We start from the raw sequence: 72,089 nt of genomic DNA on the forward strand, positions 1-72,089 counted from the left end.
GTCCAGCGAGCATTCGGTCTCACAGCGGACAAAGCGAGAACTTTTCCGGTAGAGCACTTACATTTTCTCTTTCGTCCAGCGAGCATTAGGTCTCACAGCGGACGCAGTGTGAGAAAATCTCCCGGTCAAGCTCTCATTTTCCTCTTCCCTGTTTTTCTCTTTCTGTCCAAAAAAAAAAAAAGACCCGCCTGATCGTTCCCCGTTGCAAGCCGGCAGGGCCTGTCAGTCCAGGTACAGTGAGCCGCCATCACGTGCCCACTGGCCAAACATTCAGACCCTTTCTAGGGACGCCAGCCCGCCAAACGCAGGACTCATTTGGGGGGGTCTTTTAGTTCGGCGGCTTTCCTCTGCTCTTTAGCTTTTTGGGGGAGTACTCTAGGTTCGTGCCGAACTCTGAGCTCGGAGCCCTCCCTCCGGACAGCACGCCAAATACGCATTAAACTTTACCCTCTCAATTGTATGTAAGTGTAAACTCGTGAAACTGATAATTGAAGATTTCCTGTGTATCCTCCTCACCTGACGTGAGCTCGTCTGCTTTGCATGTTGGCCAATTTTGGCTAATAATGGGGGTAATGTGTTTTATAAGACAGTGTTATGTTTTAACAAGTAATAGAGAATTGTTTGTAAACTGCCATCTGAGTGTGCTGGTCTCTGCCTTCCCTGACCTTCGTGTGGTTGTGACAATATTAACAATATTTTCCCGGCCCTCACCCGCCCTCCTCCCATCCCCGCAAAGCACACTTTTCCCAGTTACGGCCTGGATTAGCGGCCAGCCATATTTTTTAAATAATCATGTTTCAACAAACAAAAACCCCTCATATTGTGTTCCAGTTATTTTGACTCATAGAGGATTTCTTTTGTCCCTGAATTACTAGTTAATTTTGTCACATTAGACTAAGACTTACCAACACACCGTATAACAACAGTTTTTGAGTGAACATGGCCAAAATTGTCCATTGTCCACTGGACTATATATACACACTGCATTTAATACAATAACCAACCCTTTACCACCAGATACCATCCGATGCACATCCATGACCTTTCTGTATCCAGTTAAGTACACTCTGCTGCACCTTAGCATATTTTTATGCGTGTACATTCTGTGTAGTGTACATTGTATAGTATATATAAATGTGTGTGTTGTGTATTGCGAGAATGTGAGTTGGCTCGTCAGCCAGGCCCATCCCATACGGTAAGAAAATATATTTTTAAATATATTTTCAAATATATTTCAAAATATACAAAAAATGGCCAAAAAATATATTTCCTAAAATATATTTCAGAATATATTTACATAAATATATTTTCTACAAATACATTTTTGGCCATTTTTTAATGTTTTTACATACATTTCAAAATCTATTTGAAAATATAAAAAAATGGCCAAAAAATATATTTCAGAATATATTTACATAAATATATTTTCTACAAATACATTTTTGGCCATTTATATATATATATATATATATATATATATATATATATATATATATATATATATATATATATATATATATATTGCCCTGCATATATTTCAATCCAAGAAAATACATTCACAATGTAACATTTGAATAAAATCTTTATTTTCTGTCTAAAATGTGAGCATATAACACCCCTGAATAAAAATCAAGTAAGGAACATGCTATAAATTAAAAAACAGCAGCAAAAAAAAACAATAACAAAATTAGCTCCTTTTTTTTTCAAGCAGTCTCAGTTCCCCCAGCTTGGAATTCACTGCAATACCCAAAGATCCTCTGGACACATTGGGAAACCTCTTCTTGACTGCCACTGTAAGAGACAAAAAAAATTAAGGATATATTTTAGGGTTAGTTCATGCACCCAAAAAAAAAAATTCTGTCATTACTCATGCTCATGTTGTTCTAACCCTGTTAAGACTCTCGTTCATTTTCTAAACATAACTGAAGATATTTTAATAACATTTGAGATTTCTGTCCCTCCATTGCTGCATATTTTGCCACTGCCTATGTTAATGACGGCCAGGTGTCCACTGGTGCAGAGCAGAGCCAGCGTTTTCAATTAAATTCTATGGAGCAAGCAGTGAAGCGGCGTAAATGACACCACTAAATCAACCATGTTGTTACTGTCATGTGACTTACCAATGTCCGAAATTCATTCATATAGAATCTACTTTTTTAACGGTTGTAAAGTAAATTCAAATACAAATCTACTCAAACATTTCAGACACACTGCAAGTCTTGATTTACCAAATATGGCTCCCATGGTTTCCTTGTCAAGGGCATGTCTTCTTTCTGCACTACCATCAGTTTTACTCTTTCCCCCTACAAAAGACAATACATGATACACAAACATTTGAATAGGGTACAGAGGGCATGCACAATTGTCTTCTGACCAGTTATTGATTTCCAAATATTTTTGTTCACCTCAACATTGAAAGTAAAGAAAAATAACTGGGTTTGAAAGATATTTGTATGGATATGTTAGATGTACAATTAGCCTTTTTTTAGACTACTCAGATTAATATCTAAGAATTTGACTTGGCCTTGAAACTGTTTACCTTTCAAATTGCTGTGGATCAGAACTTCTAGTGGGAAGGCGGCCATTAAAAGAACACGCACCATTGAAGTGGCTGTTTGGGCCTGCAGGGCAGAAGTCCATTGATGCTTGAGGATTTTTATGCCCGTGCCATGTGCTAACTCCACCTGTGGTTGTGATCACATAAAAAGAGATTTATAATATACATTATTTTCAAATCAAATCTTTAAAACTTGTTTAAGTTTTTATTTAGCCATTTCACCCATTGCAGCAATGAATAAAAAATCTGTATGTACAGACCTAAATCCTCAGCAAAAAGTACTTACATAATTAGCATCACTGGAACAACATTAAATCAAAATGAAAGTCAACAATGTTATTACAGACAGACTGTTGCTGGTAAACTCTAAAGGAAAGGAGGAAGAGCTTACCTACAAACCTTTACATACTTTATTAAAGGAACACTCCACCGTTTTTTTTCAAATTAAACTATGTTATTCCCTTAACTAAGACGAGTTGATCCACACCTCTCTCGTCTCAATCGCTCTGGTGCATGGAGACACTTTGATAGCACTTAACTTAGCCCAGTTCATTCATTAGGGACCAGACAGAGATGAAGTTAGAAGCGACCAAACACCTCCACATTTCTCTATGTAAATACAGTTACACAAGTTACACGACCAAGTATGGTGACAAAAAATAAAACGTGGCACTTTTCTAAGCGGGTAAAAAGGATAAAGTAAAAAGTCACGTTGGTTCTAATGACAGAAGTGAGAGGGAGAGGGGGAGAAGATTTTCAGGAGTGATGATATTACTTGCGCCGAGTCGAAATGCTCCCAGTGCTATTCCGCCATACATTAGGGGTGCTCCGATCACGATCGGCCGATCGTTAATGCGCATCTCGTCAGTAAAGCCGGTTCTCTAATCAGCGGTTAATTCCATCAGGTGCGTGATTTCACATAGAGCAGCTGTTACTACACAGAGCCGTTGTTAACTGAGAAGATGCGCCAAAAAACGCTGAAAATTAACGTGATTTGCGCATCTTCTCTATTAACAACGGCTCTGTGTAGTAACAGCTGCTCTATGTGAAATCACGTACCTGATGGAATTAACCGCTGATTAGAAAACCGGCTTTACTGACGAGATGCGCATAACGATCGGCCGATCGTGATCGGAGCACCCCTACCATACATTATAGTTATCCTTTTTACCCGCTTAGAAAAGCGCCACGTTTTGTTTTGTGTCACCATACTTGGTCAAAAAACGGTGGAGTGTTCCTTTAAGAATTAACAAAGCAATGACTCGTAACTACACCATGTATTTTGGCAAGGCAAAAACAAAATACTTACTTTAGCAGACAGCGAAGCATTGGATGCAGCCTTCGGCACCTGTAAAGCAGAATACTCATTAAAAACAATAGACAACACTGAGCCTCATAAAATCTTTTTTACAAGTATCAAATATCACAATGTTGCACAACTATCAAAACATTACAACTTGTTAAGACTTGTGACTCATATTTTGATGGAGGTATATACGGGACGGGTATATAGATATGTATGGATATATATATATATATATATATATATATATATATATATATATATATATATATATATATATATATATATTTGGTGTACGCAAGTGAATAGGTACAAAGTTTACATGTTCTGAAAAAGACAGAAAAAACTTAATTGTAAGTTTCCAGTAGTTCCAGTAAGACCCCAGTAGTTTAATAAATGTCTTCTGAAGCAATTTAGTGGATTTTGGGTGAGAACAGACCAAAGCATTCCTCCAAAATTACTCCATCTAGTGCTCTGTGCATGTGTTAAAGGGGTAGTTCACCCAAACATGAAATTTCTGTCAGTAATTACTCACCCTCATGTCGTTCCAAAGCCGTAAGACTTTCGCTCTTCGATCATCTTCTGAACACAAATTAAGATATTTTTGTTGAAATTCGAGAGCTTTCTGACCCCTCCATAGACATCATACATCATCATAACTACTTTCAAGGCCAAATACATTGTTAAAATAGTCCATGTGACTCAACTGGTTTAACCTTAATGTTATGAAGCGACGAGAATACTTTTTGTGCATAAAAAAAATAACAGCTTCAGAGACTCATACGGAAGAGAATCAATTGTAAGAACTGGATAAAGACTCTTTTTTTTTTTTTTTTTTTTTTTGGAACAAAATTTATGCTTGAACCACTGGAGTCACATGGAATATTTTAACAATGTCTTTACTACTTTTCTGGGCCTTGAAAAGTGGTAATGATTTTTCTATCTATGTGGGGTCAGAAATCTCTAAGATTTCATCTAAAATATCTTAATTTGTGTTCCGAAGAAGAACTTAGGTCTTACGGGTTTGGAACAACATGAGGGTGAGAAATTAATGACAAATGTAATTTTTGGCTGAACTATCCCTTTAAACACTATGTTAATGACTATATATGCATATAGTCACCATATCTCCATCAGAACATATGCTGAGGAAAAAAGTCACACAAACATGAGTGAACACAAAGGTGAGTAAATTATGAGATATATCAATTTTAGGTGAACTATTGTTTATCTAGCACAGTCATGTTCAAATCACTAGGATGCTATGAATAATGTTTCTGACTTGACAAGTATATATATGAATGTAAAAAATAAAATAAAGACAATAGTTAAAATGCATAACTTACATCAAGGACATCTGCATTTGATTCCACAGGCTAAAAATGAATATGGTAAATGGATATGTTAGCAATAGAACTGGACAATTGTTTACAATATAAGTTTATCTACTGATCTAAAGATGTAACTGTGGCTCTTGTAGCAGGATAATTATACCACAAAATGCTGAGATTTAATATACAGTATAGTAGTTTGCATGTAGCTGTGGTATGAAGTACAACTTGTTCTGTTGTAATTTCTTAATTATTTTAATTAATTTCTTGGTTTATTATAAATGTAAAAAAAATCTATTAGAAAAGTCATTATTTCAATAGTTGTGCTTAGTATGTGACATAATAGCATGTGGCATAGACATTACATAAAAAGCAGCTAATACTTACTTTAAGAGTATGTGAGAGGGGAACATGAGATGGAGTCTTTGACATCATGAACATCTGCAACAGATTCCACAAGCTATTGTAAACTACACCAACAACAATAATGATAATAACAAACAAATTATTTAATTAGATTTAAATCTTACGTCAGGGGAATCTGCATTTGATTTCATGGGCTGAAATAAGTAGGCAGAAATATTACTACAAAGCAAGCAAAAAACTCCAAAGGTCTTAAAAAGTTTTAAAAGGCAAGGAAATGTGGAGCATTGTCATTAGTAAAATAAATTAAGGCATAACTGTTACATCATGTAAACAATTATTCTAACCTCCTGGAGTAAGTGCTCTGTAGCCAGAAGGAGAGGTGGGATTTCTGTGAACGTAAAATTAAACACACATATACATAACGTTATAAATATATATAGTACAGAGTACTATCAAGTATTTCATTTTAAAAATATATAGTAATATTACAGTACTTACTTTTAAGTATTTCATTTTTCAGCCTCTCATTTTCTTTATTTAAATTCATGTTCTCTTCTCTCAGCTGATTTATCACACGCTGTAGATGTTCAATTTTTCTTTCATTCCACAACTTTAGATCATTTGGTAGGTCTGTGAGCTGTCCCTTAAACACACATCATTGACTGTAAACAACTACATTTATATGTATTCATAAATATGTTATATATAACATATAGAAATATATTCACATATGGGAAACACTAACCTTTTTCTTAGCTGCTGGTTCCTCTCTCACATCTGCGGCCTCAAGGAGTTTCATTGAAGGTTTACTCTTTCTCTTAAGAGTGTCTGGCTTGGGTAGCTGTTCTTCAAGCTCCTTAAGTTTTATTTGTAACGTTCTCTCCCTTTCTGAAGAGATAGAATAATGCTGATCAAGTCACAACACGGTCCTGTTTATTTTAATATATATATATATATATATATATATATATATATATATATATATATATATATATATATAATTTATTTATTTTTTTATGAATATTTTACTGACATCTTGTTATAAGTGTATCCAGAATAATAAAGGATGACATAAGAGTATATTAAAGGCATCGTTAAAATAGTCCAAGTGACTAACTTACACTGTAACGTTAGTCACTTGGACTATATTAACGATTACTTTAATAACTATTCTGGGCCAGCAAGTTTCAATCCCTTATGGAGGAGTGAGACAGCTCTCAGATTTAATCAAAAATATCTTAATTTGTGTTCCGAAGATGAACAAAAGTCTTACGGGTCTTGTCAAAGCTCTATAAATGCAACAATACGTTTATTTAAAAAACTGGGGACATTATCCTACTCATGGAATGGAAGTTCCCCAAAACGGGAAGTAAGTTACCTGCCATAAATCAAAACGCAGTATGCTCGTCAGGAATAAGGTGGATAGGATAATAAAAATAGGTAACGTTACCTGCTATCTTGATGATGGAGGCCTCAAAAACCGGCCACCCGCCTTTCGGCTCTTTGACGCCTTGGTGCCACTCCACAAAGTAAACGTCATTTTCTTCTAGACCCGCTGAGTATTCATCCTCATCAAATCCTCTAATGTGTGCAGTTGGAAGAATTGAGAATTTTTCATCCTCCACCCACTTAATTAGCGCAAACATAATCGACTTGTTTCTTCCCGTCTCCTATCCTCGGTGCAGTCACATAATTCGCGCCTCAGGCAACGGTTTTTTTTTTCTTAATGACGTCATCATACTGCTTTTTTAATTAACTAAATTGTTGACATTTTATAATGTATTTGCACTTACATTAAAACATTTTAGTATTCTCTTAAATATATTATTTTACCTTTAAATTAAATCTAATTATGTAGTTTTATTATATCATCAAGGCATTGCGCCATGCATACAGGGCGTGGCTGCGCGCGTTGACGGATGGATTTCAGACGATGCATTTTTTTTATTCTCTGAAAGACTACTTGGTAAGCATGTCACAATACATTCTATCTTTATTACACATGTTTAACTTTAACCCTTCGGGTTTTACGATTAATCCTCAATAATGTTGTTCTTAATTTCATCAATATGTCACATATGATTTACAGACACAATGAGCGAGCCTCTACACAGGATTTCGTATAAACGGTATCTAACTGATGCTGAAGAGGAAATACCTCCAAGAACCATACGAAGATGGGCCCTTAAAAAAAGGTGCGTGGATAAAATTTCTCCCACTGCTAGGTCTATTAACACCAACCAAAACGCCATTACAATTTTCCTCAATCAGCCGTTCTGGCCGGGTGTATTTTGTTTCTGATGCTTATGGTGCGAACAAGTTAGTCACCAATAATTCATAGTCGGTTCTTTTGATTCCTCAGAACGTGTACAGCCCATGAACTAAAAAAGATAAAGGTGTACCCCGGCTCCCGTATTACCGGTAATCACGTGTTGCCTCTTTTGATCAGGGGATTTAGCAACAAGTCCTCCAACTCATACGACCGTATGGGTCGTTTGTCACTATCCATAAATACGACCCACACGAGCGTTCTCTAAATTAGCGCCCCTATTGGCAACAGGAGGTGTGATAAATGAACTTTCGCCTAAATGCATTGTGGGTTTATTTTAACATGTTTGCTATTTGCGTTTTGAATTGTTTGATTTAAACTCTCCCAGATGTTCGTGGATTTTGATGATATGGATTTTAGATGACATGTACAGGTAAGGTTTTCTCCCGTCTCATAAAGTAGTCGATCGTTTATGAATAATATGAGTTTTTATTTTCAAATCGATACTGGACACTGTATGTCCTATTAAACCAGTTTGACGTTCAAATCATTTAATCGAAATCTGCAGCTTTATAAAGTTAGTTTTCATTGTGATATTCGTTTGAAATTCGCCTGTGGTGGAAAGAGGTCATGTAAAAGTCGCGCATTTACCATGTTTTTACCATAGTAACATGTCGCTGAACCATGTCACGTGTTATAAAACCTCAGTAACCACAACTCAATGTATCTCCCGTCATAACTGTAGTTTTACTTTGGTATTTGTAGTATAAACACGTTACCATGCTTTTCACCACAGTAACTGTGCTTATTGTGTACTCTTTAGTTAAGTAACACATTTGCCATGCCTTTAATACCTTTTTGTAATGTAATTGTGATTCAGTGTTTTTTTTTTCTTTTCAGTTTTGCAGTTTCTTCATATCACATACATCTCCAGCTCCTACAACAACATTCAGTGTCCAGCAGCTCTTTATGATGCTCTCTCTCTCTCTCTCTCTCTCTCTCTCTCTCTCTCTCTCTTTCTCTCTCTCTCTCTCTCTCTCTCTCTCTCTCTCTCTCTCTCATTTTCCTTTCCTATTTTTCTGAACTGTAATTCATAAATAAGTCACACATATTTTTCTTTCTTTCTCTTGTTCATCATGGCATATTTTCACAGCTCAGAATCAGATTTTGATCAGTTCTTGTATTAACAGGGAACTTGTACTCGAAGCTCAACTTGAAGAAGTTTCCAGTGAAGATGAAGTCCTTCAAAGGTTCGACACAGGTAATGTTGAAGATATGTAGTTATAACTGATTTACTTTAATTAATTTATCCTTACTTTATGTTAATAACGTTCCTTATAGTCCTTCCTTTCAAATATTTTGTTCACAGATCATTTCTAACACACTGTCTAAACATGTATGTATTAAAACAACAACAACAACTTGTTACTTTTTCTTTATTCCAGCTGAAAAGGAAGACCATGGGCCTGTCAAACCTTGTTTGTGGAGAGGGATGAATTTGACCATCTTGTGTGTTTACGGAGAAGACCAAAAGCTGCTAAGGCAGATATTTCCAGAGGTACGTCTGTGTTGATCTGAGCACCTCGACAGAACTTTACTGCAGTTACATTTTGCACCGAATTTTATGTTTTTTACTTTTTTAAATACCTCACGACCCCATCAGTACAAACCCTGTGCTATGTCAAAGTATTAATAATTCAAACAATTTCAGCAAATTCATATGATATTGTACAAGCGTACTCTCCAGCTTTTCCTCCTGCTGTCATTGACCATCGCCTCAGCTCTCATGCAGACTGTGTCCATTTTAAGTAGTCAGAGCGTTATATCCTAAAGTTTATATTGAGTCCACTGTATTCTTTATTAGCACCGTCTTAACCCGTTCTAACAGTACATGATATCTGTCCGCACCTCACAGTCTGCCTTTATTTCCATGTTGATTTTAATTGAACACGTCTGTTTAAAAGCAAGTCAGGAAATGCTGTGTAACTTGTCATGTGACACATCAGATCTTCAGTTAATTTGGCCAAATTAGATCATTTAAGGCTGTTCACACCAAGAATAGTAACTACAATAACTATTTTAGCATCCACACCAACATCAACCAATGATAAAGTTATGTTTATTAATATACACACTGCAGCGACGTTGATGTCTGCCACTTTAAATGATCAAGCTTTTGAAATGTGCATTTTGATTGGCTGTTTAATGTTCATCAGCTGGAAAATATATTCCACTGATGTTGTTCCTCTGTGTCATTAAGTATGGACTCATCCTTGGTATGAAGAGGTCTTTAAACTGCTTACAACAATCCTGCTGCATGTTATAGTGTAGAAAATAATTGAGAATAATATAGCTTGAAGATACAGCTTTCTTCCCTCTCATTTTGTTAAACTCAAACGCAAGATTTTGCCTTTCTTTGCTTGTTTGTCTTCATCTTAGTCCTTTACTCTCTCCACTCACTCACACATTCTCTCTTGCTCTGTTGTAAGGTACAAACAGAGCGGATGGTTGCATGATGGCCTCTTTCAGGTTTGTCAACTGAATGTCTACTAGTGTGGCTCAGCAAGTTCCTGTCATGATCAGCCCTCTCCAAGAAAGGTTTGTAGAAAATTGTAATCAATATTCATTTAATCCTCTAACCTGAATCTTTTGGTGAATTTACTTAATTATATCTGTCTTAATTCATATGTAATAAGCAATAGTAATTAAACATGGGGTTAATAGACATATTTTTGTTTTACAGCTGAAGAGCAAAAACACAAAGAACATCAGTCCTGTTGGGGATGAGGAATGAACATGGCTCTATTGTGCCCAAACAGAAAAGAGTGAAAAGGTGCTCATCCCCATTGATGTGTCTGTATTCAAGCAATGCATTAGTACAGCATATGATGTTGATCTCTATTCAAGTCAGCAATTATCATTTTTCACATATACATCTTTTTATAAGTCCTAGAATGAACAAATCATCAGGGCATCATTTCTGGAATTTGGGCAGAAAATGACTGAATATGGTGAGTACTGACACCTGCACCTGTATTCACCAAAACTATTTTTCTTATGGACTTACAGTTTTTGAAGGAGGATGAAGTCAGTTGATGGAGAAATGAAGAACGAGATGTGTTGTATATGAAGACTTCAGATGCAAAAGCCTTTAAGTTCTGTATGAAATGTTCTTCTAAGAAGAATTTTAGAAGAAAACTTCAGGTGGAACTTAGATGCCTTTGCATCTGAAGTCTTCATATGTACTATGAGTTTTCAATACATAACTGATTTGTTATGACTGTTTTTATTATTTTCTACTTGTACAGAAAGACTGCAGTAGAAGGAAAGCTGGTACTGAGAACATTTGTCTTCACTCCAGACTAAAGAGAAGCGGGTCTGAGGCCAGAGATGGAGGAGTCAATGGTCACCAAATGCAGCGCTGCAGCCTGAAACTGTGAAGACTGAATTCCCAAACAGCTGTGTGACTGCACAGATGTTACGGCCATAAAAGAAACTTCACAACTGACAGCCCATACCTCCAACAACCTTCAACAGGAATCAATGGTATGTCCATTACAACAATTCTAAATAATAATAATATATAATTGACACAAGGATTTTGTCTCTCCAGGACATCTACGCAAGGTTTTTCTTTTGTTGAGGACCGTCAGAGACTCCAGCCACACGAGCCATGGATTGCTCTCAACATCACCATCAGACAGACATTATCACAGAACCAGCACCAGCAGACTGCAAAACAAGTTCCTTCAACAGGCAATCAGACTGAACTGAACTCGTACCAGTAACACCACACACACACACACACACACACACACACATACACACACCAGCAGCCTCATACTGTGTGCACTGCACTCTATCAGCTACACTGACTGGACTCTGACTCACTATTATTCTGCAACCTGATATTCTGTTTGCACTAATTCATACTGTACTGAAAGTGAAAGTGACGTGACATACAGTCAAGTATGGTGACCCATACTCAGAATTTGTGCTCTGCATTTAACCCATCCGAAGTGCACACACACAGAGCAGTGAACACACACACACTGTGAACACACACCCGGAGCAGTGGGCAGAGGTATATCTACAGTATACAGTGATTGTTTTCATTTTGTTCTCTCTGTATAGTATAGTATTGCACTATATTTTCTACCTGTATTGAGCTCTTATGTATACGGTTTATATTTTTGATACTGTATATGTGTTGCAAATATATTCAGTACTTGTCATGCTGCAGTTTGCAGAAAAGCATTTTACCACCTGTATACTTGCATTCATGGTATTGTGATAATAAAATGATTTGATTTGAATTGGTCACATGACTTGTTCATCAGTTGTATTGTTGTGCTGGATAACAATTGCAAATTGTTTATGACATTGAAGAAGATCATGATAGAGACATGGATTTGAAGAAAACCAGGAGAGCTCTGATGATGAGAAGGAAACTGGATGTGATTCTTTGGTGCTCAAGACATTTCACCATGCCTTCATCTGGGTTTCTTCATCTGATTAAAATAAAATGGTTTTAATGTAACCCATTTTTATTTCACTTGAATATAATTTGTCTTAATATGCTTCTTTATCTGTCTTTATGCTGCATCCTAGTAAAATATTGCGTATGGTGTTGGATAATCAAGTATGGTGAATATTCTGTACTAGAGATGGTTTTTTGGTAGATACACCATTTAATTTTGTAAACAACACATATAATCACCATGGTTGTTTTGATGAAGACATGAACATTTAGTAATATTAATGAAATTCAGTTAGATGAAGAGCTGCATTAGAAGAGACTGCATGGACTTCATGCACAACTGAAGGTGATGAATCAAGGAAAGATCAACATGAATCCTGTTCTGTATTATAATGAAGATGTTCATGCACATTACTGATGTCTAGCTCCTGATCAGGACAAAGATGAGACATTCTTTACAGAGATTTATGAATTAGGTATTTTATATTATGATTCTTTAAATTGCATGAATTGTATGGAACCATAAACTGCACACTGTCACACATTGTCTTACTGAATGACACATTGGCCTTGTCTGATGAAATGTCAGAATATGTATTTGTTGTCTTTGTTTACTATTAGCACTGTATTATTGCTCTTGATCTTATGAAATAAATTGAGCTCTTTCCAAATGGGCACTTATGTTGATTTTCTGGTGTCTTAATTCTAAGATAACTATGACTTCCAACTTACATAATGGTATGCTTTTGAAAAGACAACCTACAAAATGTGTCTCAACAGTTTGTTGCCAATGATGAGAATAGAGCTGTGCATTTTTTTCCTGCCCTTCCATCCCCAGGGGCCCAGTAGAGTCCCCTTGAAGAGCAAAACAATTAACATTCCAAATGGCTGTAAATCAAAATCTGATTATAGTTTCAAAAAGAAAATTGGTAGGACAACTCATTATGCTATGTTTACTAAATAATGTTTGGCACAGCTTTCAAACATTCATAGAAAAGTGCTATACATGTGTTTATAAAAGTACTCTTAGTAAAATAAAAAATGTCAGCCTGCCTCTCACATATGTCATATAACTTTGCACAATAAACATGCTTAGATATCCCTTTGTTTAAAAAAAGAAGTATTTTTCACAATTTCATTATTAAACATTTTAAACTACATTGCCCATAAGCCTTAGCCATTCTATCGATGGAAAGTGAAAGTCATGGCGCTGTTTTTTGTAGTTCAATTAAGTTATGTTCAGGTTTAAGGTTAGGATCTCGGTAAAGAGGTAATTTCACAAAATATAGCAATGCACCATTGTTAACTGAAGGTACTATTGACGTAATAATTACAGCAAAATTTACTTTGCAACATTAAACGTTTTTTAATTTGGGCTAAAAGAAAGTCCAGTCACAGCGAGTCCTCGAGTGCCAAGTGGATTTCAAAGCCAATGAAAATCCAGTTGAGCAGAAGCGACACCCTTACTTGTCCATATACGGCCATTCATGACAGGCTTTTCCGGGTTCTTGTGGTGAATTTATTTTCACCCACTAAATATAAAACTAAAATGACGGATTTGCATTGTGGGGTAAACCTGATTCAGCAATAGATTTGTTGATTACAGTTATTTATTTTCAAACAAGGGCCTCATATTTGCGATTATACACATTCTTTACCCTAATATTAATGTACAATATTTAAGCTCAACATTTTTGCATATACTGTATGAAAAAATAATATTATATTTATATATTTATAGTGTATTAAATGTATACATTTAATCACTTGTGTGTTTTTTGGAGATGTATTTACAATCTTGCAATTTTTAGCTCTACCAGTTAAACTACAGAAAAAAAGGAAAATAATAATAAAAATAAATAAATAAATACAATTTAAAAAACACAGGGATAATTTTTCTTTAGTAATTTCCATATCAGTGTTTATTGATATGTCAAACTTTTCAGACAAACAATGCAAATAACACCATTCTTTCTCTCTAGTTTGTCACTATGAAGAAATAAAAACAAAAAAATAATATATTATTGTGAAATATAACAACTTTTAAAAATTACTGATTGATAAAGTAACTAATAGGTACAGACAGAATTATGTAATAGAAAATCCCTTTAAAACTAAATTGGCTAATATAAAAATATATATATAAAATAAAAAAAATGAATAAATAAATAAAAATTGTCAATTTGTTTGCAGAGAAGTTTATAAAATGCCAAATAATATTTTTACAAACCAGGAGTTGCAAGGCACCAGCTGAAATCATATTCTTTTCTTTCATTTAAAAGTGATTAACTAATTAGAAAAATATTGTTAAGACTAATATTTCACATGATTACCTCTTAATCTCCTGTAATCACTGATCGCTTCTGTTGTGAACATATGCAAGACAAACTAAAACGGTTATTAATAATTATATTTTATAAATCATTTTCAGCTGGAAAATGCATTTCTATCATTAAATGACCTTAAAGGTCACACACACACACACACACACACACACACACACACACACACACACACACACACACACACATATATATATATATATATATATATATATATATATATATATATATATATATATATGGCATATAGAATACAGTAGGTGGGATGGTGATAGTGACAGGAGTGTTCACAGTAGAGATGGGAGTGTTGACTAGAGGAGAAATAATACAAGTAGACATGCTAACGACTGAGAGCAGATGTGCCACACAAGAGAGAGTGATGTGGATGCTTTTGGAAGGGCTGCTATTGTGGAGAGCTGATGGAGAAGGACTCAGTAATCTGTCAGAAATCCTGCAAGACAGGAAAAAATTGAATTTATAACATGATGAATAATTAAAACATTGACAACAAATGAAAGTGACGTGACATACAGCCAAGTATGGTGACCCATACTTAGAATTCTTGTTCTGCATTTAACCCATCCAAAGTGCACACACACAGCAGTGAACACACACACACGGAGCAGTGGGGATCATTTATGTTACGGTGCCCGGTGAGCAGTTGGGGGCAGCGCAAAAAAAGTCGTATTGCCGGGCCGAGACTCAAACCCACAACTTTATGGTTAAGAGTCAAACTTTCTAAGCACTAAGCCACGACTTCCCCCTAGCAACGGGCTAGTGGTTAAAGACAACATAACTGCAGCGTGTATAATAATAAACAGAACTTTATAATTTGTTGGTAGCGATGCTAAAATAGTCATTATAGTTATTGTTCTTGTTGTAAACACCTTTAAATGATCTAATTTGGTCAAATAAATTAAAGACCTGGGGCCGGTTGCATAAACTGCTTAAACTAATCTTTAAAAAAGTTAGCCATATAATTTGATTTACTCTAGACTTGTCATAATTGTTTAAAGTCAGTTACAAAAACATAGATTGGTCCAATTTTACTAAGAAATATGATTATCTCTTGGTTAACTGCTAGTTGGTCACAGTCTTAACATAATAGCTATGTTTACGCAACCGGCCCCTTTTGTGTCACATGACAAGTTACACAGCATTTCCTGACACAGTCTGCATGAGAGCTGAGGCGATGGTCAATGACAGCAGGAGGAAAAGCTGGAGAGTACGCTTGTACAATATCATATGAATTTGCTGAAATTGTTTGAATTATTAATACTTTGACATAGCACATTTACTGATGTAAAGGTCGTGAGGTATTTAAAAAAGTAAAAAACAAAATTCGGTGCAAAATGTAACTGCAGTAAAGTTCTGTCGAGGTGCTCAGATCAACACAGACGTACCTCTGGAAATATCTGCCTTAGCAGCTTTTGGTCTTCTCCGTAAACACACAAGATGGTCAAATTCATCCCTCTCCACAAACAAGGTTTGACAGGCCCATGGTCTTCCTTTTCAGCTGGAATAAAGAAAAAGTAAGAAGTTGTTGTTGTTGTTTTAATACATACATGTTTAGACAGTGTGTTAGAAATGATCTGTGAACAAAATATTTGAAAGGAAGGACTATAAGGAACGTTATTAACATAAAGTAAGGATAAATTAATTAAAGTAAATCAGTTATAACTACATATCTTCAACATTACCTGTGTCGAACCTTTGAAGGACTTCATCTTCACTGGAAACTTCTTCAAGTTGAGCTTCGAGTACAAGTTCCCTGTTAATACAAGAACTGATCAAAATCTGATTCTGAGCTGTGAAAATATGCCATGATGAACAAGAGAAAGAAAGAAAAATATGTGTGACTTATTTATGAATTACAGTTCAGAAAAATAGGAAACGAAAATGAGAGAGAGAGAGAGAGAGAGAGTGAGAGAGAAAGAGAGAGAGAGAGAGAGAGAGAGAGAGAGAGAGAGAGAGCATCATAAAGAGCTGCTGGACACTGAATGTTGTTGTAGGAGCTGGAGATGTATGTGATATGAAGAAACTGCAAAACTGAAAAGAAAAAAAACACTGAATCACAATTACATTACAAAAAGGTATTAAAGGCATGGCATTGTGGTTAATGATTTTTAACTACAAATACCACAGTAAAACAGTTATCATGGTAAAAAAAAAAATATGGTAAGTGTTGTGGTCACTGGTCATTTCAGATTCGTTGCGATTGCCACACATTCGTTCACTGGCATTCACAACATATTTGTAAAGAAAACGTCAAACTGCACTTACTTTGACATTAATTGCAGACAATCAGAACAGTACCTTAAAAAATAAACCATAAAATAAAATTGTTTACAAACCTGGACAACAACGCATGGTAAGATGTTGGGTCACGCCTCCTTTTTTTGGGTGGTAACGATGGTAACGACAGTCAAAGGTCATTTGATGACGACACACCCGACAAACGAGACTGTCGTAATACGGCCGCTAGAGGGCGCTTGATTTTAAAACGTAATAATAGGTCGTAATATGCTGCTTGCACAAACGACCTATGTGGTCGTTTTTAAGAGGAGGACAGTCTCGGATTTAGGCCCTGTCCCAAATGACACCCTAGCACTCGCGATCTTACTAGGAGTTTACACTTTCATGATTTATAGCGCGAGTATGTCCGATTTCTCTGCATGTTCTTGAATAATATAATGTTAGGTGTATAATAGTTGTGGTGTGAAATTTATTCTTAGAATGATTCTTAAAGCATATAACGTTATATATTTTATATGTATCGCTATAGTTATCATTTTATGAGTGACTCTTTTTAGTAATTAGGTTTTATGAATCAGTTGTAGATGACTAACTGAATTCAAAAACAGAAACTATGATATTACTATCAAGCAAGTAATTATTAAAAATGTAATTATTAAAAAAAGTTACAGCTTGGCACTTTTTGCTATGTTTTGGAGGCATTAATGGCAGTAAACTTAGAATTTTTTTAAAGCAGTAAGCACTTACATTTTATTCATTACTGTATATGTTTTTTTCTTTTTCAGAATTAAGGTAGCAGAAGACCTTGAGAATGTTATCAAGGAATGTCATAAGGTATGGTTCTGGTAATTTTCACAGTTTACAATTGATACATCCCTTTAATTAATTAATTAATGCTAATTTACTCACCTTCATGTTGTTCTAAACCTGTAGTTTCCTTGTTCTGTTGAACACAAAATAAGATATTTTAAAGAATGTTGGTAACAAAACAGTTTCTGTTCTCTGTTGACTTGCACTGTATTTCTGTTTTATAGAATTTATACTATGCAAGTCAATGGGGTCCATTAACTGTTTGGTTACCTGCATTCTTCAAAATAGCTTACCATATTTTGTGTTCAACAGGGAAGAAAATCTTACAGGTTTAGAACAACTTGAGGGTGAGTAAAGGATTACAGAACTTTCACTATCCTTTTTAATTAATTTCTCCTTTATAACAAGTAACATCTTATTTTTCTGTTTTCAAGACTTGTTATCTCTTCAAAGAGTATTAATGTGATGTTAACAGGACCCATAATTCTCGTTTTTTCTTTTTTTTTTTTTTTTTTAGCCATTCCCAGACCCCATCCCAGAAGACATCCAGCTAACTACTCCTGATGAAGAGTGCACTTCCAGTCCTGTTCAGATAGAGGATCCAGCGGATTCAGGTCAAACAAAAGAGCAAACCCAACTACTACTTCTGGCACTTAAGCTCAAACACAATTTGACCAATGACTGTCTTGAGGATATTATGAGAATCCTAAATGTTGTTGGTGGTAATGATTCGGTATGCAGGACAAAATACTCCTTTTACAAAGCTTTCGATTATACCAAAGACATTATGAGAATCTGTTATGTGTGTGACCAGTGCAATGACATAATGTCAGCTGAACTGGACCATGTTCATTGTGTTCAATGCAACATTACTCATGACAAAGCCAGCAGGTTCACCAATAATTTTTTCATATACCTCTCCTTGGAAGATCAGATAAAAAATCTTTTGAAAATTCCAGGAATTGCAGACGAATTGGTAAAAAGGCAAAAAGAAACATCAACATCCCTCAGTGATATCTGTGATGGTTTTTTGTATCAGAAAGCTTTAAGTGGTTCAGATACGCCCCTTTCAACCCTTACCTTGACATTTAGCTGTGATGGTGTGCCAGTTTTTAAAAAGTCCCCTTGTAGTATTTGGCCTCTCTTATGTACCATTAATGAGTTGCCGTTGAAAATGAGACAGGATAATGTACTCCTTTGTGGACTGTGGTTTGGGGATAAGAAGCCTCATATGAGAACATTCTTAAATCCTTTTGTAAAATGACAAAGGTGTTTCTATCAATACAAAAGTAATCCCTCTAGTTCTGATGAGTGACTCAGTTGCCAGACCTTTAATACAGAATGTCAAACAGTTCAATGGTGAATATGGCTGCTCCTATTGCCTTCACAAAGGAAAATGTATTGAAAAGGGCAGAGGATCTACTCGTGTATATCCTTTTCAGAAAGACCTCCAGCTTCGCAGTCAGGAACAGACAAATGAATTTGTAGAAGCTGCGTTAGAGTCTGGACAGCCTGTTATGGGTGTCAAAGGACCAAGTGCATTGTGTCGGCTTCCCAGTTTTGATGTCATTGAAGGGTCTGTGCCAGACTACATGCATTCAGTACTTCTGGGTGTTGCAAGAACTGTTACAGGGCTGTGGTTAAACAGTGAAAACCATGAAAAGCACTGGTACAGTATTGTTCAAAATAATAGCAGTACAATGTGACTAACCAGAATAATCAAGGTTTTTAGTATATTTTTTATTGCTACGTGGCAAACAAGTTACCAGTAGGTTCAGTAGATTGTCAGAAAACAAACAAGACCCAGCATTCATGATATGCACGCTCTTAAGGCTGTGCAATTGGGCAATTAGTTGAAAGGGGTGTGTTCAAAAAAATAGCAGTGTCTACCTTTGACTGTACAAACTCAAAACTATTTTGTACAAACATTTTTTTTTTCTGGGATTTAGCAATCCTGTGAATCACTAAACTAATATTTAGTTGTATGACCACAGTTTTTTTAAAACTGCTTGACATCTGTGTGGCATGGAGTCAACCAACTTGTGGCACCTCTCAGCTGTTATTCCACTCCATGATTCTTTAACAACATTCCACAATTCATTCACATTTCTTGGTTTTGCTTCAGAAACAGCATTTTTGATATCACCCCACAAGTTCTCAATTGGATTAAGGTCTGGAGATTGGGCTGGCCACTCCAAAACATTAATTTTGTTGGTTTGGAACCAAGACTTTGCCCGTTTACTAGTGTGTTTTGGGTCATTGTCTTGTTGAAACAACCATTTCAAGGGCATGTCCTCTTCAGCATAGGGCAACATGACCTCTTCAAGTATTTTAACATATGCAAACTGATCCATGATCCCTGGTATGCGATAAATAGGCCCAACACCATAGTAGGAGAAACATGCCCATATCATGATGCTTGCACCTCCATGCTTCACTGTCTTCACTGTGTACTGTGGCTTGAATTCAGAGTTTGGGGGTCGTCTCACAAACTGCCTGTGGCCCTTGGACCCAAAAAGAACAATTTTACTCTCATCAGTCCACAAAATGTTCCTCCATTTCTCTTTAGGCCAGTTGATGTGTTCTTTGGCAAATTGTAACCTCTTCTGCACATGCCTTTTTTTTAACAGAGGGACTTTGCGGGGGATTCTTGAAAATAGATTAGCTTCACACGGACGTCTTCTAACTGTCACAATACTTACAGGTAACTCCAGACTGTCTTTGATCATCCTGGAGGTGATCATTGGCTGAGCCTTTGCCATTCTGGTTATTCTTCTATCCATTTTGATGGTTGTCTTCCGTTTTCTTCCACGTCTCTCTGGTTTTGCTCTCCATTTTAAGGCATTGGAGATCATTTTAGCTGAACAGCCTATCATTTTATGCACCTCTTTATAGGTTTTCCCCTCTCTAATCAACTTTTTAATCAAAGTACGCTGTTCTTCTGAACAATGTCTTGAACGACCCATTTTCCTCAGCTTTCAAATGCATGTTTAACAAGTGTTGGCTTCATCCTTAAATAGGGGCCACCTGATTCACACCTGTTTCTTCACAAAATTGATGACCTCAGTGATTGAATGCCACACTGCTATTTTTTTTAACACACCCCTTTCAACTAATTCAACTAATTGCCCAATTGCACAGCCTTAAGAGCGTGCATATCATGAATGCTGGGTCTCATTTGTTTTCTGAGAATCTACTGAACCTACTGGTAACTTGTTTGCCACGTAGCAATAAAAAAATATACGAAAAACCTTGATTATTCTGGTTAGTCACATTGTACTGCTATTATTTTGAACAATACTGTATATAGGTAGGTCTACAAAACTGATAGACGAGTTGCTTTTAAAGATTAAACCACCATGTAATGTACCTCGTGTGCCAAGGTCACTCACATTGAGGAAATTCTGGAAAGCCCACGAGTGGTACATGTGGCTCTTTTATTATAGCTTGCCTGTACTAAAAGGTGTCTTGCCAGAACCACTACTGAATCACTGGTCCAAACTAGTGAAGGGTGTATCACTTCTGTTGAGTGAAAATATAACCAGAGACCAGATTACTGAGTCTGAGGCACTTTTAACAGATTTTGTGAAGGACATGGAGGTATACTATGGGAAAGCCAATATGTCTTATAATGTCCATCTTTGCCTCCATTTACCAAGAAGTGTAGTTAACTGGGGGCCTTTGTGGGCTCACTCTGCCTTTGTATTTGAGTCTTATAATGCTAAACTACTTGACATGATCAAAAGCACTCAAGGGGTTGCACTGCAGATTGTCAAAACCTTTTGGTTACAAAAGGCTTTACCTTTTTATGGTCAGACTATCCTAAAACATGCCTCAAATGAATGCAAGGAGATCTTTGAAACTCTGACAAGACCAAAACAGCTGAAACATGTAACTCGCACATGTGATGTCACTGCACTCGATCGTCCTAAAGTGCGATTACTTAGGAGAGATGACTGTATGGCACTGAGTCGTTATGGGGTACAAAAAGGCAGGGTAAAGTACTTTCAACGAATCATTACAAATGGCGAGGTGGTTCACTCAGAAGATTACAGCCGTGTATCTAAACGCAATTCCTTCACTGTTGTGTTGAATGACGAAGCTCAAAACTTTTTTAGGATTAAAAGATTCTTGATTTGCCAAAATGAAAATGAGGAGAGGTGTTATGCCATTGGCAAATTCTATGAACAAGCAAAGCATAGTCTCTGTGCCTCAAATCCAAGTTACTTTGAACCAGTGTCAAAACTTCTTGGACATCTTACAGCTATTCCTGCTTCAGCTATCAAATGCAAATGTCTGATCATTCACACTGAAAAACTCAAAGTTGATTACATTTTTAGAAATATTAATCAGTCTGAATTCCTTAAATGAGGCGTCAAATGAAACTAAGAGTGGCCTAAGTTGTTTTATTCAATTTGATCTTTAGTGTCAGTGTACAAAGATTTTGGTACATTACTACATTACTAAAGCAATGCAAAATTTTATACAATGTGGTATATTTTTGCAAAGTGATTTTGAAGCAATTTGTGTAAATAATTGTAACTTTTTCGGTTTATTTTGTTATGCTTATGTTTATAACACTAACATGTCTTCATTATCATTGAAAAAAACATGTAATTGATTATTTTATATTTAATGGCAAGAAATCAAATTTACATTAGCAGTATTATATATTGTGCATTGTTTTTGCTGTTTATTTTAAACAAAAAATTATACTGTGATTTTAATACTGTGTGTGTTACCATTAATGTGTGTTATATTCTATCACTTAATGAATTAATGTCAACAAATTAAAGTGTACATAGAAGTTTTGTATTTTGTGCATCGTGCTAGTTCTGGTTCCTTTTCAAAACAAAACAACTCATACAGTGCACCTACTTAATGCCTTATCATCAAATGTCCTCGTATATTCTGCCAGTTAGTCAAAGTCAACCGTACTACATTAGTAGTGAGGTATTCTGCAATGTGACAAGCAAATAAATAAACTTGACTTATCTAATTCTTTTCTAAACATTTGGCTCTTGTTTTATTTGTAGCCAATTATTTGTTTATGTTGTACATACTAATCAGGCCTATTCTGTTACTTTACTGTAAACTATTTTAGAAAGCAAAAAAAAAAAAAAAAATCCATTATTTAAAAATCCCATTTTAAATAATGGATACTTTTGCTCTCCATCCACATTCTACTGTAAGGTTGAAAATGTATTTTCTTGACCCTGAAATACATTTTTAAATATATTTTGGTAAATGAAAGCTGAAATTAAATATATTTTCGATTTCAAAAATATATTTTATTGAACTTCATAGTTACAACATATATTTAGCATATATTTAAAATATATTTTGGCCAAAATAAATGTATTTTTTTACCGTATGGGATTTGGAGTCTGTCATCGAGGGCTATCTAAAGCCCCTTAATGTGTCCCGGCAATTGTTCCCGGATCACTAGATTTTGCACTTTCACACTGCCAGTGATTACCCGGGATATGTGCGTGATTTCACACACAACACATAAAGGTCCCGTAAAGACAGGTGACATCACAGCATGATGTGTAATGTATGAGTCGGAAACATTAGGCCATTATACTTTCACTGAAGCTGGTGAACGATCTCAGTTTCAGCGCATAAAGTGAAAAACTAACTGAACTAACTCTGCTTCATTACAGTTTGCACATATTTTTTCATCACGAATGTTGATCTTCCTTCAAAACACCTGGTAAGAGAGTCGCGTGATAACATGCATCACTACGACACGGCATTAGATCTGGCTTTTGTTCACACAGCGCTCGTCCCGGAATTGAACCCGGCAATGTTACTAGGTCCTTGACCCAGGATCAGCCTCGGAATCAATCCCGGGACGTGTTTGCTTTCACACAGAAGGCGACCCGGCAATGTTCTGGCAATTTGACGGGTCCAACGTGCAGTGTGAAAGGGGCTTAGTTATGCGTTTGAAGTTGGATGGGGAGACCCAAAAGAAGTTCTGCTTGGTATCTTCCAGATAAAGGGGGTGAACCTTGCCAATAAAAAGAACCTTGCCACTCAAAGACTAAAAAAAGCGAGAAGCAAACTAAATTCGGAGGACAATAAAAAAGGAAGAAAAGGAAACAACAGTTAACCCACAGCCATCTGTCTGTGGTAACTGTTAACAGATTCCAAAAACCCACCCATTGAGGTTTAACAGAACTCTGTGGATAGGATATCCTTTTCTGCCGCTTGCATCAGGAGAAGGGAAGCTATACATAATGGGAATTTTGCAGGCTTGACATATAATATCAATCCCTCTTCAAAGGTACTTTCCAGCACATCTGTTCTACTTTCAGTTTCACTCTCTCACTCGAATCCCATCTTACCAGTCCTTAAAAACGTTCAGTTTGTTCCAACAAGTATTATTCTCCTCCAGTGGTAGGATTGTGAAAAATTGTGTTGGGATTGTGATGGTGTGGTCAATTTCTTTGGGTTGGGGTTGTTGGGGTTTGTCCCAAGTTTTATAATAATTTGTAATTTTATACAATGATTATGGAACTTGTCTAAAAAGGCTTTTATGTATTGAAAAAATTGCCTTATTAAAGGGGTCACATGATGTGATTAAAAATTTCCTCTCTTTGGAGTGTTACAAGGTTTTGGTGCATAAAGAAGATCTGTAAAGTTGCAAAGGCTAAAGTATCAAATGAAACAAAATATTCTTTACAAGAGAGTCAACCATGCCCTCCTAAAATGGCTCGTTCTAACATGCCCCCACATACTCTATATCACTATGTGGGAAGATTTGCATAACGCCGCCCAAATGTTCATGCAGAGAAAGAAGGCATATAACTTTTGATTCTTGCTGTTGCCACCAGCGCCATGTTGTGGAGACGCTGTTTCACTGTGAAAGTGAAAATACTTTGTTTGGCCTTCCAAAAGAGGACAAAACTAGAGATCAGTGGTCAAGTAGTATTTACAACACTGTTCCAGAACCGGTAAACCCAAATATTCAGATGTTTGCAGCACATTTTATGGAGAACTGTTTCTTGATCCTGGGAGAGAAGACTACAATGGTTCAAGATGATGCGCTGGTCCAAAAACAGCAGTCAATGTCTCTGATCAGAAAGGCTCTCCATTTCTGTGAAATCACATAGATGCAATTTTAATTTGTACATTTAAATATAAAAGATATCAGATGAACAAGATTTGAACTGAGCCACATCAATTAATATATAGAGCATGAGCTTTATTAAGACAATAAACTCATTCTGATTCATGTTTACATAAATAAAGTGTCTGTAACTGCACAGAAGAGAATGGATTACCACTTTCATTCTGAACATCCTCCTGTCTTTGTTGTTCTCTACTGTCCTGTGGGAAAGTTTAGGCAAATTATAATCATGAATAAAATCTAAACAATTCACACTAGAGTTAGATTTTTACTTTGGAAAGAAATTAATATTCAGCCATGGTGCATTAAATTGATCTAAAGCAACAGTAACCACATTTATGTTACAAATTCAGCTTTGAAATCACATGAAAAAATTAAATTTTGAAACACACTCAAACAGAAAACAGTTTTTTGAAATTGTATTAATATTTCACAATATTACTGTTTTTACTGTGTTTTTCATCAAAGGTATTTAGCCACGATGAGCATATCAGTGAACATAAGACACTTATTTCAAAAACATGAACAAAAAATGTGCATCTGTTATTTGTCATGTGTTATTGTGCATCTGACAACAAGTGAAGTGTGAATTGAAGTGATATGTGGCCATGTATAGTGACCAATACTCAGAATTTATGTTCTGTATTTAACCCATCCAAGTGCACACAGACAGCAGTGAAGACACACACACACACACACACACACACACACAGCCATATTTGCTGTGGTGCCCGGGGAGCAGTTGGGGGTTCAGTGCCTTGCTCAAGGCTCTCACCTCAGTTGTGGTATTGAAGGTGGAAGAGAGCGCTGGTTATTCACTCCCCCCACCTACAATTCCTGCCAGATCTGAGACTCAAACCTGCAACCTTTGGGTAACAAGTCTGACTCTCTAACCATTAGGCAAAAACACTCATCACTGAAACGCTGTGGTACAACAAAAACCCACCTGTGTTTCCTGATCAGTGGAATTCTGTGGTACTCCAATCCATTCCCTAAAATTTAAATAAATTTAACATGGAAGGACCAGTTTGACCATGTTGCTTTAGTCTGCTGTCACGTTAACAACCCAGCTCAGTAGTCCTTAAACCTGTTCCTGGAGCCCCCCCCCAACACTGCACATTTTGTCTCTTTGTCGGACACAAATACTTCAGGTCTAATTATTACTATTTATGGACCAGAGATCAACCAATATTGTTTTTTAGAACCAATACTGATTATCTTTGTGTGACCAATAACCGATACGCAGAACAGGCGTTTATTCACTGTGTTTTCATTTTGTTTTTTTGACACAAACATAACAACGATAATGAAGAGAACAAGCATTATTTTTATATAACAATCTATACTGTAATCTCCCTCCTTAAACGTTACACATTTTCACAAATATAAAATTGTGAATTTAGCAATGTTTAAAAAATGCATTTATATTTATAGCTCTATAATTAGTGTTACATTACACTGCCATTAAATTAAAACAAACTATTTCAAACTAAATTAACACTGATACATTTATAAAAGTTTACATTTTTGCCAAGACAATGTTGATTGCTTGGTTTCTATTTCAGATTTTTCACATAATAAAAATCAACTACACTTGTGATTGTGTCAAAAACAAACAGCTCATCACTGGAACATGTTAAGTATGAACATAATTTAACATAATGCAACATTATTGTAGGACAATATTAAAATATGACCCAAAACAAACTAAAATTGAGATACAAAAGGTCCAACTCTCAAATCACACTAAGACAAATAAAGTGTTCAAACTCACCGCTTGTATCTGAATATCACAACAACAACAACAAGAACAGCACAGCAGATGACAAAACCAAACAGACCCCAACAGACGGTGCTGGATTCTAGGAAAGAGGGATGGAGGAAAGTAAAAGCGTCAAGTTCACACTTCTATTAATGTCTACTAATGTTCTACTAATTTTTTTTACATACATTTTACTGCAAGTTTTAACTAAGTATTACATGCATACTTATATCTTACTGTCAAACATATAAATGTTCTGTTAAAACAACTGAAATTGTGAAACTGAAATTTTCAATTCAGTTCTGTTCAGAGCAACACACACACAACCTTTTTCATAGCATAGTTTCAAGAACATCAAACAACATGTACTATAAACTATAAAAACAAAAATAGACTCACCAGTATGAACACTGATAAACAGGGAACCTAATGAACTTCCATATTGGTTTGACGCATTACAAATGTACAAGCCATTAATGTCAGGGGACAGTTTAGGCACAGGAAGCTTGTTGCCTTCATAATAGTAAGTACTCTCTCTGTTAATAGGGAAATATGCAAGATCAATATATGTTCTGCTAGTACATGTGATGGTCAGTAGTAAACTATCTGTAAAAAACTAAAACAAAGTTGGATAACATCAGACAAATTCAACTAGCAGCCACAGGCCAACACCTCAGCAACTTATCAGAACATCCATTCATCTGTCTCTCTTTGAAACCTAAAAGCTTCAAGCATCTAAACCTACAACCTTTGAACTTGGCAGACAAAACAACATACAGAAAGTAGACATGAAATCAAAACTGACCTTATTTATTTTCTAAGAGCACTAAATGCATTATTGTGAATGCCATGCATTACATTTTTGACCTTGTAATCTTTAATCAAAATGTCAAAACTTGCTCTCCCTGTGGTACGACTCACTTGATGTCTATGACGTATAGAGGGCCACTGCTGGCCAAATGGGTGCCCTAAGCAGGATTGTATTGTGAATATTTGAATTAAATGTTTGGTCAGTAGCCTAAACAAGGATTTGATTGTCCTGTTAGTGTAACAGCAGCAATTACATGGCATTCGGCTCCCTTTGCAGGCATTTGTAATAACATGTACATTCATTGTTTATTTTGTATTTGCCTATATTATGTATTTTAAATGTTATTATTAACCAATCATTATTGCCTCATTGGTTTTTATATAATGCATTTTAAGTAATTTTAAAGGCTATTGATGGCTTTGGTCTGTTTTTATAGTAACAACAACAATTGACAGTATATTAATAATTCTTTGAAAATTTTTATTTGAAGTAACAAAACCATGGTTAATTTGCGGTTACTATGGTACAAGAATGATGATTTGTGGTGCTATTGTTAAAACCATGGGTAATTTTTGTAAGGAAACCTGAAAAAAAAATAAAAAAACCTTTCACAGGAATGTGCCTGAAAGTGATAAACGGGTCTCGTTTTTACATTAATGATTTATAATGTATTTTAATATATATTAAAAATGTATAAGGTGTGCATTGTAGCTAACACCTAAATGAACACATTACAATTGTTTTATGACTGTAAGTCATTCTTCTTAAATGCTACTGACGTTAGAAAAGTGTATACCAATATCCCATGTAACTTTAGAGACCGTCCCTAAATTTGAGATGTCCATGCATTAGTTATCAACATTCAGCCGCAAACATGAGGTGCGACTTGCGAGCGCAGATGGGAGAATAGCGCATGTTTTTTTTTTTTTTTTTTTTTGAGCAACTGGGATGGTGCCCCCTCTGGGAGTTAGTGCCCTACGTAGACTCCATACTCTGCCTATAGGGAGCGGCGGTACTGGACGTATGTAAACCAATGTTGCGGTTAATCTGCCTTAATTCATTTACTATGGAAATATTTCCCATTATGGCAGTCTTGGAACTTGTGAGCCTGGCAGTTTAGCAAAAATACGCAAAAGTAACTTAAAATTATTAGAATAACAACTGCCACTGAGATAGATATATTTCGTGAGTCTTTTTCATAAAGCATGCCTTCAGTAATGTTTTGCTTGATACTTTTGTCTGATTTTCAGCTTATTTAAATTGAGGGCTGAATTTTTTTTTTTTAACTGTCAGGAGCAACTCTTCGATTAAGCACAAGCCATTATACACAGCCCAAAAAATATTTTTTTATTACCTTGTCCACATGTAGCTGGTTGGTTCTGGGTTACTATCCACTATACACCTGAATTCTTTAGCATTTTTTGGACTGTCAGGAATTATAACCACTGACTCAGGAGGATCTAGAAAAAATAAATAAATAAATAACTATGTATCCATAAACACTATTTACTTTATGTGAAACTAAAGCCATATTTCTTAAACTTTGGGTTACAGAGTAGGAATAAGCACAACAAGTCCAGAAAATACGGTATACACACACACACAAACGTGTACTTACAATGGATGTTTATTGTGTAGTCCAGCACAAGTTCATCTTTTTGGGTGTTGTGTTTCACCACACACTGGATGTTCTTCTTATTTAAATGTTTTAATGGGACACCACGTAGGTAGGACACAACAGTAACGGTCCCATCTGGGTTTATTGTATGATTGGTTTCAGTCCTCAGAGAGTTTTCCAGATCTCCTAATCTCCACATCACTTCTGCTTCAGGCCGTGCATTAGAGGCAAAGCACGATGCCAACTTCACCTCCAAATATCCAGCAACAGGTGCCTCCCCTCTTATATTAACCTCAGGACGAGCTACATTTGAAATGGTAAAAAAAGCTAATGGATATGCATCATTAAATGTGAACAGTGAATACTGAAAAGTAGCCCAGCTTGATTTTGGTCCTCTCAAAATTAAAATCATTTACTCATTTAATTTTTACAGTTCTCACATAGCACAAACCATTTCTGTATGAGGAAAGTCTGGTTGTGAGCATGAAATATTTAAATAACTTACCGAGCTCCATCACTGTTAGGAATTCACAGAAATACACGCAGGCATAGAATAACATGAACGAGCCATCTTACCAAAAACGATGACATTGATGTCAGTCTCTAATGGCCCACTAGGGAATAGGCTGAAGGTACATGTGTAGATCCCTTCATCCAAAAGCCTCATTCTGAGCAGCTGAATTGATCCATTTTTCTCTGCAAAGTTCCCAATAAATTGTACTCTGTTCATCAATCCATCCTTGTGTTCAGTTTTGCCCCCTGGGCGAATGACAAAGAAGGGGGTTTCCTCAGGGTTTTCTCGTGTCTTTTTCTTCCATATAATACGGGTTAGATCATCATCGGTTTCAGTCAGATGACACAACAAAGTGGCATTTTCTCCGTATATGACTGTTGTATCCTGGCCAATAACCTTTCCATCTGGAAAATAGATATAAAAACATTAATTAACAAACATTTTACTAAACTGCAAAATCTGGAAGTGTAGAGGTAGAGTAGAATTCTATGAAAGAGAATGGATTGTAATATAAATTAGTAAAATTATGTGTACTCTTAAAGGCTAGAGCTTACAATACTACACATACAGCTTACACATTAAAACCAAAGTATTTGTGTTTTAGCAGACAATGTGTCTGAGATGGGTCAATGTGAGAAAAGAGAATGAGGACAGGCGAAAAAAAAAAAAAAAAAGCTTATTTGTATATTGGAATATATTTCACTAACCAAGTGTCACTTCAAAGCATGATCAGCTGTGCTCAAGGGATCCTCCCTTATGTTCTTACATTTTGGTTAAGACATTCAAATATTCAAATATTTGATTCATAATCAAATTTAATGCAAGATGCCCAGTTATAAAATTATAATTAATTAGAAATATATATATATATATATATACACACACACACACACACACACACACAAACACACACTATGCATCATGCATAGTTTATTTAATGTGAACTGCAAAGGTAAAATAAAAATTATTATGACTGATGTGAATGGGGAGGACGATTTATAAATGTGTCAGGTTGTTCAACAAGAAAGACATATAGGATATAGGATACACCTGTGTATCCTTGCTCATAGCTCCTCTGAAAGCTCCTCGCTCCTTGTCTCTTCGCGATGCAATTATAGTATTGAGATATCCTTCAAGATGGGTAACTTTGATCAGTTTTCTGGGTTAAAGGCTGGAAGATGGAGGAGCAAGGAAATGAGAAGCATAAATTTGAGTATCAGACATTTCCAAACAGCATCTTTTCTTTGCATTTAACCATTTGTCTACTTAGATTACGTATTTCCTGTGTTTTGCCCAGGGGCCTGTTCTTCGTACGTCGCTAACTCAGTTAGCTGGATTTGAATGTTGATGATTTGGTGTTATCTTGGATCATTTGGTTCTTCGAAGCTCATCCCGGAGCTGCTGTTATAGCAACAGGTCCATAAGCTTAAGAGCAGGTTTATTTCATGTAAACAGGATTAGATCACTTCTTTTCAACCAGAACTGATACTCAAAATATGTCTGCTACCACTGCTGCTTTATTACAAGAGTATCGTACTGATCCAGGGACAATAATTTAAAATAATAAACATTTAAAAAAACATATTTAAAAATAATATAAAAAATTTGGTGTAGTCCGTAACAGCCTACTATAGACACAGCCAGTTTTACTCACTGAAATATTTATTTGTCATAAAATTATTACTTCATAATTGTATTAGAGTGTTACACACATGCTATACAGATAATAGAGTCGTGCATTATTTTGAGTGATGACTGCTTTTATTAGAGTGGCTTGATGGAGCGCAGGAGATGCAGATAACATGATATTGACCCTTAAGAAACTTTCATTAATGCTGTCACGTAACAAATCTGTCCAAATATAAAATTAAATGAATAGATAATTTCTACATGTGCTGGAAAATGTAAATGTTCTTGGAAGTGCTTGAAAGTGATTTAATTTTACTTTGGAATGTGTAAGAAGCCTGGTGTACTATTCTCTGAAAACAGGGGGCGACGAGGAGTAATCGTCCTCTGAAACCATCAGGAATCTTTGCACAAAGTCACCTCATGAACTAATTTTGGACAGGCTTCTGAGGCAGAGTAGTGATCTACAGCATGATCTACAGCTAAATATAGAAAGTTCTGGTAATAACTAAGTAGATATTTCGTACAAAACGTACATTTACAAAAAAAGTGTAATTGCATTTAGTGCAGAAACTTGAGCAGCTCTCTATGTGGTTATCCCGCTGAGAACACCACTGCTGCACACTGCTAGCCGTCAGTCCCTCGAAAGAGGAAGGAGAAGATGGAGAAGGAGGAGGAGGAGGAGGAGGAGGAGAAGGAAAAGGAGCAGAAGAAAGAGAAGGAGGAGAATGAGGAGGAGAAGATGAAGAAGATGAAGGAGATGGAGAAGAAGATGGAGACTTTTACAACTCTTTATTTAAACATTTACTAAACCGCTAAAGTACAATATGAAGATGGAGAAGGAGGAGAATGAGGAGAAGAAGGAGAATGAGAAGAAGGAGAGATGGAGAATGAAGAGAAGGAGAGATGGAGAATGAGGAGACGGGAAGATGGAGAATGAGAAGGAAAAGGAGAAGGAGAAAATGGAGAATGAGAAAAAAAATACCCACTTGGAAGAACACCCTAGCTGCTATAATTACATGGTGTCTGCTGTTCTATTTCTCCGATGGGGACACACACCCCTCAAAAAGAAAACGGGCCTTCTGTTTTCTCCCGCTGGAGAGAACACCCTTGCTGCTATAACTACAGGGACTTGCTGTTTTATCCCTCAGTGAGGGACGAACAACCCTCACAAAGAAAAAGAAAAAAAGAAATCCCCTTTTAAAGGGGAGAATACCCCTCTGCTAGCCAGTAGGCTACATTAAGAATATCTCAATAACATTGTCTTTTCTCTTTTGCAGGAATGGAACAAGGATGTTGTTTGGGAGCTCTTCCTCGGGCAGTAATACCTCTCATTATGTTGGGGGGGGGGGGGGGGGGGGTTAATGTTTAAGCTCTTGTATGTTCAATTAATTTGGGAGCAAGAACCCCCATAAGAAACTATACCACCAAAGATAAATTTTGTTCAATAAACTCAAGTAACTTGCCAAAGTTGTCCACTCTGAGCTATATAACTTTATATCAACATTTAGAATTTTTTAATTAGTAGCCCCTATAACTAGGGTGACCATATGCGACATTCATACGGGACACGTCCCTGCCAAGATTTTAATAATGCCTAAAACATCCAGAGCAGCTTCACCAATAACATGCAGGCATTGTACATAATCGACCAATCGTGGGGCTGCGTGTGAGAAGGTGAGATCTAGAGGGAACGATCAAAGCGATGCAGATATGCGCACTTGTTCGTTCAATTGACTTGAAGCGTTGCTGCACACAAATCCAAAAATAGCAAATAAAAATCAAAGTGCGCCACAATGCTTCAAGTCAAACGAACGAACAAACACTTGAAAGCGATTCGAAAGCATAAGTTGCCGTCTGCTCTGCTCTTTATAGCTCTCATGAATGTTACACAAAGATCAACCTGCACAGTGCAAATAGCCAAAACCTGGATATTTTAGGCAATATTAAAATCCTGGCTGGGACGTGTCCCATATGAATGGCAGGTGACACAATCTAATTACAATTTAATATGCAATGTTTCTAATTAAGTGATAAAAAAATAGTTGCACAAAATACACATACTCATCTTTTCACCAACAAAATGTGCAACACTTTTTTTGCTTCCAAATTTCAATATCTAATTATTATTCATGTTTAGCTTACACTTGAAAGGTTTCTTTGACATCTCTTGAGATCCTTCGTTCTTTCAAGGTACCCTGCCTAGACGGATCTCCACAAGAATGTGAGTCTGTTCTTTGCGTTTTTAAAAAATTGAGAAACATGGACAGCTTAGTTATCAGTTATGATGAATGGAGGCTCCAGGATTAGGGCTGGGACAACGTGTCGAGGTCATCGATGACGTCGACGCAAAAAATACGTCGACGCAAAATATGCACATCGATTCCTCGACCTGTTTTTATTTCCCTAAAAAACGTTTGCAAAACGTTTACCTTATGTGCGCTGAATATACGCGATGGCCGGATCAACATTCTGTCCAACGTTATATAACCAATTCAGGGGCTTTTCTGCGTTGATCTTTTTTTTTTTTTTTTGGCGGCTGTCAAAGCCTTATTTGATCGGTGAGTGATGTAGAATAGAATGACCGGACGTGTACGAGAGAGAGCCCCGGCTGCGCGCGCACACTCACAGTCTTCAAACAACACAGTCTTGCTCTCTCTCTCACTTGTGCATATTAATCAAAATCATCAAACACGATAGAAAAAGGACGAAACACCAAAGTTTCATGCGCGCTCGCAGTCTTCGAACTACATGAGCGCCGTCTTGCTCCCTCTCTCGCTCTCTCTCTCTTGCATATTAACCAAAATCATTAGACACGATAGAAAAAGGGAACCTTTTTTATTGAATGCTAGACATGAAGTTGTTGTTATTTTAATCTGAAATATCTGGCCCTATATGTTCAGTAAGCTTGTTTCAGTAAGCTATGTTTTCAAGGCTTCAAGGTTTTATTGAATGCTAGAGTTGGGTCCGAGTCCACCTTTGTCGAGTACGAGTCAAGACCAAGTCCACAAACATCGAGTCCAAGTCCGAGTCCAAAAGGGGCCGAGTTGGACTCAAGTCCGAGTCCTTAAAGGCCGAGTCCGAGTCGAGTCCGCCCGAGTCCAGAAAGTAATTAAATTAAAAAAGATTAGAAATTGGTATTGTACATTTTTACATTCTATTAATATTTTAACCTTTCAACCCATTAAACCAATGGCAATATAAAAATGTAATAAAAAAAAATACCACTGTTACATCTAGTCATTGCCGTTGAACATTTTTATTTTATGTCAACAGAACTAGTTTCCTATCAAAAAAGTTTTCAAAGGTTTTATTGTATTACAAGTGCATGAAAATACAAATGAACCTATTTTATTATTGTATCACACTATATTGTCCTCCAGTTAAAGATGACATTTCAGTTATTTAATGCCTCTCCCCCACATTTGACAGAGGTAAAGTGCAGCCAATGAGGAGATCCTTAATGATTGACATTATGAATTTCTTGTTGTCTTGGAGAACTTGCATCATAAAGTTGCATTGCTTGTTTGGTCAGGTCTGGTCTTGCAAATCCTGCAATGCTGAGCTGTGCAGCATCTGTTGGTTGCTGCTGATGTCTCTGGTAGTCGGTTGCTTCGGTTTTCGGATCACCAGTACACTGAACCGAAAACCGTTTCTTTCGGAGGCGTCCGATTTGAGAACCGATGAACTGATGATACTGCGCATGCGTGTAATTTTTCAAGTATTTTGTTAAACATCGGAAAGTGTGATAAAACTATATATATAAAAAAAAATAATAATAATAAAAAAAAAAATATATATATATATATATATATATATATACGTTTTTTTTTTTTTTAAGATAGGGGCTACATGTTTCTAATCTGTATATTGTAGATTATGTATGGGCCAAAGGGGTTTTCAGGGAAGTTAGACAATAATTAAGACTCTAAAGACATGTTTAATATGAATAAGGGATGGTTTATGAAATATCTGTACTGTATTTATAGTTAATGATGACAGATTCACAAACTGAGTTTGTAGTACAGAACATGAAGAAGAGTAGAGCAGCTGATGATACTGAACTGCAGCACGTGCCGGTGTCCTGACATTTTATCCTACCCTGTCAGATTTTCCTACCCGGGTTTTGAGCGATTCTCGTTCTCGAGTCAAGAACCGGTTGTATCAGTTTTCAGATCATCAGTACACTGAACCGAAAACCGTTTCTTTCGGACGCGTCCGATTCGAGAACCGAGGAGCTGATGATACTGCGCATTCGTGATTCAGCATGAAGCCGACTGACTCACAGCGCGTCTGAACCGAACTGATTCTTTTGGTGATTGATTCTGAACTGATTTTGTGCTAATGTAATGAGTGCGGGTAAACCGAGGGCTTGAATGAAGGGCAATCTGACGAAACGTTAGTTCATTTAATAACAAATACATCGCAATGGATTATGTATCCGGTGAACTGTTTTTTTTTTTCAACCGGTTTATTGAATCAAACCGTCCGAAAGAACCGGTTCGCGGAAAAGAATCGAGCTTCCCATCACTAATCCACATTGATATCCAGTGAGTGGTGCGTGTGTTTCGTCTGCAAGCAGGAGACTTCTGCCTGCCGGTGTGGTGCAGTAAAATGACAGAAGGGGAGACATTCATTAATTTATCATTTCAATTTAATGCTGGTTTTATTGTTACACGTGACGCGGACTCGACTGTACTCGGAATATTTTCCGAGTCCAAAATGTTCAAGTCCGTGTCAAGTCCGAGTACAAATTCACCCGAGTGCGTGACAAGTCCGAGTTCATTCAAAATTGGACTCGAGTCCGGACTCGAGTCCGAGTCCAAGTTCGAGTACCCCAACTCTATTGAATGCTATCTCTATACAAGTGCAAAGTAATGCATTCTTAGTCAGTCTTTTGTTTTGTAATTTTAAGATCAATAAACATATATTGCAATGTTAAGGAATTCATGTTTTTTCATTCAGATATGTAAATCAACATGTATAAATTGTTAGTAGTCAATTAATGGGGAGATAATCAAAATCGAATCGGTCTGAAAAAATTAATCGTTAGATTAATCGATGCATCGGAAAAATAATCGCTAGATTAATCGTTTAAAAAATAATCGTTTATCCCAGCCCTATCCAGCATGTTTGCTTGATACGCGCGAATTAATTCATTTCCTTAACGTGTGTGCTATACAGCAAGTTTGATTTTCCAGAACAACTAACAAGGTTTGTTACTGCATGTCAAGCATGTACAACTGATCAATGTAAATATGTGAATAACTAAACTGCTCAATTCATATACTAGTTTCACTGTCTCTTTATGAACTTTTTGAGGAGTCAAAGCAGTAGTTGTGTCAATAGAGGGACAGAAATCTTTACTTAAGAAAAATAAGATGATTATATCACGCTCCACAAAGTCAAAATGTCACCACCGAATGTGATAATTTCAGTTCAGGCTGACAAAAGGAGCACAGAAGTCAAGTGAACTACTCAGATATGCTACTCAACAGCCTCAACTACGACAATAATTACAGAGTATTGGGTTAATAAAAATGTATATATATCACTGATTCTTGAACAAAATGGTGAAAAATGGAACAAAATGGTGAAAAAATTAAAAAATAAAACTTTGCACATGGGAAAAATTAAACTACATTTATGTATCTTATATAAGCTATGCTTTGCTTCAACCACCCAACTTTTCTATTTTTTTTTTTATCAAAATGTGCTTTTTTACATTGACCTGCGAAACATAATTTCAGCTTTATCTTAAACAGCAATCAATATGTTTTTAACATTTCAAAACACATTCTCATGTTAGAAGACAGATTACACTTTCACATTTCAACATCAAATATATAATAAATTAAATTAAATTAAAATTTAATTTATGCATTTAGTAGACGCTTTTATCCAAAGCGACTTACAGTGCATTCAGGCTATAACTTTTTTACCTATCATGTGTTCCCGAGGAATCGAATCCCCAACCAATGCCCTACCAATTGAGCTACACTAAAAGAACACAATAATACACAATGAAATATTATTAAAATATTTAACTGCCGGAAGTGACAGAATTGACGGAGTTGACAGTTCTGACGGTGGTGAGGAAAACTTGAATTTTTACATCAAATACATTAAATCAATCAATTACTGTATTAAAACAAACACAACAAACAATGAGAGTTTTACAATTTATAAATCTTTTATTCAAGAGTCACACTTAAGTATTTTGATATATCATTGGAACAGAAAATCTTATGATGGTGACATCTGACAGTGTTGAAAAATATGGCATTCCTTTAAAAAACAAAAACAAATGGGGTTCATGTAGTAGCCATTTAGTTTTTTTGTTTTCGGGTTGATGTTAGATGCTAATAGAACCTGCTTAAATAATATAAAATGATATAAATATTTCAAATATTTTTTTAGATGGTGTTGACATAGCATGGGTGTGACACAGGAAATATTAACATTAAGATTTAAAATATTCTAAAAAACATAAAACTTCCCAGAGCCTGTCTGACACTGATGCACTCAGCAAAGGTGGATTGTGGGAATGGGGTCATTTAGAGCGACAGCTGCCCCTGATATTCCCTGATTTTAATACATTTCTGACGGTGTTGACAAAAAGTGGGGACACAACTTTGAGTCCTTGTGGAACAAGCAAATGTCACTGAAAAACAACCTTGCTTTGATATGAGATATTATTATGTGTTTCTTTTGATAAAAAAGCTATTTTCACCATTATTTTTTTTTATTTTACAGCAATTAAATGATTGAACCCTTCTTTGCGGACACATTGTTTTACATGTAGCGAGAAGACAATAAGTGTCAGATTTCACATAATAATGAGAAAATTTAATTGAAAGGGATAATTGTGTTAAATACATTTTATTATTAATCCCACATAACATGTACAATTTTAAATATTTTTATTTTTTAAACCAAATAGCCTATGTGTCATATTGTGCATTGTCTGTTTAAATGACTTAAAATTAAATTCAGTGTTGCCAACTCACCAATTTTGTTTCTAAATTTAACAAGTTTTTCTTCCAAAAGCACCTAGCAACAAATTTAGCAATTTTTATTTATTTGGCAAGTTTTAGCAACTTTTGAATAAGTGACAATAAAATGGCACCATTTTCTATCAAAATTACACAGAAAGAGGAAACCAAAGATTCCTAGCAGTACACACGTGAAATGAATTAGCTGCTATTTGCGTTGAGTTTAATAAGTAATATCAAGTAGTATTGTTTAATAATTGTTCATGATACTCTTTGTTAGTAGCTTGTAGCCTACATGCACTGTTTGATCAGTAAGTACACTGTAAGGAAAATGGAAAAGATACTAGTAATTTTCCAGGACGTTATCATTATCCATTATTCAATTTAATTTTCGGCCGAATACACAATTTTTCCTCTTTTTCCTCTTCTTTTACGTGTTCATGTTCTCATGAAAGTGACTGTATATTTCCATTCAATTTCTCGAAAAAAAAAAAAAGGATTAGCAACAAATCAACCTTCCTTTAGACACTTTCGATTAAATATTGTTGTCCCAACTGAATGGGTTTAGGACATAGCTAAGCGTAAAATAGTTTAATCCAGAATCTGCTGTGTACAGACGTCTTTAAGATCTTCGTTTTACACGTATTCTAATATAAATCCTAAACATCTTAAACATTTTAAACACAACGATCGTATAGCTGATAAGCAAACACTTTAAAAATGCATAGATGTACGTTAAACATGGGCTACTCACCTGATATTCTGACGCAGATGACGGGCGACAAAAATAGAACAAGCAACATCACCGTTTCTTTTTCCATAAAACATCCATAACAACAAAGAGAGCGATTCATTTGTTTGTAGCAGTTTTCCATCTCATCATACACTACATTAATCCAACAGCATTTGGATTTGGTATGTATTCGTTCGTTAAAAGCATAATTTACTATTTAATGAATACAATAAATTTAGTTTTTTTTTTTTTTTTTTCTGCGCCTGATGTCGTGTGCGGACTGCGGATGAGAGACGTAAAAACGCAGACGTTTCTTTGTTTAAAGAAGTCAACGTCGCCGCCATATTGGAACGGGCAACTCTCCATAACTCATCATCATCATCTTCTTCTTCTTCTTCTTCTGTTGTTTTAATGGCGGTTGGCAAACCAACTAAAGGTGCATTGTCCGCCACCTACTGGATTGGAGTATGGAGCACTACTTGGTTGGATATACTTGTTGCAGAAAAAAATAAAATAATGTAATAATAATTTATATCTTTTTTTACCAGTTCTGTATCCTTTAAAAATGTAAATAATTTATTGTGTATTATATAATTTGTTCCTTCTCCTAATATTTCCTTAAGTTAATAATTTCTTACACCCCTATCCCTTAGTGCCTGGACTAATTCAAGTCTTTCTCTATTGTATGCTTTACATACTAGTAATATATGATTTACTGTTTCTGGATATCCTCTTTTTCACTTCAGTCCCAATCAGCCCCTTAATTTCAGCTTTACTCATCTGAACTCTTATATTGATCTCAGGATCTTTCAATGACTCCTTTGCCAGTCTGTCAGCTTCCTCATTCCCCTTAACTCCGACATGGGCTGGTACCCACAAAAACTCACCTTTACGCCTACGTGCTTTATGCTATATCATTTCTGTAAAGTTTCATTTAAAATATCTTGTCTTGCTAAAGATGTTCTAATTTCTAAACTTTGCAGAGCTGATAATGAGTCTGTACATATTACACTACAGTTAGGCTGCTTTTCTTCTAGCCATTGTAAGGCCAATAATATAGCTATCAGTTCTGTTGTAAAAACATATCATATGATCTGTTGCTCTTTTTAGTATTTAATTTTGTACTGAGGAATATACACTGCAGCAACTGCTCTACCTGTTTCTGGATCTTTTGATCCATCTGTGAATATTTGAGTCTTGTCGCTGTATGCTTGATTAATGTATTGTTGAACGATTACTTTTAATGGCAAATCTAGTTTGTTCTTATCTCCTCATGTATGAATAGGTCTATTTCTGGCATTGGGTATAACCATGGGGGTATAGATGGAATTACAACAGAAGGAGCTACCTCTATCTTAGTTATACCTGTTTCTTGTGCCTCCTTATTTGCTACCCAGCCAAAACTATTTACATATCTATATTCGTACTCCCAACAGGTTTCCAGTACCTTTTTAACCGGATGTCTTTCATCATGTCCTTTTACGTTTATCCAATATCTCATTCTTAACTTTCTCCTACGAACTTCTAGGGGGCATTTCTCCCATCTCTACTTGAATAGATGATACTGGAGATGTTCTAAATGCTCCACAACTAATCCTTAAAGCTTGAGTCTGAATTACCTCGATCTTTTTGAGCCATGTTTCTGATGCAGAGCAGTATATCAGACTTCCATAATCTATTGCCAGTCTTATAAATGAGCTATATATTCTTCTTAAAGATGGTCTACTCGCACCCCACTCAACCCCTGCCAAGCACCTCATTTTATTCATTTATTCCTTTTTTACATTTATCTATTAGCTATATATATATAAAATCAGTTCAGTGTATATATATATATATATATATATATATATATATATATATATATTAGGGGTGTAACGGTTCACAAAATTCACGGTTCGGTTCGATACGATACACTGATGTCACGGTTCGGTTCGGTTCGGTACGTTTTAGATACAGCAAAATGTAAAAACATCTCAACTTTTCAGAATGCCGCAAGCGCACCGCGGGTCATGTGACAAGAACTAACCAATCAGCTTCATCCTTTCCCGTAACAACGTTGAGAGCTCAGCCAAGATGAAGGATCAGCTGATCATAGTTGTATATGGATTGCAATTTTGAAATAAATTTAGTAGCAGAGCTACTGCAAGCGATTTTTAGAGCTGCAAATCCATTTATCCTTCGCTGAAATTTCCGCGTCTCATGGAGAGAGCACGTCATTGTTGCTTAGCAAAGACAGACGCCTCATGAGCGCTTCTGCCCGGGCGCTTTGGAAAGGAGGAGAAAGACGCGCTTAGCGTTTTCCATGCGTTTTTAGGCACGATATGTGAACGGCCCCTAAGGCGCTCGCTCACTCAGCACGCGCTGAAGGCTCGTTGCAAAATGTCGAATGCCTTTAACAGACCAGAAATATAAGATCCTAAAATAACCAACAGGTCTGGTGTTTGGGTTGGATTCCCTGTAAGCTATAGTTTCTAAATGCTGCAGGGATAGTTTGCTGCGTGCATGTTTCTCCTTTTTTTCGTCTTTTCCCAGATAGTACTGACGCATATATCCCAGATATTCCCGCTAGTGTTTTTTTTTTTTTTTATTCCCGCTGGTGTACCCTGTCATGTTGCAGATGCGACATACCGTTGTTTTTTTATCCACCACTCTCTTGCCATCACCATTATAGCTTAAAGGGAATCCAAAGTGCACCCAAACACCAGACCTGTTGGTTATTGGAGGATCTTCTCATTTCTAGTCTGTTAAACACATTGGCTATTTTGCAACGAGCCTCAACGCGTACTGAGTGAGCGAGCGCCTGCTGAGTAGCCTAACATAAACATATAAGATGGTGTTTTTTTCTTCTTCGGGAGTGTCAGGGGCGTTGCCTGTTACGTTGTTTGGGTTATTGGGCTACCTTGTTGAACGCATATCATTATATTTCTCTCTCTCTTTTTTTTTTTTTTTTTCAAATATAATTAATTACTCCAACGAACCGTTCGGTATACATAATGCGTACCGCGTACCGAACCGAAAGCGTCGTACCGAACGGTTCAATACGAATACGCGTATCGTTACACCCCTAATATATATATATATATATATATATATATATATATATATATATATATATATATATATATATATATATATATTGCTCATACTGTCTCTCTCTCTCTCCCCGGAAAAGACTTCCAAGGGCATATTTTACCTTTGTAAGGGTAATTTTTTATAACAATATAATTTCATATAATTACCTTCAGTGCTTTAAGTGGCCCAAAAGAGGTGCCGGTACTCTATTATAGCTTTTTTTTTTTTTGGATGACTTCCCTCATCCCCTGATGTAACGACAACTATATTGAAGGGGTTTTATATACAGCAGTCAACAGACAACCTTATAAAAAATTATAAGTCCTTTTATTAGTTGTGGATTTGCTTGAGCTAGAAAGCTACTGAACATAAATAAAATGTGCAAAAGGATTTTGAAAAAATACCCTTAAAAAGGCTACTGAACATAAATAAAATGTGAAATAGGGTATTGGATTTTTTTTACAACATTTACATAACATAACCATAGAACATAACAGTAGAACATAAAAATTGTCTTGAAGTCTTGAAGATGGTTCATTTCTTTACCCCTGAAAAATAAACGAAAGCAGTTTCAGCAAAATACAATCACAGTACATCAAATGAAAAATAAGAAGTACTGTACAAATAATTTTACCTAGAAAAAGCTCCAGCACGTTTTGGGCTCCACTTTCCTTGCACTTTGGGCTTCACAGTTTGTGGATGCTGCACTTCTCCTCCCTAGTGCCAGCCATGTCTGCACATATGTTTGTGCATTAAACTGATCCAAGGGTGGTCCGTTGCATTTCAGGAAGATCAGATTTGAAAGCCTTTTGATGTCAAGAGAGTTTATTTTATCTGTCAAAGTATGATTCATTGAGCTGAAAGCTCGCTCGCATTCACTTGTTGATACTGCAGTGGTGTGGACAGCTTTAAGCAGAGGCTTCAGGGCTTCTGGTGTCTTGGAAGCTTTTAGGTCTTTATACTCCCTAAATCCTAGGACACTTTCCCTCTCCCCAACTCTGAATCTCTGACATAAACGCCTGACCGCTGCATCCCCATATTGAATATCTAGAGATGCAGGCCATGAGTCAGATTGGAGGACCTTGATGTCTGAGAGAAGGTGACTATCTGTCTTTTCAGATGAGATTCTACTGACATGTGAGGAAGTTGTTGGAGTCATCCTGCACTTAACATTTTCAGCCAGGCTACGGAAAAATTGCCCAGGGTGGATTTTTATAACCCTCTCATTTTCATGCAGGCATACATTTCTGAAGATTTTCTTCTTTTCAGCTTCAATGGCTGTTTGTGTGTAGGGACCAGGTGTGGATACCATTGACTCAAACACCCGGATTTGTCGGTCCAGCTGCCTGTCAACCTGATCCAAAGTCATGTCCCGTCTCTGGAGCATTCTTGAGAGGTCACTGAGTTCTGTGAGAGCGTCATACATGATGCCAAGATTGACCACAAAAGAAACAGTAGTGAGAACATCATTGAGTCCTTTGTATTTTGCTCTCTCTCTTGAATTCCTGCTGGTATCAGCAGCAGTAAAGTGTACTTGCAGAGCTTGGTAGTTCTCCTATACAGCTTTCACTGTTCTTTCACTTGAAGCAACCCAACGCACTGATAAAACACGGCCTATCACAAGGAGACGCTGTCCAACATTTTGAGCATTCTCGGTTAACTCCCCTTTGTTTTTTTGGGGATGCTTGGTTGAGGGAGTAAAGCTGATCTAAGAATATTTTAAAGTGGTTGATTCCTCCTACCTCCTTCAAAACATCACAAACTGCCAGTTCCAGTCTGTGATTGGAACAATGCCAGACAAACAGGTAAGGGAATTTGGAACAAAGCTGCACAGCAACTCCTGCTTTCCTCCCAAGCATCACTGAGGTTCCATCACAAGCAAATGCCAAAACATTTTCCTGTAGGTAGTGAGGGTCAAAGCCATTGTTATGAAGACATTCTAACAGTGCTTCGGTGATGTCCTTTGCTGTGGTCCCCTGCAGCTCAATCAGTTCAAAAAATATTGTGTCTGGGTGTTCACTAGAAATAGCTGACCGCAGGCACACGACAAGCACAGACTTTCCACTTATTGTAGTGGATTCGTCAATGAGCACACACAATTTTCTTTCATTAATCACTATGTCATTGACTACTTTTTCATTTCAGCTGCAATGTGATCCAGTATATTTGCACATGAGTTATTAGAGTGCAAAACTCTGCCCATCTTGACCCCATTTAAGACTTGCAACTGGACATCTATTGGCATGTCTGTAAAGGGACGCCCATGCTTGCTAATCCTATAAGCTGTTCTAAACACATTGCAAGTTGAAGCATATTCAGCCTTTCTCATATCTTCAATGTGTTTTTGCATTGTATTTTGTGTTGCCTTCTCTTTTATTTCAACTGCTTTCTTGTGATAAATTGATTCTCTGTGCTCTATTTTCTTTCGTAGTGAGTTTTGTTGTGCAGCCTTGTCCCTTCCAAAAGACGAGATTAAGCACCCACTCCACTCCTGCGACACTCTCTGCCCTTGCTGCATGTCCACGCTAGCACAAACTTGACTACACACACTACAACCCAACTTTTGATTTCTGCTCATCAGCCACTTGTAATAGTCATCTGATTCTGACCGTGCTCTCTTAGTCTGAAGCCAGGAGAGCATATTGAGTGTTGTTCACTGTAGGCTATTTGTATTTTGACCGCTCCTAGTGTGCACGTATTGTATTTTGACACACCCTCTCCGACCACGTTGAGTTGTTGACACTGGCAGCGGCAAAAGCGACGCATGCGCTTTTCACTTCAAACTCAAGGGTGTATGGGTAATGTAGTTTCTGCTCTCGGTGGGACGAATTAGGAAGCATGCATTGTGAAGGGTGCTCTGAAAAGCGGCAGCGCAGGCAAAGGATTAAAACCTCTATTAAAACAGATGTCCAAATGAGCGTACCGGTACGCTAAAAACACGTTCTGGGCGCACGGAGAGGTGGCGGTACGCTCAAGAACTATATTTGGAAGTGGCGGTACTGAGTACCGGTGCGTACTGGCCCACTTAAAGCACTGATTACCTTATTAAATGTTTCTGCGACACTCTTTGATCTCGCAGCCACGCTGTCACGTTTTTTCAACGGCTCTGGCCATGATGGTAGGACCCATATGTCTATGGTAGGACCTGTCATTCGGTTGTTAAGTGATGACGTAAGAAGCGCTGTTTCCGGGTCCAAGCCTCAACTCACTTCACTTGAGAATACGACCTCAGCAGCCGTTTATGAGCACTGTTTATTCATATTAATCATTTAAGCTAAACGCTTTCAAACTTACGGTTTACACTACAGTCTCCCTGCTCACAGCGTCCCAAACACAAATACTTAAAAAAAATTTTTTTTTTTTATATTTATATTTTCATTGTCTGGCTATCTGGGACTTCGGTATGGAGTTAAAGGTTAAGATTATAACTTTTTCGCTAATATTCTATCACATTGTGAGTTTATATTAGCACCTTTTGTTGTTTTCTCATGGTAACTGATAGCGCGTTTTTTTTTTTTTTTTTTTTTTTTTTTTTTTTATTATTATTATTATTTGACTTACAAACTTACAAACATTAATTCCAGCAAATCAACATACAACTACAGTATTTCACAAGACAAATATCATACCTTTAGACAAGATGACAAATCATAACAGCAGCAAAAAAATAAAAAATAACTAAAATAAAATAAATGAGTAAAGAAAGAAAAAAAAAAAGCAAACAGCATATTACCTTTTTCCTAATTAGACATTCATTATATATGTATATACATTTTTGAGAACACAATGGGGACTTTACAGTATAAAAAATGTCTCCATAAATTTTAACAAAATTTCGTTCTTTTTATTTTTAACTAACTTTAACGATTTCTTTAGCGATTCCATCTCGATTAAGAATAGACTACATTTAGGTATGCATTTTGCAAATTTTTGTTTATGGATGTAATATTTACCATGCAGGATATAAAAGTTCACCACATATTTAACTGATAGCGCGTTTGGACACGGAAGCGCTGCTACGTGACGTCAGACTTAACAAGCGAATTGACATCATATAAGTAGACGCAACACAAAACCTCGCGCCGTTATCATGCAGTTCTCCTCACGAGTTATCCGCGATGCCTTATGGAAAGCTGCCAAGAATTCAGAGTTTCTCAAAGACAACAACAACCTACGCTTCGCAGAGGATCTGACTTCGCTGGACCGGGAGAGACGGAAGAGCTTGTGGCCGAGAGTGAGAGAGGCGAGGGCTGCTGGAAGAATGGCTTATTACGTCGGAGCGCGTGCGTTTATTGACGGTGTGGAGATATCTTTGTTAAAAAAAAAAAAAGAAGCTTGTTCCATCATGTGGATCGTGTACTCTTTTGTAAAATGATGACTGTTAACTGTCACTATGGCGTTTAATCTATCGTCCTACTACAGCTGGACCTTTAAATTGGTCAGTTAAGCTCTGTTCATCTCAGCTTTTTTCTCATCTATCGGTCAGTTTAGATTTTTTGCCTTTGTTTTGAATCGTGTTAACAGCTGTTAATTGCTGTTCGTTTTTGCAATGTCAATATCGTTCATTTCTCTTAATGCCAGGGGTCTAAGAAACAATGTGAAGCGCAAAGCCCTCTTTTTGTTTGTTAAAAACCATGGATCAGACTTTTGCTTTTTTCAAGAAACCCATTCTACACAGGACGATGTTAAATTTTGGAAGTCCCAGTGGGGCAGTGACAGGGGCGTCGCTAGGCCCTTTTTAGGGGGGCTTCAGCCCCCCTAAACTTATGCCCAGCCCCCCTAAAAATTATTTGATTAATTAATTAGTGATCGCTTCAGTCCCCTTTAAAAACTCATTTGAGACGGTGGCAAGCTGCATCAAGTTCCGTTATTATTGTAAGTTATTGTTGATTATAAAGGCTAAAAAGCTAAAAATTAATAATAATAATAATAATAATAATAATAAAATATAATAATTTATATTTCATTGTAGATGGATATACAACATTTTTTTTTGTCGTGCAGGAGTAGGTCTGCAAATGAGCAACAGTCAGGTGAGAATAGAACCTAGACAGCCTCACACACACACACACAATACCACTGTGTTCCCAAGATTCATTGCAGTCATTGAACCCTTATGTTGTTTTAATTTTCTGCCAATTTCCACGTACATTTCATAAGAAAAAGCAGTGGTATCATCAAAGGATAAACATGAATGTCCTAATACTGAATCAGGAAGTCTTTATTGTAAAAAAAAAAAATAAAAAAAAAAAATCTACATTCCCAATTCAAAATTTTCCAGTGACTGGTCACATGTAAAAAACTGTATTAGTTTTTTTTACAGTGTTGTATATGGCTCAGTCAGTACTCCTACTCCCATATATGAAATACAGGAAATACAATGGAATAGTGGATTGCAATAAGATTAGTAGTATACAACCCTACCCTAATAGTAAAATAATATTTTTTAATCATACCCTTATTGGGGGCTGAGCCCCCCTAAAATCAAAATCTTAGAATCGCCCCTGGGCAGTGATATATGGATGTCACACGGCACAGAGCGATCAGCAGGTGTCACCATTTAAAAAAATAAGTTTGCTGGTAAGATTCTACACGTTGACAGTGATCCAAAGGGTCATTTTCTTCTATTAGTGCTTTCACTTGGTCAGACCATCTCCGTGTTATTAAATGTTTATGGATACAATTCTTCTATACAAAATACTTCTTTAATGGACAATATCAGTGAAAATATACAGCATTGGTTAAAGAAATACCCAGATGCTGTTCTTATTTTAGGTGGGGATTTCAATATGGTTTTAAACCGTGATTTAGATAGGTTTCCCCCAAGAGCTGCTTCTAAAAGTACCATTATGTATAATTTCATGTTGCGTTTTTGTGTTGTTGATATATGGAGAGAAATGTATCCACAGCAGAGACTCTATACGTGGAGCAGCAAGGACCGTTCTAAGCAGTCCCGAATAGATTACTGGCTCATTTCTCAAAGCCTAAGGAATAGTTGTAAATCAGTCAGCATTCATGCTACACCTCTTACAGATCACAGCGCAGTTTCTCTTAGGCTTTGTCTCTCTGTATCCCTCGATTTCAACTCATCTCCTTCTTACTGGAAATTGAACAATTCTCTACTCCATTTTGAAGATGTTAAGAAGAATATTACATTATTGATTGAGCAGTACTGGAAAAAAGCTTTAGTGTTAGATTCATATTGTTGCCAGTGGGAGCTGTTAAAGTTTGAAATTAGTAAATATTTTAGAAAATTTGGTAGTAATCTAGCTAAATTTAAGAGAGCAGAAGAATATAAGGTGGTGTCTAAAATTGCAATACTTTCTTCTAAACCCCCAGAGTTTTTTTCTGAATCTGATAAGCTTGAGTATGCTGACCTGCAGTCTAAATTAGATGAGATGTACACTTATAGGGCACAGGGTGCTTATATTAGATCTAGACAAAAATGGCTGGAGGAGGGAGAATGTAACACAGCATATTTTTTCAGATTAGAAAAGAATCGCGTAAGTACTTCACTAATTGAAACTCTCAATATTAAGGGGACAGTCACTCATAATCCTCAGTCAATTGCACATTTCTGTGCTAAATTTTACTGTAATCTGTATAAAAAAACCTTTTCGGAAGAGGCAGCCCATACTTTTCTGGAGTCTGTTAAAGATTGTAAGACTATCTCAAGCGATGACAGAAATCTCTGTGATAGTGAAATTACTTTATCTGAAGTTAGTAACTCAATTCTAGAACTTAAAAACAATAAATCTCCCGGAACGGACGGGCTTACCGCAGAGTTTTATAAACAGTTCTCTAAAGAATTGTCTCCTTTTTTACTTAAGGTTTTGAAGAAAGCATACAGAATGAGGCTCTCCCCCCGACTCTCAATCAAGGCTTAATTACTTTAATTCCCAAGCCTAAAAAAGATTTACTCTTAATTGACAATTGGCGACCCATTTCTCTGCTTAACAGTGATTATAAAATTCTAGCTATTATGTTTGCTAAAAGACTTAAATCTGTATTAGGTTCTGTTATAGATGAGACACAATCTGGTTTCTTGAACAAAAGACACATTGTTAACAATATAAGGTTGATTCTTGATTTATTAGATTATTCAGACTTGATTCAGGAGGACAGCTTCATTCTTTTCTTAGATTTCTATAAGGCTTTTGATTCTTTAGAGCACCAATTTATTATTAATTCATTAGATAAATTTGGTTTTGGGGACATGTTTTGCAGAGTAATTAAAACCCTTTACAATAATGGAAGTGCTTCAATTAAATTAAAGAATGGCACTTCACCAAGGTTTAGTTTATCCAGAGGAGTGAGACAAGGTTGTCCCCTTTCTCCCTATTTATTTCTTCTTTGTGTCCAGCTTCTGTCAACTTTTGTATGTGAAAGTGGTATTCAGGGTATCTGTGTAGCAGATCGAGAAATATTTATAAGTCAATTAGCAGATGACACCACCTTATTTTTGAGAGGCTTCCCATATCCCTATAGCCATTCATTATATAAAACTCTTCTCACAAGCTTCAGGCCTTAATCTAAACATAAGTAAATGTGAACTAATGTCTATTAAAGATTGTACACTATTTATAATATTCCAGTTAAATCCGAGATTACATATTTAGGCATTATGATAACTAAAAATCAGGATAAAAGATGTACATTGAATTTTGATCCGGTTATAATAAAAGCGCAAAGAAGATTCAATGCATGGTTGCAGAGAGACTTGAGCTTGAGAGGCAGAATACTGCTTGCTAAGGCGGAGGGCATCTCCAGGCTTACATACTCTGCACTCTCTCTATATGTGGACAACAAAATTTGTAAATCAGTTGATAAAATCCTGTTTAATTTTGTTTGGAAAAACAAAATCCATTATATTAAGAAGTCTGTATTAATGAACACGTATGAGCATGGTGGGTTGAATTTCCTTGATTTCTCTTCTTTGAACAACACTTTCAAAATTAATTGGATTAGACAGTTTTTGTGTAACCCAAACTCAATCTGGAATTTTATCCCCAATTACTGTTTTTCCAAATTAGGTGGTCTCCCTTTCCTATTGATCTGTAATTATAATATTGCTAGAATCCCTTACAATTTATCTAAATTTCACAAACAGGCATTACTTGCATGGTCATTAATCTATAAGCACAATTTCTCCCCTCACCGGTACTTCATTTGGAACAATCAAGACATTTAATTGAATTTTCCAGTAACTCCCAAAGAGTTTTCCATTGTCATGGACGCTATTCCTAAAGGAGCTGTTATGCTTTTAAGGGACTCTGTTAGATCATCCAGCACTTTATCTCTTTAGACCCATTTGAAATCCCAGTAGGAAAACTATGCTTTCTTTCACCTTCTTCATCACGTAACTTTAAGATTAGATCACTTTTTCAAAAGGAGCTTGTAACAACTCCTTACGTTGTGTTTTATTGGAAGAATGTGGTTGATCATATTGATTGGAAAAAAGTATGGAATCTGTCTTTGAAATACATAATAACAAACAAGGTTAGAAAGATCTCATTCAAATTATTACACAGATTTTACCCAACTAAAGTGTTTATGAAAAGATTTAAATCAGACATCGATACAAGCTGTTGTTTTTGTGGTGACCCTAATGAAACAGATGTACATATATTTTGGGATTGTCCTCACACACAGCAATTTTGGATTGAATTCTGTAGTGTTGTCAATCGCAGTGTGCTCCATGGTTTCTCTCTGCTTTTTAAGGATGTACTGTTTGGCTTCTTTAATATACCAAAAGATAAAATTAAGGAATATTTTATTATTAACCTATTATTACTTCTTGCAAAATTTCACATTCACCGTAGTAAATTCAATCGTCAAAATCCTTTATATATTGTTTTTGAAAAAGAGGCTCAACAGTATATTGAAACTATTTCATCTTCTAAGAATCTCAAAGCTTGTAAAACGATTCATTTATTTAATATTTTTAATTTTTGTTAAAGTTTTTGTTTTGTTTTATTTATTTACTGTTGCATATGTCTATAAATGATGCTTTGCATGTAATGTCACCTCATTGCACGTGATGTTGTTATTATCTGTATTTGTATTTTTGGTACCTTGGCATTAATAATAAAAAAAAAAAAAAAAAATCATATAAGTAGACGCCCTATTGGCCGCTGGGCGACGAGATTTGCGGCCGCCATCTTGAACCGGTCGTACTCCTAGTTTCGTTGCGTAGCAGCAGTTAAGATGCCACACATAGACATATATAGGTAGACGCCCCATCGAACGCTACTGCCTATTGGCACGAACGAGCCGTGGAGCCGCCATCTTGGACCGGTCGCCAGCTCCACTCAGTGTAACTTGTTTGCAATGAGCTGTTAGCGCATTAAATTAATCATATCTCACTGAATACCTCACTGATTTTGACGCGGGTTTTTTTTTTGCTGCAAAGGTCATTCATGCAGCTGTGATACAGGACACATGGTTCAGCGTATTTTAATATTCATAATAGGCATACAGCTACATATTATATTCTGATATAATATATAAGTGACCAGACGACCAAAATCTAAATATGTGAGGTAGAATATTTATAAATCAAACACTATAAATATGATAAAGAAGCAGAAACAGACAGTTGCAGTAAAATAAGATATTTTTATAAGTTGAAGAAACAATATTATATTTTTTGACATATACACTCTCTCTGGTTCTCTCTCACACACACTCTTTTCTCTCTCTCTCTCTCTCTCTCTCATACTCCCATACACACACTAAAACCCCTGAAAGAGGACTGTTTTGCAGAGCTTCTTTCTCGTGCTCCCTTTCTGTAGTTCAAGAGAGGAGAGTTTGGCAACATGGTGGAGCCTAGTCTTTAGAAACACAGACACAACCAATGACAACATATCAGACTGATGGTTGTCAATGCCAAACTGGGTCTCCTCAATGTGCTCCCCAGGAAGGAACACATCCTCTGTCCCAATCTCCTCCCGCACAATGTGTGTGACTGTTGACACCTGAGGAGCTCGTATTGCTGAAGCTTGGCGGATCACCCTCTCTGCAGCTCTCAGCACCTTATAATAATAATAAAAATAATACATATTTATATAGCGCTTTACACAGTACTCAAATATACTTAACAGAAAAGAGAAAATATGAACAAAGCAACCTTAATATACATTACTTCCTGAAATCACGTGCGCAAACACAAATAACAATAGTAGTAATAATATTAATGTTAAATCTTACTTGTGAAAAGTAATCCCGAGCCGTACTTGCGATGGTCTGCCGATTAGAACAGGAAAATGCTGCACAGTGCTGTGGCATCATAGACATCATATAAGTAGACGCCCTATTGGCCGCTGGGCGACGAGATTTGCGGCCGCCATCTTGAACCGGTCGTACTCATGGTTTCGTTGTGTAGCAGCAGTTAAGATGCCAGAGCACTGTGCAGAACGGTAACTCAGAAAAGACAGATTGATATCAGACCTGCTTGCTGTGGCTTTTTTCATAAGTCTTTTTACAATTTGTACCCCTTTTTCTGCTTTACCATTTGCCTTTGGATAAAGTGGGCTTGAAGTAGTATGTTTAAAACCGTACTGTTCCGCAAACAGTTTGAATTCAAAACTAGTGTACTGAGGACCATTGTCACTTTGCACAATATGAGGAATTCCATGCCTTGCAAAGATGCTTTTCATGCGTTGAATCATGTCATTCGATGTTGTATGATGGAGCTGTTCAACTTCAGCATAATCGGAATAATAATTGATAACCACCAGATAATCCTTACCATTCAACTGGAAAAGATCAGTTCCTACTTTTTGCCACGGTTCAGTAGGATGAGCAGCTATCATCATAGGTTCTTTGGCCAGTTTATAATGACGACTTAGACAGATGTCACATTGATTGATGTAGTTCTCAATGTGTACATTAATTCCAGGCCAGAAAACAGCTTGTCTAGCTCCTCTCTTGCATTTTTCGATACCAAGATGTCCCTCGTGAATTCTACGAAGCATATCGTGGCGCATTGATACTGGAATGACAATTCTGTTCATTCTCAACCGCATGCCCTCAACCACACTCAGTTCTGCCCTTAAAGGAAAGTACTGTGGACACTTGCCTTTGATCCATCCACGTAGAAGGTATGCAATAACCCTCTGCAATTCAGCATCCTTTGCAGTTTCCTCTGCGATCAGCTTTAACATCTCATCTGAAACTGGTAACGCTGAATACACCATACTCACATGTCTCTTAACTTCATCCATTTTGCTGATCTCCGAAGCTACTGGTGCTCGAGACAGTGCATCAGCCACAATAATATACTTTCCAGGTGTATAGACTAGATTCAGATCATATCTTTGTAATTTCATAATCATGCGTTGAATTCGAGGTGACATATCAAGTTCTTTTGAATGATGGAGATTAATGGTTTATGATCCGTCTCTACTGTAAAAGTAGGTAATCCATAGACATATCCATGAAATTTTTCACAGCCAAATACTAAACCCAAAGTCTCCTTCTCTATTTGTGAATATCGTCTTTCAGTCTCTGTCATAGGCCACAGGTCTCCAGGAATCCTCAAAGGCCTGAAGAAGCACCGCCCCCAATCCATCCTGAGAGGCATCTGTAGAGATCTTAGTTGGTCGTGTGTGATCAAAAAAAACAAGGACAGGTTCAGTAGTAAGAGTCTCCTTTAACTGCTTCCATTCTTGATCATGTACTGAAGTCCAGACAAACTCCTGATCATTTTTTAACAACTTTCTCATATGGGTAGTTTTAGCTGACAAATACCAAGCACGCAGAATTCCCTTCTTATCCGTAGGTGGAGGCATATCAAGGAGGGCTTGCACTTTTGCTGGATGTGGCTCCACACCTTTTGCAGACAGCTTGTCCCCTAAGCATGTGATCTCTGTGACTCCAAATTGACACTTTTTCTGATTGAGCTTTAAATCATGTGCTCGAACTCTTTCCATCACTTTTACTAATCGCTGATTATGTTGTTGAATGGTGGACCCCCACACCACAATATCATCAATATATACTCTAACACCCTCTAGACCTTCAATAAGGGTTTCCATAGCTCGATGAAAAATCTCAGGAGCTGATTTTATTCCAAAAGGAAGTCGAAGAAAAAAACAATATCTCCCAAAGGGAGTATTAAATGTACAATACTGGCTACTCTCAGAATCCAATCGGATCTACCAGAATCCTTGAGATGCATCGAATTTGCTAAAAAACTTAGCTCCTGACATGTCACTATTGATCTCTTCACAGGTGGGTATCTGGTAATGTTCTCGTTTGATGCTATCATTGAGGTCTTTAGGATCTAAGCACACTCTTAAGTCACCATTAGGCTTCTTCACACAAGTTATAGAATTTACCCAGTCTGTAGGTTGTTCAATCCGTTGTATGACTCCTGATTGGGTCATGCGATCCAATTCCAATTTTCCAATTTTCAAGGCCTCACGCAGAGGTGCAGGGACCCGCCGGGGAGCATGAATGACTGGAGAAGCATCATCTTTCAGATGTATTTTATAGGTAAATGGCAGTGTGCCTTGACCTTCAAAAACATCTGGAAATTGTTTGACAATGTCAGTTATATTGTCACAGACAGGCTGTAAGACAACGGTTTCCCTGTTGACTTGATACACTCTTTTAACCAAATGAAGGTCTTCACACGCTTTATCTCCTAAAAGAGATTCATGACCATTGGGAACTACAACAAACATCAAATTCTTCAGCTTTCCTTTTACTTGTATGTTTAGTCTGCATATTGCTCGCGTTTCAATTGGTTGTCCATTATAGGCTTTGAGGGGAACTGTACGTTTTTTAATTAGAGGTTTTTCCTTCAGTGCTTTTACATCTCTGACGTTAATTAAATTCACTTTTGCAACCGTATCTAATTTAAAGGGTACTACGGCCCCATTAACCACAAGAGGAACAATCCACATTGAAGACTTGACTGAATCATCACTTGATACACACGTTTCAGCATCCGGATTTACTTTCTCTTCAGAAACCATGTTCACATAAAATGAGTCACTCAAATCACGGTCATCTGCCTCCTCCACTAAATGCACTTTATTTTCCCTCTTCATATCTTTTGAAAAACAAATTTTTGCAAAGTGGTTGGGACCATTACACTTAGAACATCTTTTTCCGAAAGCTGGGCACTGTCTGAATTTATGTTTGGTCCCACAGCGCTTGCATGAGAATGTTTCATTATCATTATCTCTGAAACCTCTTGTGTTACCTCTTCTCTTGTCTCTGAATGAAATAGCATCAACTTCTACACTGGGAAATGACATAGCGGCTGCATTAGTTCCATCAAACTGCTTCACTTGCTGTCTCGCTACTTCACTGGATTGACACAATTTAACAGCATAATCCAAGGTGAGTTCTGATTCTCGTAACAATCTTTCTCTCAGTTTCTTCTCATAAATACCAAAAACAATCTGATCACGAATCATTGAATCTCTCAATTCATTAAAGTTACAAGTCTTTGCTTTTATCTTGAGATCAGTCAGAAAGTAATCAAAAGCCTCTCCTTCATGCTGCACACGTGTTCTGAATACATATCGTTCATATGTCTCCTTCTTCCTTGATAAACAATGAGCATCAAATTTTTCCAGTACCTTATCCAGTTTCTTCTTGTCTGCCTCTTCATCAAAATTAAAGGTGTTATAGACTTCCACGGCATCTGCTCCAGCAATGGTAAGTAATAGGGCGATTTTTCTTTCATCCACAGCCGCTTTTTGTCCAATAGCAACCACATACAACTCAAACTGCTATTTGAAAGTCCTCCAATGTGCATCCACATTTCCACACAACTTCAACGATCCCGGTGGTTTAATGGCATCCATTGGGCTTTACAAACCCCACTCCTGGTACCATGTATTGTTCCAGAGACAACAAATAAAGACATAAAGAATAGATGGTACTTGCGTCTTTATTCCATGTGGCACACAAAGCATGTCTCCATTACCAACACTTCCTCTAGGGAATGCACTTCATTTTATACAATACATTACTGCCACCTATAGGCATAAATCAGTACTTATCACAATAGATACTCATTACACATTGTGCGGGAGGAGATTGGGACAGAGGATCCCTGTTATGTTTGTACTGGCTACTGTATACAGGCCACCAGGGCACCATACAGACTTTATTAAAGAGTTTGGTGATTTTACATCCGAGTTAGTTCTGGCTGCAGATAAAGTCTTAATAGTTGGTGATTTTAATATCCATGTCGATAATGAAAAAGATGCATTGGGATCAGCATTTATAGACATTCTGAACTCTATTGGTGTTAGACAACACGTTTCAGGACCTACTCATTGCCGAAATCATACTCTAGATTTAATACTGTCACATGGAATTGATGTTGATAGTGTTGAAATTATTCAGCCGAGTGATGATATCTCAGATCATTATTTAGTTCTGTGTAAACTTCATATAGCCAAAATTGTAAATTCTACTTCTTGTTACAAGTATCGAAGAACCTTCACTTCTACCACAAAAGACTGCTTTTTAAGTTATCTTCCTGATGTATCCGAATTCCTTAGCATATCCAAAACCTCAGAACAACTTGATGATGTAACAGAAACTATGGACTCTCTCCATTTTTAAAATATTGCTTATTACTTATAAAGCCCTGAATGGTTTAGCACCTCAGTATTTGAATGAGCTCCTTTTACATTATACTCCTCTACGTCCGCTACGTTCTCAAAACTCAGGCAATTTGATAATACCTAGAATATCAAAATCAACTGCGGGCGGCAGATCCTTTTCCTATTTGGCGCCTAAACTCTGGAATAACCTACCTAACATTGTTCGGGAGGCAGACACACTCTTGCAGTTTAAATCTAGATTAAAGACCCATCTCTTTAACCTGGCATACACATAACATACTAATATGCTTTTAATATCCAAATCCGTTAAAGGATTTTTAGGCTGCATTAATTAGGTAAACTGGAACCGGAACACTTCACATAACACCGTACTTTCTACATCATTAGAAGAATGGCATCTACGCTAATATTTGTCTGTTTCTCTCTTGTTCCGAGGTCACCGTGGCCACCAGATCCAGTCTGTGTCCAGATCAGAGGGTCACTGCAGTCACCCGGATCCAGTACGTATCCAGACCAGATGGTGGATCAGCACCTAGAAAGGACCTCTACTGCCCTGAAAGACAGCGGAGACCAGGACAACTAGAGCCCCAGATACAGATGCCCTGTAAAGACCTTGTCTCAGAGGAGCACCAGGACAAGACCACAGGAAACAGATGATTCTTCTGCACAATCTGACTTTGCTGCAGCCTGGAATTGAACTACTGTTTTCGTCTGGTCAGAGGAGAACTGGCCCCCCAACTGAGCCTGGTTTCTCCCAAGGTTTTTTTCTCCATTCTGTCACCGATGGAGTTTCGGTTCCTTGCCGCTGTCGCCTCTGGCTTGCTTAGTTGGGGTCACTTCATCTACAGCGATATCATTGACTAGATTGCAAATTAAAACAGACACTATTTCAACTGAACAGAGATGACATAACTGAATTCAATGATGAACTGCCTTTAACTATCATTTTGCATTATTGAGACACTGTTTTCCAAATGAATGTTGTTCAGTGCTTTGGCGCAATGTATTTTGTTTAAAGCACTATATAAATAAAGGTGATTGATTGATTGATTGATTGTTCCTTCCTGGGGAGCACATTGAGGAGACCCAATTTGGCACTGACAACCATCAGTCTGATATGTTGTCATTGGTTGTGTCTGTGTTTCTAAAGATTAGGCCAAACTCTCCTCTCTTGAAATACAGAAAGGGAGCAGGAGAAAGAAGCTCCGCAAAACAATCCTCTTTCAGGGGTTTTAGTGTGTGTATGAGAGTATGAGAAAGAGAGAAAAGAGTCTGTGTGTGAGAGAGAGAGAGAGAGAGAGGGAGGGAGAAGAGTGTGTGTGAGAGAGAGAATGAGAGAGAGTGTATATGTCACAAATTATAATATTGTTTCTTCAACTTATTAAAATATCTTATTTTACTGCAACTATCTGTTTCTGCTTCTTTATCATATTTATAGTGTGTGATTTATAAATAACCTACCTCACATATTTAGATTTTGGGCGTCTGGTCACTTCTATATTATATCAGAATATAACATGTCACTGTATACCTATTATGAATATTAAATTACTTAAAATTAAATATACATTTTTAAAAAAATTATATTTAAATAATATTTAAATAGAAGCTTGCGTTCTGCAAGTGAACGTCGCTTGATTGTGCCATCCCAAAGAAGCACAAAGTCACTTTTACGGACTTTTAAATTAAATGTTCCCTTCTGGTGGAATGACCTCCCCAACTCAATCCGAGCAGCTGAGTCCGTAGCCATCTTCAAGAATCGGCTTAAAACACATCTCTTCCATCTTAATTTGACCCTCTAACTTTAACACTCACTATTCTAATTCTATTATTTAAAAAATCTAACTACCTTTCTAATCTTTTTGTATTCTATTTTCTTTTCATTTATTATGCAATTGTATGTATATGTATGTGTGTGTGTGTGTGTGTAAAGACCTCTAACTAGCTTGATCTATTCTTTTATTTTTTATTCTGTTTTCTTTTTATTTATTGTATTAGTTGAAATCCCATGCTACGTGTACTGTGTTAACCTAACTGAGACTTGTTATAGCACTTATATATCATTGCTCTTTTTGTTGTTTTTGATTGCTTCCACTGTCTTCATCTGTAAGTCGCTTTGGATAAAAGCGTCTGCTAAATGAATAAATGTAAAATGTAAATGTAAAATACGCTGAATCATGAGTCCTGTATCATAGCTGCATCAATGACCTTTGCAGCAAAAAAACCCGCGTCAAAATCAGTTAGGTATTCAGTGACCGGTCCAAGATGGCGGCTCCACAGCCTATATATGTCTATGGGTAGGACACGCTATCGGTTGCCAGGGGCAACTCCTTCAGAATTTAACAGAGGCGTGACTAAACATTCCAGAGCTCTTTAAAGAACTGGACTATTTACCTCCGTGCACACATATGGGCATTGTGAATTAGATTGTTGTAAATCACCTTGCATTCACGCTGTTAATTGCTTTAACATAACCAGGACATTTACATCTAGCAATCACACATTTAACTACCCTAGCTAACCCAGAACTGGTTTGTCCACTTTGCAGCCCCCAACACAAAAACCTGGTACAATATGTGTCTTTGGGCTATGTTGAAAACGTTTGTGTACACTGAACATCTCGTTACAATCTAGTCTTTACGAAACAGTCGCAGTTATTTAAGTAACTTTGTCATTTTGGTCAAGAAGTGTCTGGTAAATGCAATGTAATTACAACACGCTAAAACGCAAGTGAATAAACTTACTTTGGCCAGTACAATGCTGTTTTCTATGGAAAGCCTTTTTAACATTTATTCTATAAGCTGTACTAGTATCTTTTTTTCATGTTACTAGTACTTATTTTTAGACACTTGTATATTTTCCATTAAGTACTAGTACTTATTCATTAGGTACTAGTGCTTATTCATTAACTACTAGTGCTTATTCTTTAGGCACTAGTGTCTTTTGTAAAGTTACTATTACATATTCATTAGATACTAGTACTTAATCATTAGATACTAGTACTTATTCCAATAGACCAACGCTACTTTTGCGTCATCGAAGGTTTACGCCCTTTTTTGGGGAAAACAAACGGATTTAAAGAAGCTACTGGATACGGTGTTTACAGAGGTTTCCCTTTGAAATTGTCGAAAACTCGATTAATAACCCCACGCAGTGGCCAAATATGGACATCTAACGTTACCATTATCTTGTGGAATCACCAAGTAGCCTATTTTTGTCATTAACACACTCACAGTATGATAAACTAGATGATGAGGCCATGTCAAGAGGAGTCGGTGGTTTACTTGGATCATATGAACTGAAACACTACTATTGTAATTATCACAGTCATTCTTAAAAATCGAATACTAATATACATTCACTGCTCAAGAAACATTGGTCCCTGATAATAAACCATAAAGGAGCTATTATGCCAGATCTGATACTACCTGACAAGGCGAGTGGCACAACAGAATCCCAGATATGGTTTTCCTCGACCCTTTCCACTAGAAGTCTGAGGCGTGCAGTGACCTGTGTTTTTTCACAGTCCTGTTTGCTAAACTGCTTGGCAAGGTTATTTTCGTAAACGAAAACTGAAACTAGAACTATCAGTTAAAAAAACATTTTTGTTAACTGAAATAAAATATAAAATTCATAATAAATGAAAAACTAAAACTAAACGTAACTAGCAACAGTTATTGAAAAAATAAATGAAATAAAATAATAATTACCAAAAATATTATTCGTTTTTCGTAATTAAGCTCTCATCCCGTGGCAGAAAATCTGACGTGGTTTAGTTTAAAACCAAACAGGCTATAAAATAATACATTTACCTGTAGATGGCGCTTTATGTGAAGTTAACTGATAAATACGACAGATATGAATGATGGCAGGGTGAACTCAACCAATGCTGCGTGAACTCAACCAATCAGGATGTTTAGCGCCCAAGTCACGCCCCCTAAGGTTCCAGAACTTTTCAAAAGAACTACCTCGCCAGGAGCATATGCCGCGTTTCCACCCCAGGAACTTTACCCAGGATTTAGGGACTTTGGCCTGGTACTGGAACCTGAGTTCATGCAGCACTGTGATTTCAACCACCATTTATTCTGATCATTTTCAAAATATTACTGTTATTGTGTCATGAAATGTAATTTTAAAAGTATTGCAGGCGAGAATGTAGTTGTTTAAAACTAAAATCTGTGAGTTTATCTGTGAGTTAAAATCTGTTTATTTATAAAGCTCGGCTTGACCTTCTGATGTGTGCCGCTGGCTCTGATGTCTCTTTAGTGGTTAAACAGAAAATATAATTTGTTTGGGGTAAATCTAACAGGTTATCTTTGGTCTGTATTCAATTTATCTATATGTTAAAGTGAAAATAAAAAAGGCAAATTTATATAATGTTTTCGTTTCATTGTAATGGCTGTATATATATATATATATATATATATATATATATATATATATATATATATATATACACACACACACACACACACACACACACATATCCCTGAACTAAGTACATTTCTGCAGGTGTTATTATGTTTAAATGAAAACGAAAGGAGGCAGTGGTATTTGATATCCTATTTCGTTTTATTGTAAATATACAGAGAGGATATTTACAAGTTATCAAGTACACTGCTGTTTGCAGATTTACTGGAATTGCATCATCGTGGACATCACACTCCCGAGTCGAATGCACAAAGTCTGAACTTAAGAGGTTGCAAGTCCAAAATCAGTGCACTTTGTATTAAGAAACGCGTGCAGACCTACGTCACCAGTCTATTTGCCTAATCTTCCCGGTACTTTACACCGCAGTGAAAACGCAGAAAGCAACAGGTCTGGGGGGAAAAAAGTTTGTTAATTTCGGTGGAAACGCGGCAATAGACAGTAAAAGAAATGGACACAGCAACCCCATTGGATTCAACGGAGACAAGTTAAGTCAATTAGATGCAGGCACTTCCTGGGGGTCGAGCGTACTGCGCAGACTCAAACTGAGCTTGATGAAGTAGATCAGTAGCGTAGCCAGAAAAGAGACTCTGGGTGTGCATATGAAAATCTGGGTGTGCCACATTTATTGTCAGATTACTGTGCAAAATTATGGGATAGTATTTTTGTCACATTGCTTCTGTCAAACCCTACTCCTAGTGGTAATTTGCAGGTCATGTCAAAATGTAGTTAATTGTTAAATGTAATAATTTTTTTCCAAATACGATAATTTTGAACATCTGGTACGATACTTGGACATTTCCAATCTGGCAACACTGTCTATTGATCAGAGATGTATAAAGTACTAGAGACCCATACTTGAGTAAAAGTACAAGTGCTCTATCAAAAAAGTGACTTGAGTAGAAGTTGAAGTGTTCTTTAAGCACCACACTTAAGTAGAAGTACTAAAGTATTCAACATTTTTTGTACTTAAGTATTGCAAGTAGTTTATTTTAAAATTTACTACTCAAGTACTGAAAGTAAAAGTAGAAGTATTGTGTTATGTAGCTTTTAAAGAAAGTAGTCTAAAGTTTGAACATATTGTTTTTACTATTTCAAATGATTAACCTAAAGGACAATCACAATTCCTTTGACTGTAACTTCTTGTAAACAAAAAACGGTTACTAGGGTTAGTTAGCCCAATTTGCAAAATGATGTCATTAATAACTTACCCTCATGTTGTTTCAAACCCATAAGACATCATAGGGTCATTTAGAATTTTTTGAAGCATCGAAAATACATTTTGGTCCAAAAATAGCAAAAACTACGACTTTATTCAGCATTGTCTTCTCTTCCGTGTCTGTTGTAAGACCATTAAAAACAAAGCAGTTTGTGATATCTGGTTCGCGAATGAATCATTCGATGTAACCGGATCTTTTTGAAACAGTTCACCAAATCGAACTGAATCGTTTTAAACAGTTCGCGTCTCCAATACGCATTAATCCTTAAATGACTTAAGCTGTTAACTTGTTTAATGTGGCTGACACTCCCTCTGAGTTAAAACAAACCAATATCCTGGAGTAATTCATTGACTCAAACAGTACACTGACTGAACTGCTGTGAAGAGAGAACTGAAGATGAACACCGAGCCGAGCCAGATAATGACTCGTTCACGAGTCAAGAACCGTTTCTGTCAGACGCTTCCGATTCGTGAACCGATGAGCTGATGATAATGCGCATGTGTGATTTAGCGTGAAGCAAACCGATACACAAAGCGTCTGAACCGAACTGATTCTTTTGGTGATTGATTCTGAACTGATTCTGTGCTAATTTTATGAGCCCAGGTGCAGTCAACGCCAATGACGGCATTACATCGAGCGCAAAAGAATCGGTGAACTGTTTTCTTCAACTGGTTTATTGAATCGAACTGTCAGAAAGAACTAACGTTACTGGTCATCCGAGAACCGATGCAACCGGTTCTTGACTCGTGAACGAGTCATTATCTGGCTCGGCTCGGTGTTCATTTCTCTCTTCACAGCAGTTCAGTCAGCACGCGCAGTCTTCTTAATTCGCTTGTTTCGCTCAATGATGTGGCAGCTTCATCAAACCTGCCATCTACAGTTCTGGCAGTGGTTTGTAATGGAATGATTCGTAACATTATTATAATTGTAACGAGTAACGATGCAGCACATAAAAAAAATATCGGAGTAAAAGTATTAAACTCAGCGAAAATATGTAACGAAGTAAAAGTGGAAGTAGGAGAAAAAAATAATACTCTAGTAAAGTACAGATACCGCCTTTTAGTACTTAAGTACAGTAGTGAAGTAGTTCTACTTCATTACTATACATCTCTGCTATTGATGTTGGGCCCGGGATCCGGGGAGGGAGAAACATCCTCATCAGGTGTAACGTTATGGCCCTGTGTCCGGCTGTTCATCAAGCCAAGGTTTTTTGCTAAAAAAAATTAAGGAGCTCTGCGACATATTGCTAGCTAGCAATGTGCAATCTAAAATTATCTGTTTATATCATAGACTGCTGGGGTCACAGTCAGCTGCTGTTTGCTGATTGGTAGGTAGTCTTAATTTTTTAAACTTTGTCCATGTTTAGCATGGGAATCCAACTCTTTAACAGTGTAAAAAAACTCAGTATGCATGAAATGGCATTTCACCCACCCTTTAAGAATGCTATTCCCATCAACTGGTCAAAATGTACAACACCTCTGTATGCTGCTTGAAAGGCTCTGATGTAAACAAGCACGTAAGAGAAGCACAGAGGAACACGTGAGAGACGCGCTGAATGAAAGCGCATTCACTCTCTGACAGCAGATGGCGCTAAATGCAGCCCTTACCCTGTAAACAAAAATAATTTAAAATAACCATTCAGATTTCTGTTTTCCCTATGGTGTTTATTACAGTGCCAACTACTGAAATATTTAGACTTAATAGGCTATTTATCTTCAAACATTCTTTATATATTATATATATATATATATATATATATATATATATATATATATATATATATATATATATATATATATATATATTTCTTTTTTTTTCTTTTTTTTATCTGGACTACAAATGCCCTAGATATTGTTTGAAAATATTTTGTTCTTTTATTGTTCATTCACACTTTACATTATGGCTTCATTAGTTAACATAAACTGCCAATGAAAAAATTATTCTGAACATTCATTAATCTTAGGTATTCCAATATTCAATAACACATTGTTAAAATTGAAAGTTGCAACTGTGTTATTTAATGAGCTAACGTGAACTAAGACTTTTAAGATTTTTTAACAAAGATTAATAACATCTATATCAAATGTAGCTATTGTTCATTGTTTCGCTGTGCACTTGAATTGAATGAGCACTGTGCAATGTCCGAACTGATTACACTATATTTTATGTATTGCACTGTATTTTATGTAAAATCATTTTCTATTTTTAAACCATCTTAAATTCATTTTAAGCCATTTTTAAAAATAATTAATTAAATTGCTTGTTTTATTTTTGTGATTATTTTTCTTCATTAATATTTTTTTTACTTTTTTAATTACCATTGTGTATGAAATGTGCTATATAAATAAACTTGCTTTTACTTTTATATATTTTTCTGTATTGATTTATTGTTTTAAATGTTTAGGTATTTTTGTTATAAGAAAAAAAACTGTTATACTGTATTATTACCACTTTTTAAAACTAAATTTCAATACCGTGATAAAGCATTATCAACAGAAAAATTTGATACCGGCATATTCCTATTACAGGTAGTTGTAAACATTAGATATATAGTTAGTAATCAGCTGGACAAAATATATAACACTAGCCTAGTGGTTTTTGGATATTTTAATGCGAATATCTTACAAATTGTACCTTATATGTAAAAAAACATAGTCCAGTGGGTGGCGCTAAATTCATTTGTTTGCCAAAAACCATTAAACCTCAGAGGAAGAAGTTCAGTTTCACATCGCCCTCTGTTGTTTTGTCGTGATGCCGTCTTAATACAAACTGTTAGAAAGTTTGTTTATGTAAATAGAAAAATACAATCGCACATTATCGCAGTCGAGACTAAGTTTCGAAGGAAGCAGGGATATCTGGAGGGGTATCATCTGAACTGAGATCAGCTGCTGTGAAGATGATGTTTGTTAAAGAGGAGAGTAAAGAGAACACGAGTGAACCAGAAGAAACATTGAGAATAAAGCACGAGGAGCCAGAAACCCGGAGAATAAAACACGAGGAGCCAGAAACCCGGATAATAAAACACGAGGAGCCAGAAACCCGGAGAATAAAACACGAGGAGCCAGAAACCCGGAGAATAAAACACGAGGAGCCAGAAACCCGGAGAATAAAACACGAGGAGCCAGAAACCCGGAGAATAAAACACGAGGAGCCAGAAACCCGGAGAATAAAACACGAGGAGCCAGAAACCCGGAGAATAAAACACGAGGAGCCAGAAACCCGGAGAATAAAACACGAGGAGCCAGAAACCAGGAGAATAAAACACGAGGAGCCAGAAACCCGGAGAATAAAACAGGAGGAGCCAGAAACCCGGAGAATAAAACACGAGGAGCCAGAAACCCGGAGAATAAAACACGAGGAGCCAGAAACCCGGATAATAAAACACGAGGAGCCAGAAACCCGGATAATAAAACACGAGGAGCCAGAAACCCGGAGAATAAAACACGAGGAGCCAGAAACCCGGAGAATAAAACACGAGGAGCCAGAAACCCGGAGAATAAAACACGAGGAGCCAGAAACCCGGAGAATAAAACAGGAGGAGCCAGAAACCCGGAGAATAAAACACGAGGAGCCAGAAACCCGGAGAATAAAACACGAGGAGCCAGAAACCCGGAGAATAAAACACGAGGAGCCAGAAACCCGGATAATAAAACACGAGGAGCCAGAAACCCGGATAATAAAACACGAGGAGCCAGAAACCCGGATAATAAAACACGAGGAGCCAGAAACCCGGAGAATAAAACAAGAGGAGCCAGAAACCCGGAGAATAAAACAGGAACAAGGAGGTTGGTATTTATTCTTCATTCATTTTTAATGAATATTTGTGGTACATTCACAGATCTTTTATGTAAAAATAAAATATTAACTATCATTAAAATGTCTTAAATCCATGTTTCAACCGACTCTAAGGATAATTAATTATTACTTTAATTAGACTTTTTTTGTGCAAACTGTTGAACGTGTGAGACTGATTTTTTTTTTATGACTTTATTAGAAACCACATTTTCTCTCGCTTCTGGCGATCCTTAAAAGAGTCCCAGCTCTAACTGTTAGGCCGGCGACACACTGGATGCGTGGCGCAAGCGTCTCAGCCGCGTGGCGTGTCGGTTTTTAATTCGGCCCCTATGTTAACGGGTTAGCGCTTACAGACCGCCTGCATGAGACGCGCGGCAAACGCTTGCTTGCTAGAAATAGAACCGACGCCTATTTTTACCGCGACACGCGCGCGTGTTGGAAGCTTTTCCAGGCAAAATATAATAGGAAAATGTGTTCATCACATCGTGAAACGGGCTGATTCAAGGAACTGTGACCGTGTTAACTTGTGACCTCTGTTTGCAAGCCAAAATCCAATTTTACTGTTGCTATAAGTTAACAATTCCAGCCAAAGCGCTTCTAATGCTGCTAAATGATTTGATACGATCTGAAAATTACTCATCGTCAAAAATTACGAATCCCATTAATGTAAACATGCATAACAACAGCCCAACGTTTAAGTAGCTTAGTTCCATTGGTTCATTGGCAAAACACATTCTTACAGTGGCAGGCTGCCCACATACACTTCTTATTTTACAACATAAAAAAAGATATATATCACCTGTCATCTATCCAAGACAACATTTAAAGTGTTACTAAATAGCCACAACTTTTAAAGAGTGTCAAAAACACTAGTAAAAATCAGGATTTCGAAATGGATCCATATCTGTTGGGACATTGTTCCCATGTAACCTCTCAGCCACAATGTCAAAATATGTAAATGACAAATTTCCAAAATCTTTCAATCAATGCTCCACAAGTTATTTTTCACCATCACAATCCCTTTTATTGTAAGATACAATGCATTTATAGGTACAAGGAATTTATCTTGGTGTACTAGACATTTGTCAAAAATACAAAGAAAACAAAATGAATCAAAGAAATGTTAATGCTCAAATCAATCATGCTACAAAAGACGGTGTACACAGAAGTGGTTCATTTCACTGGTTCATAATCACTAAGCTCATTGGTTTGACGATGCCATCACTAAATCAATGAACTGACTTCAGCTGAAAAATGACTGTTGTTCTCCATTTTCCTGTTGACTCTGTAAAGCTGCTTTGACACAATCAGTATTGTATAAAGCACTATATAAACAAAGGTAAAAAACAAATTCATATAACACTTCTAGAGGACTTTTCACTGCTTTACCACACACACTTAAACACAAGCAGGACAAATCAAATCTTCCTCAATAGGAGGCTGATCAACACAGTTCCAGTGAAACCATAGGTCACATGTGATATTAATCTGTGAAGAATGCATGTTGCACTTTAAAGACAATGTTCCTGTGTTAACTTGTTTATCATTTATTTTGTTTACTAAAGATTATGTGAAATATTATCTATTATATTGTCTAAATGCTGCTGAAAAACCTGAATAAAAACATCACAGAACATTTTCACGAGCTTTAATGGTTGTAACGGAAATGGCCATTTGGGTTCAATCAAAACTTTGATAGTCTTTGCATGTAAGTCTGTAATGACAATTTTATGTAGTCAATTGTGCTTTGTGTCTAGTTGATTTCAATTCAGATGCATACAATCACAACTATTCAAGCAGAAAAATATGTTGCAAAGTTATTTAAACAAAGTAAATTACACTTTACAGCAAAGTAGTGCAACCTATTATAATTAAATATTGTTCCTCAAAGTGAAATGATGCATTCTGTACATCTAGTTTTGCAGTTCAAAGCCAAGAAGTGTATGTGGGCAGCCTGCCACTGTAAGAATGTGTTTTGCCAATGAACCAATGGAACTAAGCTACTTAAACGTTGGGCTGTTGTTATGCATGTTTACATTAATGGGGTTCGTAATTTTTGACGATGAGTAATTTTCAGATCGTATCAAATCATTTAGCAGCATTAGAAGCGCTTTGGCTGGAATTGTTAACTTATAGCAACAGTAAAATTGGATTTTGGCTTGCAAACAGAGGTCACAAGTTAACACGGTCACAGTTATCCTACTTACTTCAGCCGCTACGGGCGATCATACCTATAACTTGTTATCTCTGCAAGAATATCAAAATCATGCAATGAGCAAGTCTGCGTTTATTAGGCACTTAATATCACGTCAGTTTGTGCTTTCAGAATCGGCGAATCTGCTGCCGTCGCTCCAGCACATCTGCAGCAGAGACCTAAACAGGAACTTGGTCACCAGATAACACGGTAACCAGTTAAAACGTAACACCAGCCTTGGGTCCTTTCTGACGCCGTACGCTCAACTCTCAACTCTGTCCCACTTAAGTGCTTTCTGCCCTGTATAAATAAAAACACCACAAATAAATCCTCTTAAAATATCAACTTTGATGGAAACTGGATTCAAAATAATCACACAAAATTGTCACTTTACAGTTCAATAACAAGTGAGGTTAGAAACAAAGTGCACAACATTATTCATTAAATACTTATTTAATGTATTCAGATGAAAGTTTACAATATTAACAAATTATTCACAAGCAGTGTTTTCAGAGCCCCCAGTTACACTGCTTTAATCAGAACACTAGCAATACAGTGTAGTTAAACAAGTAAAATCGAAACCTATCACAAAAGGTCAATGTATCTCTACCAGAAGTGACAGTGGGCTGCAACTAACGATTATTTTGATAATCGATTAATCTGTTGATTATTTTTACGATTAATCGATTAATCTTTATGTGCTTATATTTTAGTTTTGCCCATTTTTTCCAATTAAATTATTAACAAAGGGTCTTTATCATTCAACATAGACTTTTGGACACTTTAACCATTTTGCATTGTCATATCCTCATCAAAAATATAACTGGAGTTTTTTTTTATTAGGTGTTAGTAATCCTTTGTCGAACTCTTCTGCAATCAAAACACTGACCCATACTCTAGCAAATTTCACAAGGAGACTTCAAATAATATTTTCACCATGGCAGTCCTTAGGGCTCCTAAAGTAGTTTAACATCCCGAACAAAGCTTATTAAGGAATCTTTCAGAACATATTTTCACGAAGAATAAGAATAAAACAGCATTTTATTATTTTTTTCCTGTAAACACACAACTTAAACCTGGGAAACAGCTATATGTTGTGAAACTGTAAACAGTCCTTCGAAAAAAGTGCCAGTGGCATGAAACGTGAATGGAAGTCACATTTTAAAGTAAAATCCATCAGAAGGTTGTCCAGGAAAAAAAAAAAAATTGACACAAAAAACCTGCTGTGTGAAAAAGAGCAGTGAATACTACTACACTTAAACATTTACCTCTCTCATTCAGTCATGATTAGGCTGCAAGACTGAATTATGAACTTGTAAACGACAAACTGATCACAGAAAATGTTTGTAAATCTTTAATGTTAAATGTTAAAATTAAATGTTAACTGTTAAAAAGTAATGTTATTAGTAGGGGTGTCACGATTTCGATTTTAAATCAAAATCGATCGAAATGAAGTCACAGTCTCGAACTTCGAATTAAAAAATGGAATCGTCGATGCTGCCACGCCCCCATGTTGTATGACGGCAAATCAGTGACAAAAATAACCGAGCATTCAACTGATGCTGGCGCGCGCGCTATATGGCTTCCGCGAGAGGAAAACTGAATCGGATGCGAAGAAACGGGAGCCCGCGAGCTCATTTCAAACTCTCGCGCGCGTGACATGTACTCTGCGCGCAATAAAAGCCCTCGCGCGCGCATGCTCATTCCCCACATCCTCGCGCTCGATCATCTCACCTCTGTTTGCGCGAACAATTTTATTTTTGTCAGTCGTGGGGCGGGGCTTGCTGTTTTAGTTGTTATCTCAAATGTCATTGGTTATTCCCCTTTTCCTAAAGTCAGTATTCGACGCCTGTTAGAAAATGAGTAATAATTCACTTGACTTGACCCATGACTTCATCAGTGGACCAGATACATGCGAGTAATAATTTCTTTTGCTTGTTTAATTTATTTTTGTCTTTAATGTAATTTAATGCATTGTTTATAGAGTAGATCTTTTGTAGATACTTGATTAACTGGAATTCTTCTGATTGCTAGTGATTGCCGTCTTGTAATAAGAGATACACATATTTTACATAATTTATATATATATAAATGAATCTAAATGAATGACAGTGAAGTGTTTAACAAGTGTTTTATCTTTAATCTTTTACATAGATACGTCGTAATATTTGAAGGTTAGTTTAGTCATTTTTTATTGTTTTTGTTCGTTTTGTTATGAACTTGAATGTCATCTTTTGTGAAGAAGACTGCACTTACAAAAGAGAAACTGGATGGCAGTTTATTTTAAGTTTTCAATTGACTAAAGATATAAGTTATTGTTACATTATGTTGTTAATAAAAGTTTTAAATTTGACAGTGTAATGTGTTACATTGCAAACAAAGGTCAGATATTATATTACATAAAAGTCTAGTTTGAAAAATGACAATCTGTGCTTTAAAGAGAATAAATGTAAAAATCGAATCGAATCGAACCGTTACCTTAGAATCAAAAATGCAATCGAATCGAGGATTTGGAGAATCGTGACACCCCTAGTTATTAGCTTTTACGACTAAACATTTGCAAACAACGTTGTACTGGAGATCTGCACAAATAAAAGTCTTAAACAGTTCAGTAGTGCAGAGTTTACAGGTTACTCTTCTTTTTTGAAGGCTCAAAGTAAAGTTCTCCCACACTTAAGATAACTTCGTTCCATTAGTTTTATCTTCTGCTTTTTTTCCCTTTCTTTCTTTTTGTTTCTCAAGCTTCCACTGCCATCTGTCTCTACCATAGACAGTAAAAGAAATGGACACAGCGACCCCATTGGAACTCAATTGAGACAAGTGAAGCCCATTTTTAGCGTTTTTTAGCACTTCCGTTTCTGATGCGCAGACTCAAACGAAGCTTGATGACGTCAACAACCTGTCTGACAGATATTAATCTTCTAGTAGCTGTGCGTGCAAACTGCCATCGTTAATCTTGCAGAGACTGCGAGCTTGAGCGGGGAGTTCTTTGGCGTGAGTGAGCAGGAGTAAGTATTCTGATGAGTTATTTTGTATAGTATTTTAAAATGTAATGCCAGTACGCCATATTAAGTAAATTGCCTGCGAGCTTCTCCTCCTGTCTGTACGGTAATGCGACAGAGAGTCGAGTGGTTATGATGCAATCGTTAGCCTATTTTAACAATAACTGTTTATACGGGGCCCATAATGTAACATAGAAGGTAATGGAGCCCTTTAAACATTGTCGTGTATCTTTAGAAATAAATAATGGACAAACAGAGTCTTTAAATGCCTCAGAAGTTATTCGCTGTCAAAGTGATGCCAAAATTAATGGGAGTCAATGGGAATGCTAACGCAAGTGAAGTTCTGCTACAAGATGGCAGCTCGCAGCCGACTTCAACTTCCGGTAGACTTCCTTGCCGCCTGGTCTCCACCATCTCGCTGAATGCTGCAGACACAGTTCGGGAGGCACATGACATAAAACGAGGCCAGCTATTGGCTATTCCCTACTTCTCCTGCTGTACTGGCTGAATAAAACCTGCGGTGGCTCATTACTGCCACACTTTGGTCATCGCAGATTTAAAATATGCACAAAATAAGTCGATTATGGCAAATAAAAGTTGTTTAGCAACTAAACGATGACTAAATTAGTTGACAAATATTTTAATAATCGATTTTAATCGATTAAATCGATTAGCTGTTTCCGCCCTAGAAATATTGCAGATGAACAATTTCTTACCAATGTTTCAAGAATAAGACGTATCCTTGATGACTCTACAAGGAGAAAGAAGAAATGGTTTAATGAAAATATCTTAAAAGCAGGTTTTACCCTTACGAAAAATAACCATGGTTTTATTATAGTAAAACTGTAGTAACCCATGGTTTTTTTGTCGTGT

General features: G+C 36.6%; 1 protein-coding gene and 2 long non-coding RNA genes across 5 annotated transcripts; 1 reads left to right on the plus strand and 2 right to left on the minus strand.

The window, feature by feature from the left end:
• Positions 1–8,251: 8,251 nt before the first annotated feature.
• LOC128019487 (uncharacterized) lies at positions 8,252–11,931 on the plus strand. The gene is made up of 7 exons (XR_008185175.1): positions 8,252–9,087; positions 9,272–9,384; positions 10,316–10,424; positions 10,570–10,659; positions 10,774–10,837; positions 11,135–11,372; positions 11,440–11,931. It is a non-coding gene; the product is annotated as an uncharacterized LOC128019487 (long non-coding RNA).
• A 2,937-nt stretch (positions 11,932–14,868) lies between these two features.
• On the minus strand, positions 14,869–17,816 carry LOC128019488 (uncharacterized). 3 transcript variants are annotated; one of them, XR_008185177.1, is made up of 4 exons: positions 16,932–17,816; positions 16,349–16,697; positions 16,052–16,164; positions 14,869–15,099 (listed from the first exon to the last, which is right to left on the minus strand). It is a non-coding gene; the product is annotated as an uncharacterized LOC128019488 (long non-coding RNA). The 3 variants fall into 3 exon arrangements; XR_008185176.1 differs by having other exon boundaries at positions 17,003–17,540; XR_008185178.1 differs by having other exon boundaries at positions 16,349–16,419; positions 16,932–17,355.
• Positions 17,817–22,100: 4,284 nt separating this feature from the next.
• LOC128019486 (nectin-1-like) lies at positions 22,101–39,239 on the minus strand. Its single transcript, XM_052605485.1, has 9 exons — positions 38,930–39,239; positions 29,617–29,958; positions 29,041–29,343; positions 28,777–28,882; positions 27,011–27,147; positions 26,624–26,711; positions 25,796–25,841; positions 25,004–25,049; positions 22,101–24,816 (listed from the first exon to the last, which is right to left on the minus strand). The coding sequence occupies exons 1-9, from the start codon at positions 39,048–39,050 to the stop codon at positions 24,785–24,787; spliced, it is 1,221 nt and encodes a 406-aa protein (XP_052461445.1). The 5' UTR covers positions 39,051–39,239; the 3' UTR covers positions 22,101–24,784.
• Positions 39,240–72,089: the final 32,850 nt, after the last annotated feature.

This window comes from Carassius gibelio, chromosome A9, assembly GCF_023724105.1.
Source record: "Carassius gibelio isolate Cgi1373 ecotype wild population from Czech Republic chromosome A9, carGib1.2-hapl.c, whole genome shotgun sequence".
NCBI lineage: Eukaryota > Metazoa > Chordata > Actinopteri > Cypriniformes > Cyprinidae > Carassius > Carassius gibelio.

Coding starts and splice junctions, on each gene's coding strand:
- LOC128019486 (XM_052605485.1), bottom strand. CDS start 39,050: ATGGAAAACTGCTACAAACAAATGAATCGCTCTCTTTGTTGTTATGGA. Junction 29,959..38,929: donor CATCTGCGTCAGAATATCAG/GTGAGTAGCCCA, acceptor TCTATTTTCCAG/ATGGAAAGGTTATTGGCCAG. Junction 25,842..26,623: donor GTGATATTCAGATACAAGCG/GTGAGTTTGAAC, acceptor TTTAAATTTTAG/GGAATGGATTGGAGTACCAC.